A 72,089-nucleotide genomic window follows, 5' to 3' on the forward strand; every position below is an offset into this window, starting at 1 on the left:
AGAGAGCTGCCTGCTGCAAAGGCACACCCCCTGAGAAAGCAGCCGGCCGCCGAGAGGCCCACGAGGCGTGTGTCGAGCCCCGGGCCTAGAGAAAAGGAAAGAGGTGACTGGAGCCCACCCACACCTCTCCAGCCTGCCGTGGCCCGCCCTGCCGTGGCAGTGCCCTAAGAAGACAGAGAAGCCATCGCAGTGCCCACCCGCGGAAGAACAGGCCCGTCGGCGGAAGGTGAGCCCCGGACTGTAAAGCACCAAAAGCGGAGCCCACCCGCTATAGGTTATAGACACTAACTGTGCCCCCTGAAGTGAGAGCAGCACCAGCTATGCCCAATTAATCATGCAAGGCCAGCGGAGCCCACTCGCGGCCTGCTTGCAGCGTCCCCGCCGCACAGCGTGTGGTAAGTGCGGAGGCGGGCGAACAACTTCAAAGGATGGCGACCGCAGCGTGATGAGAACTGCCGATCTCCCAGACAATCAAAATGGAGCCTACCCGCAAAGCGCCAATAAACCCCCACCCCGCGCAGCGTATGATGTACAAGGCTGCAGCGGCGGGGTGGGGAAGCTAGAAAACCAGCGCCCGGCCCGCAGCCGGTAAAAGAAGCTCCAGCCGCCCCCGCCTGCAGCGCCGTGAGCAGATCACTAAAGTGCCTGAACCAACACTTTTCTACCGCCACGCAGCACGAGAAATAGGAGTCTGCTGCGGCGGTGGGGGAACAAGTGAAGAAAACTGCGAGGCCCCAGCACAGATGGAAAGTGGCCGTAGCAAACAGACTCTCCACCCAGAGAAGCGAGGCCCGCAGCGAGCGTAGAGCTGCCAGGGACAGTGTGAACACTGTGGGAGTAATCACAGCCCATCAGGCTTCAATCACAGAAGCCAAAGTGCATGAACGCTGCCGAGTAGGTGAGTGAGACTAGCTGCACCCAACGGAGGTGCACAGAGGAAAAGGAGATAAATATATATAAAAACACTCACTGAACCCAGGAAGGCTGTCCCACGAGCAGCAACCATCGGTGAAAGTGCCCTGTCCGTTATGAGTGTGAGTATGAAGCCTGCAGCGTCGTGAACCGGCCGAGGTTTGAAAGCCGAGAAATAAAGGATACAGAGCCATCTAGTGGCCATTTTGAGTAACTGCGCCCCCAACATGTAGGAATTGAGCAAATGATGGCAGAGTGAGAGGCTCCAACGAATGAAAGGACATGTAACCTATTCAGGCCAGATCTGCTCCAGGTACCAAGGAACAGCTTGCAGCATCCCTGAACACCTTTGTTCGAGTGACGCCCAGAGACGGATAGAGAACCACCTGCTGGCAGGTGGCTACTCCCAAGAAGAGAGGAACGCGCCACAAAGAACAAGGAAGGTTTGCAGCAAAAGACTACGAAGGGCAGCAACCTGCCTGCAGTCACGTCCAAAGTAGTATACAAGCCATCACACCGCCGAGGAAGATAAAAGGTAATGGCGTAGGAGCGCGCCAGAAGCACAAAAGAGTGCAAAGAAAACCCCAAGAACGCACCAGGAAGTGCGAAAGTGCATGACGCAACTGCGCAGCAGTGCAGACCGCACTAGCCCAAAGCAGCAAGACACAAGGAAGATACTGTGAAGGAAAGAAAATGGTTGCGCAGACAACCCGCAGCGGTGAGGATCCAACGCAGAAGCAACATGACCACTCAGCCTGGTCACCAAGCATGAAGACGGCCAGCCAGATGGCCGCACCAAGAAGTCGACCAGCCAGATGGTCGCACGAGAAGCCTACCTGTCAGTGATCGGCAGAGGGGACCAGCACGAGGTCCAAGAAGTTCAGACAAGGCGCGGTCCGAGGACATGGACCCACGAACTTCAACCCCATAATTAATGAAAGCAAGAACTATACTGCCTGCGGCTTGCAAGCAGCCAAAGAGACTCGTTTTGAAAGCACAAGTCCAATGGTACATTTCTTTGTTTTATTTCCCCCACAGGTTTTTGGACTTTTTCTGTTTAGTTTAATTTTTAACCAATTTGGGGCGGAATGTAATGCCCAGCATAAGTCAGCATTCTAGTACTGAGCCTGTAACTACACTGAACACCGACCCACCACTGATGTCACTGGTCAGGTGACACAGCTTGAATAAAAGAGGCTGAGCCTACGTGCTCTGGGCCAGTTGCACCATACCTCCAGAGTGTCCTGTGTCTGCGTGTGACTGATTGCCAGCATGAGGGCCTAGGGCCCATCACAAACTTTACAGCCACGACTATGGAACAGTCTTGTACCAAAATATGGTATATTGCTGAGGAAATGTGTCGAGAAGGCCAAGGAAATTCAAATAAACCGGGCAAGCAGCTGATGAGCACACATTAGAAAATAATTCAGATGTGCTTGATTTAATAATCTTTCTCTGAAAGAGCCCCAGTCTGCCTGTGTAAAGGCCTCTCTGCGTGTGTGTTTGTGTGTGGGGGGCTCGCTGTGTGTGTGTGTGGGTCTGTGTGTGTGTATGGGTGTGTGTTTTTGTGTGGTGTTTGCGAGAGATTAAGCTATTGGCATTGTAAATGACAATGCCATTTATTTAACTGTTTTCAAAACCAACACATAAATAAAAATGTTGTCATTTACAATGCTTGTTCTCCTCTCTCGTAAAGTTCTCTGCATAGCAGTGACGTATCAAAGCTGCTCTTGTTACTAAAACAAGCAATGGATTTGGGCCAACTTGCGTTCAGCTGGGTAGTAGAAGCTCCGGGGTACTATGCATTGGAGCCTCACACCTTTGGGCCCCGGTGTCACTGCACCCACTGTGGTAATAACTTGTGGAGCATGAAGAATTGATGTTTGCAGAGTTGTAATTCTATAAATGAAACGGCGCATTTATCCGGACGTGCTGTAATTGCATAACTGGGACAGGCATCTTACGAGACCTGTTAATCATGCCACAAACTGCTACATAATTACCAACAGGGCGTGGAACTTAAATGCCGTAGGATTCGTCACAAGTTATTTCACTTCTTCAGTTCCTCTGCTCTTAATTTTACAGTTTGCGTTATACCAAAGCATAAAGACATGTCGTAGAAAAGTCCAATAAAAAATACAAATACATGAAGTAAAAGGAGGCAAGTCTTATTTCAAATGACCCTAAATGTCTTGAGGTGTTTCTCGAGTCGGAGAAATTCTCGAATTTCTCGCATAAATATCCCTGAAGATCCTCAGGACGAATACAAAATGTTCTCATGTTCCAAAGGAAGCCACGCCCTTTTCTCTACACTTCCGACCAACAGTGAGCAGAGGCGAGTATGCGAGGCTGTGACGTGCATTTCATCCTGGGGAGCACCTGCCCGAGCATCGCCTCACATCTGGCTGTGAATATATGTTAGCCACCATGGTCACTGTGGCTCTCACAAGTCGTGAAGCAACAGCTGTCGGTCAGATTTTGACATCCGAGTTTGTGAGCAGAGGGGGAGCAGAAATTCTACAAAGGTAAGCAAACGGAAGGCAGAGACAGTTGATATAGGGAGGGATATACCAAACGCTTGTGCATCAAGAATACAAGTAATAATCTTAACTTAATTAAAAACGTAGTAAAATCTATTCGCCAAGATGCCATTTTTACAGTCATTGAAGCTTAACTTACCACCATGTAATGTGTTGTAGTATGTCACAATGTGGTGCAGTGCGTTAGTGAGATGTGCATCGTTTGAAAAAAAATTTAGTCTCACATGTTTTTCGAAGCATCTATGGTAATCATAACTGCTGAAAGGAGTTTTTTCTTTCAATTAATTTCTATTTGTATATGAAATACATTTTAGAGAGAGTGGAGCAGTGACTTAAATGGACTGAAAAAGGTGATACTCTATAAAAGGAATGCGCCAAAGAAGTGAAACAAGGAATCCTTTGCAAGAGGCGTGTCCTATTTAATTACAGGCATGTCCGAAAACATTCGAACCTGAATCCTGTGGTTGAGATATACTGCATCCAACTTGTATCTGAATGGATCTGTATACACTCTCTTACTGCATCCAAAAATATCACAGGGCAACGAGCACATAAAACTAAAACAAGCCGGACCTATGGGCTTTGGTAATGCTTGCTAGAGTTGATTTGCATTCAATATCACATAAATGAATAACAACAATTTTGATTATTGTGATTAATACGTTTTGAGAGTGTTTAAATTCGGAGTAGATGGAATTCTGTAAAAAAACAATTGAAAATCTGAGATTGTGAATTAAACATTACGGTCTGGGGGGTAACCTTCTTAGTGTGTCGATCACTCTTCTTCTCCCCTTCACATCACTTTCCTCTGCAATCTGTCCATTAGCGCTGGTATTTACACTCTTCTTCGACCACATTACTCTGTGTAAAGTCCCTCCATCTTCATGTCTCACAATCTTTCACCGCCTTTTGACTTTTTCCTTCTGCATGTACTTTCATTAGTTTCCTCCCCTCCTCTATCACTCAGACACACACACATACACAGTTACCCACACACCCTTGGCTTTGTAAATACTGCACGATCAATATTTCAACAGCTGAGAACCACTAACACCTTCACACACTTTCCCCTGGTAGGTGATGGATATTTCTAGCACCGAATCCTCAACTTGTGAATACTCCCTGGAGCCAGATTGGATCTAGAGAATCTTTTCCGCAATTCCCTCGTACACTGGTAGGTGGTGTCATGCGGCTCTACATCGACTCTATCCTGCCCCAAAAGTGGCGCCAAATACGCTATAATCATCACCTCTGGTCGCTGACGTCAGTTTCTGTCTTTCCACACCTTCCAACTTAGAAACAGACCATACTCCCTCACTCTTCCGTTTTGACGAAAAAAGATTCTAATAAAAAATGTATACAGTGTGCAAGGGACATGTAATCTCTTAAAACATCAGGGTTTAAACCTTGTAATAATAATAATAATAATAAGACCATTTCTTAAGCGCCTGGTTACACCTATGACGGTGTGTCCCCGCGCTGAAAAACTACTGCTCCCAGATGAAGCTAGAACCAGGTCACACTAAAGTCCTAGAATGTATCAGGGTACTATTTACTTGGGAAAAAGATAAGTTTTTAGGTTTTGTCTGAATCTTGTTTCGGAGGGCTCCATTCGAAGGTTCAAGGGGAGGCTATTCCAGTGTTTGCTAGCCAAGAAACGGAAGGAGCTACCTCCCATTCTGGACCTGTGAACGCGGGGAAGTTTAAATAACATCACTCCAGCGGATCTAAGATTTCGAGTAGGACGATGGATGATAAGGAGTCTTTGCAGGTAGTTTGGGCCTTTTCCCTGGGCAATACGATGAGCCATACATAGGGCCAGATGTAGGTAAAACTTATTTACCGATTCTTAATTACCGAATTTTACCGATTCGGTAATTAAGAATCGGTAAATAAGAATGGGGGGTATGTAGGAACATCCAGATGTTCCATTTACCGAATCGGTAAATATCTGTATTTACCGATTCGGTAAATACCGACCGGTAATGCTCCATTAATTCCTATGGGCTTTGAAGCCCATAGGAATGAATGGGGCATTACCGGTCGGTATTTACCGAATCGGTAAATACCGATTTTGACAAGGGTGCAGGGGGTGTCACTTTGACACCCTCTAGCACCCCCAAAAAAGGTTCGGGGGCCGTGTGGCTGGCATACCTGCCCTAAGGGCAGGTCTGCCTGTCACATGGCACAGGTGTGCATGCACACATGTGCATGCACACCTCAATCGGTATTTTACCATCAAATTGATTTTGATGGTAAAATACCGATTTTGTAGTGCTTGTGGGACTCAGAAGAGTCCCACCTACATCTCAATTTTACCGATTCTGGAAAAATACCGGTCGGTAAATTTACCGACCGGTATATTTACAGAATCGGTAAAATTACCGATTTGCCCTGTTTCCTTGCCCCTACATCTCAAATGCCAAATACCGGTCGGTAACGGCCGAATTCGGCCGTTACCGACCGGTATTTGGCTACCTACATCTGGCCCATAGTGCCTTAAATTTAATACGCTCCACAATGGGGAGCCAATGAAGTTTACGCAATGCCGTTGTACCGGATGCCCTGCGTGGAAGTTTCAGTACCAGGCGGGCAGCGGCATTTTGGACACACTGAAGTTGCTGAATGTTTTTTTTACTCAGGCCAAGGAAAAGGGCGTTGCCATAATCCAGATGTGGCGTGACTAGGGCGTGGATAAGTTTCTTCCTGGCACCAAAGGGGAGCAGGTCGAGGACTTTGCGGTGGGTCTTTAATATTCCAAAGCATTTTCCAGTGACTTTGCTAATTTGTTGCTTGAAGGAAAGCTCCGCATCAATCATGATTCCCAAGTTTCTTACAACCTCTGCTGAGCGGGGGATTGGCCCTAATTCCGTCGGCCACCAGTCCTGCGACCAGGTGGAGAGAGACTTACCGACCACTAGCAGCTCGGTTTTATCGCCATTTAGGCGAAGGCAGTTGTTGTTCATCCACCCAGAAACTGCCCGCATACAATTGGAGAAATTAATGGCTTCCTCAGGCTGGTTATTAGCAAGTTGAATTATTAATTGGGTATCGTCAGCGTATGTGACGATATCCACACCATAGGATTCCACAATATGTGCCAAAGGCTCCATATATATATTAAACAGCGTGGGGCTCAAACTTGAGCCTTGTGGAACCCCATGCCTCAACTTGCGAGGAGATGACTTATAAGGAGGGCAATGTACCTGAAAACTCCTGTTTTTCAAAAAGGATCCTATCCATTCCAGGGCTGGGCCCTCTATTCCCATGTCTGAGAGGCGCGACAGCAGCGTTGAGTGCAGCACGGTGTCAAATGCTGCACTGAGGTCTAATAACACCAACGCTGCTGTCTGCCCTCCATCAACAAGTTGTCTCAGGCGTTCTGTGGAAAAGAGGACCGCGGATTCAGTTGAATATCCTGCTCTGAAACCTGACTGGGTTGAGTGGAGGCAAGAGTTCTCTTCGATGAATTGCATAAGTTGCTTATTCACAACCTTCTCCACAACTTTCCCACAGAAGGGGAGGAGGGATATCGGACGGAGGTTTTGCAGTGGAGAGATGTGAACGTTCGCTTTCTTTTTCAGGGGTATGACCTGTGCGGTTTTCCAGACCTCCAGCACATGGCATTCCTGAAAAGAGAGAGCGATAAGCTGTTCCATCTGCTCGATCATGCCATCAAGGACTCCCATACATCGATTAGGGGAAATTACATCCAGAGGGGATCCAGAATGTATTCCTCTCATAATAGGAAGCAGGTCATATCTCTTAGGGACTGAGAAGCTTGTCAACTGGGGCTTGGTATCGGGAACATTTCTCACTATTGAGTGAGGGTCATGTGGGCTGTCTGTGAAGGTAGCGTGTATTAAGTCTACTTTTTTCACAAAAAAGTCCGCAATCTCCTCACATAGCTCATTAGAGTATGTGTCTTGAGCCTCAAGTCTAGTGGGAACCGTGAGCTCTTTATATATAGAAAAAAGTTCCTTAGTAGGATTTTTTGCAGTTTCAATACGTTCTTTGAAATGGACACCTTTGGCTGCTCTAATAAGTTTGTGATAAATTTTTAATTCCTTTTTATATTTTGACTTGTCCTCTGGATCATAGTTTTTTCTCCATCCTCGTTCAATGGTTTTGCATTTGGCCTTAGCTTCCTTAAGTTCTTTGGAGAACCATGGAGCCGTTTGAGTCTTTCTGACAGGGGGTTTAAATGTCCATGGTGCTACTGTGTCCAGAGCCCTGGACATCCATTTTTCATAGTCTTCCCAAGCCTTAAGCAGGGTGTCGTTAGACGGAGGAAGTTCTCTACCAAGGGCAGATTTAAACTTTTCCTCTGTAAAGTTCTTCCAGTCTCTGCGTTTCACGTGTTTAGAATTGGGCACATTAGAATTAATCACGCTGCATTCTTGTAGAACATTTTGCACCTCAAAGGGGATGACAAAATGATCGGACCATGTGATCTGCAACGGAGTATTCATTTTGAGGTCTTCCCAGTTAGCAAACACAGGGTCCAAAAGATGGCCAAGTTGATGAGATGGAGATAATGATTGCAGTGTAAGTGACAGTGACTTCAAGACCTCTACCACGGCCTGTGCCTCTCTACATTTAACATCTTCAAAATGAAAATTAAGGTCTCCCAAAATAAGAAATTTCTTATGTCGGAGTGCATGTTGCGTTATTAGTTCTATCAGCTGAGTGGCAAATTGTGAAGACTTACCCGGGGGTCTGTATACTAGAAGTCCATGGATGTTACTTTTAGGGCTAGTCTTTATCGCAAAAAAACCACTCTCACTGTTCGGCAGAGTAGCTTTCTCTAGGGTACAGTGTATGTCGCTCTTATGCACTATAGCCAGTCCACCTCCTATCTGTTTTTCTCGATCGATTCTGAGCAGGCTATATCCTACCGGGACCGCCTCCAAGATTTCTGGAGTCGAGGCTGTATCAAGCCACGTCTCGGTTAAAAAGAGTACATCGAGATCCCCATCTAACACAAGATCATGTATCTCTGATCTGTGTTTTTTGAGGGATCTACAATTAAGTAGTGACATTTTTAAGGCCTTCCCTGTTGGCTTGCCATCCTTTCCCTTCTTGATCGTAAAATGGCAGGACGCACAGTGCATCGTGGGAGAGTCTACTGACATAGTGTGGCAGCAACTCTCTTTAGCCTTGGGGCGTATGGCAAGCAAATCATTAGCGGTGTACCTAATGTGTGGCCTATTATTTATGGCAATCGGGGTGGGATGGACAGGGGTTCTGGCCCCGTGCCCCGGACAGCCGCGGACGGGCGCAGACGGGCTTGCCTTTGGCGCGCCTTCGGCGCGCCGCCGGCGCGCCCGCTGCGCGGACGGGAAGGTGTCATCCATATATCCAGTGGGGGAGGAGAGGAGCGTCCTAACAACTGGATCGCTACCCTCTTCCTTCCTACCTCCCCAAGATGGCGACCGTTCTAACCTGCCGGCGTCAGGCCTAAAATCGGCTGCACCGGTCAGGCAAAGTCCTCGGGGGTCCTCGGGCCAATGTAAATCTTGCCGCGAGGAATAGTCTGTGTCAGCAGCTAAAAACGGGCTGATTAAAATATATACACAATTTTAAAATTATTGCTGCAAACAATTCAATTTGAACAGGTAATTGCCAGAAAAGAAAGGGATAGTGAGGAGAGCCCCGGCTTTTCGCCTCAGGGGTGAGTAGTAGTAATCTAAGGTCGCGCAGGAGGGCGTGAATTAAATAACTTTGCACTCGGGTAGCGTGCAACAACTGGACCGCTACCCTCTTCCTTCCTACCTCCCCAAGATGGCGACCGTTCTAACCTGCCGGCGTCAGCCCTAAAATCGGCTGCACCGGTCAGGCAAAGTCCTCGGGGGTCCTCGGGCCAATGTAAATCTTGCCGCGAGGAATAGTCTGTGTCAGCAGCTAAAAACGGGCTGATTAAAATATATAAACAATTTTAAAATTATTGCTGCAAACAAGCATGTCTCAAACAAAGCCATGTAAGCCATGTCTCAAACAAACGTCAGTGACTGACCCTCGCCGGCTATCTTCCCGGTTCCTAGGGACCCTACATGACTCCAAGGCCCAGATGTAGGTAAATCTGATTTACCGACTCTAGAATACTGAATTTTACAGATTCGGTATTCTAGATTCGGTAAATCAGATGTAGGTAAAAATTCGGTAATTTTTACCGAATCTGTAATATTCGGTAATTACCGATTCGGTAATTACCGAATCGGTATTTGCCATTGATTCCTATGGGCCTTGAAGCCCATAGGATTCAATAGCAAATACCGATTCGGTAATTACCGAATCTGTAAAATTACCAAATTTACAAGGGGGACAGGGTGTCACTTTAACACCCTGTTGCACCCCTGTTTCTGACTTGTGTGTAGATTCGGTAATTCAGATGTAGGTAAAAATTCGGTAATTTTTACCGAATCTGTAATATTCGGTAATTACCGATTCGGTAATTACCGAATCGGTATTTGCCATTGATTCCTATGGGCCTTGAAGCCCATAGGATTCAATAGCAAATACCGATTCGGTAATTACCGAATCGGTAAAATTACCGAATTTACAAGGGGGACAGGGTGTCACTTTGACACCCTGTTGCACCCCTGTTTCTGACTTGTGTGCCATGTGACACACAGACATGCCCTTAGGGCATGTCTGTGTGCCACATGGCACAGGTGTACATGCACAGATGTGCATGTACACAGGGATTCGTTATTTACCATGCAATTGTATTACATGGTAAATACCGAATCCTGAAAGGCCTGTAGCACTGGTCAAAGTGCTACCTACATCTGAAAATACAGATTCGGTAATTTTACCGGTTGGTAATGTTACCGAATCAGTAAAATTTACATAATCGGTAAATTTACAGATTCTGTAATTTTACCAATTCTGTAAATTTACCGATTCTGTAAAATTACCGAATCTGCATGTTTTTTGAGCCCCTAAATACCAATGTCCAAATACCGGTCGGAAACGGCCGAAAATCTGTATTTTCGGCCGTTTCCGACCGGTATTGGGCTACCTACATCTGGCCCCAAGTCTTTTGAAGGCTGTTCCAGGATGAAACCAAAAGTGATACAGGAATGTGAAACCAAACTCTAACTCTTGGAACATTGTCAGAAAGCAAAGAAAAAAAAGGTTACCAATGAAATTTGAGGCACAGTCCTGTTGGTGCTCTCGAGTTCATTACTGCAACAGATTGTCTTTGCACTTCAGGTCTTAGGGCAGAGGTCTTCAAACTTTTTGATAACGAGTCCCCCTAGTCCAACTATTTTAGGCATAAGGACCCCCTTCTGACAAAAAATTCTAAAACCTTGTATTCTTCATCATCAACAATATCGCCAACTATAAATGCCCCCAATTCCTACAACAAATAATTTTTACTGTGAAAACATCTCTCCTCATTACACCTCCCCTGGGGAGGCACCTGTTTTTGAAGCTCCCCAGGTTTACGTGATTTTGTGAATATGGGGTAGCATCAAAATCCATGGGTGTTGTGTAAGAACCCCACACAAAGCCCATGGAACACCTCCTTGATGCAGAGTATTTCAAAGCAGGGTCTTGCGCTGCTATGTCTTACTCAATTTCTATGAGGCCATGCAAAGCCATGCAAGGTAACTTTGCACGGCCTCATAAGTATGGTTGAGAGGCTTGCGCCACTGGAGTGTCAACAAAAAAAAAAGGATGCTCTGGCGATGCAAGCCTGTCATAAATAAGCCCCAAAATATTCTGGGCCTTACTTATGAAGGCTTGTCACACTTTTTTGCCACCATAGCGTCACTTTTTGTGACACTGTGGCAACGTAAATAATGCACCACGTTGTGCCATATTTACAAAGTGACACTTCTAAGCAGATGTGTCACTTTGTCAAGGCCTGCGCTACATTATACCTGTGTCAGGTATAATGTTTGCAGAGTGGGTGTTTCCCCGCAATAAAGGGTCATAGAAGTGACAGTGAAATCTATGAGATTTCACTCTGACACCTCTAAGACACTACTGTGTCAATATCCTACACCTGGCTCACGTCAGGTATGAGACTTATGCAGGCCCTTTGACATGGGGCTTGCCCCATGTGAAAGGACACATTGCTAAAGTTGTGTCTGTTTTCATACACACCCCAGCAAAGTGTCACTTTTGCCCCCACAGACACTTTAGAAATACTGAGGTATCTGTAATTCCATACGATATGGTGCACCGTACAATAAATGCGGCACATCCATTGTCGCAAGGAGGGCACAGTGAAAACTGTTGCATCGCTGTTTTGTCACCGAAATGCAACAATTTTCATAAAAGAGGTATGTTTTTGGGGTCATTCATCATCAGGTATCTACATAAAAACACTAAGGGCTGGCCAAATACAGCTGAAATTAAAAGCAAGCACTTCCCTGTCCAGTTGTTAACGCTTTGCACTTCCACTCAGAAACCCAAATCTGTATCACAAAGCTTGGAGTGATTTGATTAATTAAAGACAGAACTGCTCCCAAGTATTCCTTACACTTTTACATTTGCATTTCATTCAGAGAAGCAGCTGATAAGGATCTAAATTAGCATCCGGGAGGGCTGTCTCTTTACAAAAGGAAAGTACACATTTTGAATTGCAGGGACAAGTGAAGCTGGGGAATGTGCGATCCCCTTGCCAGGACTCCAGGGCATCACTGGGGGTCGCGCCCCACAGATTGAAGACCTCTGTCTTAGGGCTAGTCCAAGTAAAAAAACAAGCATTGGCACAGCAAATAGGTCTCGCCTTTGGGACCTTTTGAGTGTTATTACCAATTACATTGCATTAGCCATTAAAGACATCAAAGTTTGTGGTAAATTAATGGTGGGAAATATAAATATTATGCTGTTGAAAAAAGCCATTGATTAAATGAATATGCAAGCACTGAAAGTAATTTTACACGTTGCTGGTCTTATGGAAAATAATAACGATCAGATCAGTTCTCCTATTGCAGCACATAGTGTTTTCAGATTGCTAAGTTTATGCTCCTGACAAGTGCCACGTTTTTCATTGTTATGTGAATTCACATTAACCACACCAGCGGCTTGGTAACTGCAGATCAACAACTAAATAACATCCTGAAGCATGAAATAATGTAGGAAAATTCCAGCAAAGACATTAAGAGACCACCAGAAAAATGTTTATTCTTTACAAGCATTTAAATTGGCTCTTATTTCAAGTTCCGGTTAAAAGAGCTCTGGCATAGAATAGACATCACACAATTGTCATAACACCTCATGCACTATAGCCCACAATTCAGGCAGGACAACCAGCACCTTCCCAAGCAGAATGCTTCAATAATAGTTACATGCAGGGCCAGCACTCTGGCGGTGCGACCGGTGCCACCGCACCGGGCACTGACTTCGGGTGGGGGCGCAATATATTATGGTTTTAAAAGCACCTGCTGCTGTATTCTTGGCCTCCAGCAATTTTCAGGCAACAATAAAAATGTCAAGATAACTCCATTAATTAAAGTTTGTAGGAGAGTGGGGTCTGCAATCCTATGGTCACCCCAGATTTTAGCTTTTTGCTTCACTGGTTTACGACTTTCCCTGGCTGTGGGCCTGCTAATCAGACCCACAGCCCAGCTGTTCTCTCTCTAAAGTGACAACCATGTACTTTAGGTGCATTTACCAATTGTTACTGGGCCACCTTATCAGTCCCTGTACAGTGTACCTTAGGTGCCCAGGGCATAGGTGTACCCAGGGCCTACCAGGGGCTGAAGCATGTATTATGCCACCCCTGGCTGGCCATCTAAAACTGACACAACTGGCTGCACGACAGCTGGGGCAAGGTGGCGTAATCCCCCTTTGCTATAGATATAGTATACCTATATCTAACCCTAAAATGGACACATATCCTCCTATCAGTCACTCCTATGGCAGGCCTTATCAATCCTGAAGGCAGAGTGCTTTGAATTATGTGAGATGGTGCTCTGGCATGAGCTGAGCCCGTCTGCAGCTTGCGGAAGCAAGTCCTAATAGCTGTTCCATGATAACGCTATACCATATACTCTTAAGTGCATTATCAACCTCGCGGTTAAATGCTAACTCTGGTATAATATTATCAAAACATGTCGAGTAAGGTGTCATACGAATTGGAATACTACCCCCTCGCCAATTCTGGCGACGGGGGTAGCATTCCACCCTTCTAGAGGGACACGACATGTATGTAACTGAGAACCCCGGTTAAAGTTAACTCGAGCCTTGGCATCACAAAATGGATGATGCCACCACAAACACAAGTCTGACCTCCTGCTGCTGGGAGTCCTTCCAGCGAGGGAGGCTTGGACAAAGGGTTTCCTGCCTTGGGAGGTGCTAGCACCACCCCAGACAGGATTTTGTGTATTGGGTAGGACAGGCCTGAAAGGAATGAGACATGTCTGGGGCACACAAGGTGTCCTGTGCATACACCGGTTCAAACCAGTGCTGGGGCATCCCTGCCCCAGCTCTGGCACGAAAACCGGACAAAGGATAGGGGGTGTAACCACCCCCCTTCCTGGTCCCACCCAGGGGAGGGACCTAGTCGTAGTGCAGCCCCCTTTAGGAGAATAAAGGTAGGAGCTGGTCCCATTCCAGTTTAGATTAATCCTGAACTGAAACTCTACAAGAAGAAACTCTGGACTTCGACTTTCTACACAGAAGACTGAAGAAATCTCCCTTGTGGGCAAGGAGTGTCCACCCTGCACAAGCAGGCACCATCAAGCGTCCAGCGGCTTCACTTTGTCGTCTTCCCTCGAGGATCCAGACTTTAGAGCCCGACGAGACCTGGATTCCCAGACCTCCCCGACCTCAACTCACATCTGCAGTACAGCTGAGATCCGTGGGTGCGACGAGACACGTGGGACCGGCCATCTTGAAAGAAACTGCACTTCGCTTCCAGCACGACTCCCGAGGTAAACTCGACCAAGTGCTTTGGGGATTGAGAAGCCCCAGTCCCGAGCAGCTCCTGCACTGAAGATCAGCCCTACAGCATCCACGAGATCTGCGTGGGGCCCTTCTGCCTGTTTGCTGCTCGACGCGTTGTCTGGTCACTTGACGGCTGGCTAGTGGCCTCCTAGACGACGAACTTTGAAACCTTCACTGCTGGTCTGGTTGCTCCAGACTGGCCCTTGCTCCCTTCCAAAAGAGGAGCATCCCGGACCCTCCTGGTCAGCGAGAGCCTGCATGGGACAGCTCGTGCCTCCATCCTGGTCATCGAAGACACCTCCTGGTCCACGTGGCTGCAGAGACAAGCGTCCACTCTTCACCTGATCGCAACAACAGCATCTGGTTCCTTCCTGGTTCCACACCGGTCACTGGCTAGTGACTTTGAACACTGTCCCCTCTGCTTTCAGGTCCTCTTCTTCACTGATCCACCCTTGGATCGCACCGGACATCTTCCTCCTGGTCGCCTGCAGCATCTTTTCCTCCAGGCTCCATAGACTTCAATGTTAGAACCCGACACACTTTGACACCTATGCACCCGCAGCCCTTGGGTGAGGTAACGAGAGCATTTCGGTGCTCAAGGGTAGTTTAACTGTCCTAGTGTCCAGTTCCACAGTCGTTTTAGTCCTACCTAGTCAGGATTGTCCGTACTCACCTTTTTCTTGAACAGTACTGTCCATAGACGTTGTTACGCATCTCGCGTGTGAGTTCACACTCTGCACATGCGTCCCGTGGGCCTCCTATTACTTACCTAAGGTGAAGATAGCGTAGTCCTAGCGAACCTCCTGCCTCTGGACAGCTCCATTCTTTCTATCGACTTTCACTTTCCACTTACTTAGTATATGGTTTGTCGTGCCCCTAGGGCACCATTGTAATTTGTGCAACTTATACGTATTTTTCCTAAGAGATTGTCATGTGCTTAACCCTCTGACCTCATAAAGAGTTCAGAGGTGTTTGTTATTAATAAATATATTGTTTATTTTCATAACAACCTGTGTGGTGTCCTTTCATCTGGTATTCAAGGGGTTATATTGTGGTAAAACAGCTGGCTTCACATGCCAAAAGAGTTTAGCCTAAGACTGCTTTGTCCATGCTACCATTAGGATAGCTGGTCTATAAGGTTGACTTACAACCAATCACCATAAGGGTTGTTTGGACTGATACAAGGGGATCACTAGAACTAGTGAGCATCATATATCAGGCCAATTTCTCACATTGGTGTGCAGCGGTTGGCATTTGAGCTTGCTGTTGTTTTTACCCAATATAATCTTGAAATATCATTTGAAAGATCACATAAGGTACTATAGGTACATATAACAAGCTTAGAAATACTCTGAGTTCTACTGAACCAGCTGTTGTAGTAGAAAGGAACTAGCACACCCTGACTACAACTCTTATCAAGGGATCAGTAGGAAAACCCATAGTGTAGGTAGGTGCATCACTAACACCTCACTAGAAAGCATGTCTACCCATGGAGAGTCTTCAGAGACTCCCCTAGTGGTTAGTGACCCTCCACATGTCCTTTCCAGATATGCAGCTCTCAGTTTCCAGGAGATGAGACAATTGTGTACCTCCAGGAAATTGAAACAGGATTCTAACCCTACCACTCCTTTTCTGTTAGGTCTCTTAGAGACATATGATGCTAGAAAGGCCTCTAACCCAGGCCCCTCTAATCCAGATGGGAGCATGCCCCCCTTAGAAGGTACTCGTGGTGATCCAGACCTCCCTGAAACAGAGAATGTAGATGAGGAGGAGGAGGAGGAGGAACCATCTGAGGATGAGGCAGACAATAGGCAACCTTTAGTCAGCAGACTTAAAAGGCCCAACTTAGACCTACATAGGGAAGGAACTGGGGGACCCCCAGTGCTGACCCTTAGCAGGCCTAACTTTGGGGTTAGGAGAGATAGATCTCCTTCTAGGGACTCCAATAGATCTGTGCACTCTCATGCATCTGCTCAGAGGAGGATGACTTCCCCTCAGAGGAGAGAGCATGAAGCAAAGATGAAGGAAGCTAATCTGAGGATCCAAAGGGAAGAACTTGCCCGTGCCAAAGAGAAGCTTGCCTTTGCTAGAGCGCAACAGTTGAGTGGGTTAGCACCCACTGGTGGCAGCAATATCCCTAAGGATAAAGACAGGAGTTTTGATAATAGATACCTGAGTAAAATAGTGCCCTCCTATAAGACAGGAGATGATATCCACAAGTGGATAACTGCTCTGGAGAGGGCCTGCAAAGTACAGCAGGTACCCCAGAGTCAGTTGGCAGCTATTTTGTGGCTCTCCTTTGAAGGTAAAGGTAGATATAAGCTCCTCACTGTTAGAGATGAGGATGCTAATGATTACCAAGTCTTGAAAACTGCACTGATTGATGGGTTTGGCTTAACAACTGAACAGTACAGGTTGATGTTCAGAGACACCCAGAAAACTCAGGCTCAAGATTGGACTGACTTTGTTGATTGTGCCACTAAGGCTTTGGAAGGCTGGTTACTGGGTAGTAAAGTTACTGATTACACAGGATTGTATAATCTAATTATGAGAGAGCAAATCGTAAATAATTGTCAGAACCAGTTGTTGCATCAGCACTTGATTGACTCAGATCTGACCTCTCCCCAAGAATTGGGAAAGAAGGCAGGCAGATGGGTCAGGACAAGGGTCAAGCAGCAGAACCAGAACCAGGGTGGTGGCCAGAAGAAAGCAGACCAGAAGGGTAATGAGAATAAGCAAAATGACCAGAAGTCTTCAACAGGGCCCCAACAACCTAAGGAGGGTGGGTCCCAAAACTCCCAAAAGAAGAAGAATGATGGTCCTAAGAAACCATGGTGCCAATACTGTAAAAGTAAAACTCACTGGTTTAGTGAGTGCACCAAGAAAGGCCAAACTCCTACCACTACTGCCCCTAAGACACTTGCACCCCCTAGTACAGTTAGTAGTGATAGTGTACCTCCCAAGGCTATAGTTGGGTTAACCCTGGGAACTGAGGTGGGTTCTGACTTAGTCAGAATACCTACTCAGGCAGTTCTTGTTTGTACTGGGGACATGGATATGACCCCTACTGTAAGTCCTAGTGCTCTGGGCAAATACAGGCAAACGCCTTTGATTAATGGAAAGATGGCTCAGGCCTACAGGGACACATGTGCCAGTGTCACTATGGTGACACCAACATTTGTGAACCCTGACCAGATCATGCTAGGTTCAGATTACCTAGTGACCAATGCTAGCAATGTCACTACCAATCACAGTATGGCAGTTGTTAATTTCTCCTGGGGAGGGGTAACTGGCCTCAAAAGGGTTGTAGTTAGTTCAGACCTCCCAGTAGATTGTCTTTTGGGCAATGATTTGGAATCCTCACTGTGGTCAGATGTGGAGTACAGGACTCATGTAGAAATGCTAGGTCTCTCCTCACATCCTTGCTGTGACTAGGTCACAGGCAAAGAAATGCCCAGCTGAACAAGTGCTGGATCCTGGAAGAATGGACCAGACACTAACCAAGAGAAAGAGCAGTAGGGGTAAGGCTGAGCCTTCCCCCCTGCCTCAGGTTGAGGATCAGCCCTCTCAGGAGGCTGACCCAAAGACCCCAGAAGGAACTGTCCTAGAAGAGCTTGAACCTGAAGAGGTTGAGTTTCCTGGGACAGGGGGACCTTCCAGGGCAGACTTGAGGCAGGCCCAGTTAGACTGTTCCTCCCTTGAACCCCTCAGACAGCAGGCTGCTGCTGAGGCTGCAGGGAATGCTACAGGTGCCCATAAGGTATATTGGGATGATGGACTCCTATACTCTGAGGCAAGAGACCCCAAGCCTGGTGCGGACCAATGGACCCCCCAACAGCATCTGGGCACAGATTTATACTGGTGGTAGTGGATCATGCCACCAGGTATCCAGAAGCTATTCCCCTTAGGACCACTACAGCTCCTGTTGTGGCCAGGGCCCTGCTTGGAGTTTTCTCCAGAGTGGGGTTTCCTAAGGAGGTTGTCTTTGACAGAGGTGCAAACTTCATGTCAGGATACTTGACTGCAATGTGGAAGGAATGTGGTGTAAATTATAAATTTACCATACCCTATCACCCACAGTGCAATGGGCTTGTTGAGAGATTCAACAAGACCCTCAAAGGGATGATAAAAGGGTTACCTGAAAAGCTTAGGCGAAGATGGGACATCCTTTTACCCCGCCTCCTGTTTGCTTACAGAGAGGTCCCACAGAAGGGGGTTGGCTACAGCCCTTTTGAGCTTCTGTTTGGGCATCCTGTAAGAGGACCACTATGTCTTGTGAAGGAAGGATGGGAGTTACCTCTCAAAAAGCCTAAACTTGACCAAGTGGACTATGTACTTGGTCTCAGCTCCAGGATGGCAGAGTACATGGAGAAGGCATCCAAAAACCTTGAGGCCAGCCAAGAACTTAAAAAAGCTTGGCATGACCAAAAGGCTGTCCTAACTGTGTATCATGCAGGACAGAAGGTGTGGTTGTTGGAGCCGGTGGCCCCAGCAGCTCTCCAAGACAAATGGTCTTGACCCCATACCATCATTGAGCAAAAGGGAGAGGTCACCTACTTGGTGGACATGGGAACTCCCAGGAGCCCCCACAGGGTACTTCATGTAAACAGGCTCAAGGCATTTGTCCATAGGGAGGACATGGGCTTGCTCATGGCCACAGATGAGGGGCAGGAGGAAGAGAGTGACCCTCTCCCAGACCTGCTCACTCAGAACTCTGATGATGGGTCAGTAGATGGTGTAGTCTTTTCTGACAGCCTCTCTGAGCATCAACAAAAGGATTGTAAACAGGTTCTTCAATCCTTTAGACAAATGTTCTCACTGACCCCCAGTCAGACAAACTGGTGCACCCATGAGATGGACACTGGTGACAGTCTGCCTGTCAAGAGTAAAATCTACAGGCAACCTGACCACGTCAGGGACTGCATTAAGAAAGAAGTTCAAAAGATGTTGGAGTTGGGAATCATTGAACCCTCAGAGAGCCCTTGGGCTAGTCCTGTAGTTCTAGTGCCAAAACCTCACACCCAGGATGGTAAGAGTAGATGAGGTTTTGTGTAGACTACAGGGGTCTCAATGCTGTCACTAAGACAGATGCCCACCCAATACCTAGGACAGATGAACTTATAGACAAGTTGGCTTCTGCAACTTTCTTGAGTACATTTGACCTAACAGCTGGTTATTGGCAGATCAGGTTAGCTGGGGATGCCAAGGCCAAAACAGCATTTTCTACCCCAGGAGGTCATTACCAATTTGTGGCGATGCCCTTTGGTTTGAAAAATGCACCTGCCACTTTTCAAAGGTTGGTGAACCAAGTTTTCACTGGGTTGGATGATTTTGTGCAGCATATCTAGATGATATTTCTGTCTTTAGCTCCACCTGGGAAGATCACCTGATCCACCTGAGGAAAGTTTTGGAGGCCCTGCAAAAGGCAGGCCTCACTATCAAGGCCACTAAGTGCCAGATAGGGCAGAGTCAGGTTGTGTACCTGGGCCACCTTGTGGGTGGAGGCCAGGTTCAACCCTTGGAGAGCAAGATACAGGCCATAAAGGACTGGGCTCCTCCAACCACCCAGACACAGGTCAGAGCTTTCTTGGGCCTATCTGGTTACTATAGGAAGTTTGTCAAAAATTATGGGTCCATTACTTAATGACTTGACAAGCAAGAACATGCCAAAGAAAGTTCAGTGGACAGTTAGCTGTCAGAAGGCATTTGATGACCTAAAGCAGGCCATGTGTACTGCACCTATTCTCAAGAGTCCTGACTACTCCAAAACCTTCATTGTCCAAACAGATGAATCTGAGTTGGGTGTGGGAGCTGTTCTATCTCAACGGAATATTGATGGTCATGACCAGCCCATTGCTTTTATAAGCAGAAGGCTGACCCCTAGAGAGAAACGTTGGTCAGCTATTGAGAGGGAGGCCTGTGCTGTGGTTTGGGCACTGAAGAAGTTGAGGCCCTACTTGTTTGGAACTCACTTCAAGATTCAGACCAACCATAAGCCCCTCTTATGGCTAAATCAGATGAAGGGTGAAACCCCCAAACTTCTTGAATTTGAATTTAAAAAGCCTATATAGCGCATCATACACCGTTACGGTTTCTTGGCGCTTTTGACGGCATGCAGAGCAGACAGGGAAAGATCATTAGTGTGGAAAGGCCTGAGCAAACAAAAAGGTTTTCAGGCCCTTGCGAAAGAGGGAATATTGTTTTATCGCTCGGAGGTGGTCAGGCAGGGAGTTCCAGAATACAGGAGCCAAGATGGAGAAGTTGGAACCTCCCCATTTTTTCCTAGTGAAACGAGGGACCTGCAAAAGGGACCGATCGGACGAACGAAGATGTCTGACGGGAACATAATTAGTTAAAAGGGAAGAAATGAAAGCAGGGGCCGTTCCCTGTCGTGCCTGAAAGACCATGCACCCAATCTTGAAAATAGATCGTTGCCGGATAGGCAACCAGTGCAGTTCCTTCAACAATGGTGTAGAATGGTGGAACCGGGGAAGGCCATACACCAGCCGGGCTGCTTGGTTCTGCACAAGCTGGAGTTTGCGTAGACTATATGCCGGGATGCCGTTGTACAGGGCATTGGCATAGTCTAGCCGGGAGATGACCAAGGCAGACATAATAAGTTTAAGTGCCAAAGGGGAAAAGAACCGGGAGACAGTGCGGATAGTTCGGAGCATCAGAAAACAAGAGGAAACAACAGAACCAACCTGTGAATGAAGAGTGAGCTGGTTGTTAATTTTTATACCTAGTGTCTTAACCGTAGAAGAAGGAAGGGGAGGGGAACCAAGAGTGGGGGGCCAAAAAGAAGAGTTCCAGGGACTGGAGGAGCCACCAGTAAGCACCAATTCGGTTTTATCCGGATTAAGCTTCAAATGGTTGTGGCTCATCCAGTCCCTGATAAAAATCATAATAGATTGAAAATTGGAGATAGCGTGAGGGGAAGAAGAGAGGTCAAAGACCAGCTGGAGGTCATCCGCATAGTTATACACAGCGACCTCCAGCTGCTGAAGTGCAAAGATAAGAGGATAGATGTAGAGGTTGAACAATAAAGGAGATAGAGAGGAACCTTGGGGAACACCACAAGTGATCGTCAAAGGATCAGCCATGAACTCTCCCAGCCGAACCGCCTGTGTGCGATCCCGCAGGAAGGACGAGAGCCACACTAGTGCTGACCCCCCGATTCCCGCCGCTCCGATACGTGAAAGCAAGATGGAATGATCCACCGTATCGAAGGCGGCAGAAAGATCGAGGAGCACCAGGGCTTGATGTTTATTTTGGTCCAGGCCCTCCCTGAGGGTGTTTAGGACCGACACCACCACAGACTCAGTGGAGTGTTTGGGGCGGAAGCCAGCCTGGCAGGATGCCAGGCCTCCCGTAGCCTCAACATGGGTGCTAAGCACCGCGGCAACATGGCGCTCAAGCACCTTACCCAAGTATGGCAATAAAGAGATAGGCCGATAGTTAGTTGAAATAGCTGGGTCGGCCCCTGGTTTTTTCAAAATGGGCACAATGGTAGCTACTTTAAGGGCCGGGGTCACAATTCCTTGTGAGAGGGAACTATTAAGAAAGGCGATCGGGGGCTGTGTGCCAACTGAATAAATTTGCTGTAAAATACGTGCCGGGCAAATGTCAGCAGGTGAGCCTGACTTAACTTTGAGTAAGATTTCCCGGAACCCTGTTTCCGTGATAGGAGGAATTGATGTTAAACTAGGCGGCAGGGTTGGTGGGCAGGGCTCAACATAAGAAGCAGAGGGCGGGGGAATGTTGTTCTTGATGTTGAGGACTTTATCAATAAAATAGGAATTTAACGAGTCACAGAGGATTTGAGTGGGAGGGGGTTTAGATACACTCCTATCTGAAAAAGCTAACTCGTTAACTATCGAGAAAATTTCTCGCGGTTGATTCTCTGCTGTTAAGATTTTTGATGAGAAATAGGTGGTTTTAGTTTCTACGATAGCTTTTTTATATTCCTGCCATAATGTTAAATAGCAGGTTTTCAGATGGGGGCAGTATTCCCTTCTCCAAAGTCTTTCGGCGCGCCGAAGGGACAATTTCTTATCCTTTAAATTAGTATCAAACCATCGGTCTTTTAATTGAAATCCGGCGTAGGGGGGCCGCTGAATCGCAGCCTTCCGCAAGCCAGGTATCAATCCCAATGGCTTGTGCTGACGATGATAAGCCAGCTAAGTCAGGCGTAGCGGCTAGGAGGGAAGATGACAGCGAGATCAGGTCGACCCGGTTCCAATTCCGGGCCCAGATGTTTTTTTCCCGCGGAATCCTGGCTGGTAGAGTAAGATGAAGGGTGAAGAAAATGAAGGCGTGGTCGGACCAAGGACAAGGAGACACTGCTACAGAAGAAATAGGGTAGTTAAGGGACCAAACTTGGTCGAGCACATGTCCACCAATGTGTGTGGGAGCATGAATACGAGAGACAAAGTTTAGCGACTGGAGCAGATCGGTAAATTGTTTCGAAGCCTGGCATTCAGACGGATCGTTGGGCCAGTAGTTAAAGTCCCCCAATATAAGGATGGAGGCATGATTAACCGTCAGCGTGGCCACTAGGTCCTGGAAGGCTGTAGTAAAGTGAGGAGTGTTCTGGGGGGGGCGATATGTAAGTAAACAAATCAAAGAAGGGGAAAAAGGTGTCAGAGCGAGCTACAAGATACTCGACAGAATCAATAAAGGCAGATGGAAGTAGCTGGAAGTTGTACTCGGCTTTGGCGATAAGCGCCACACCGCCTCCTTTTTTCCCTGCAGGGCGGTCGACCCGAAGGGCCGCATAGGTAAGAGGAAGAGCCGCCAAGAGAGCGGGCAATGACGAATCGCCAAACCACGTCTCCGTTAGGCACAATATATCTGGCTTCTGGGAGTCGAGCAAAATAAATAGGTCCTGGTGATGTTTCACCGCTGACCTAGTGTTTAATAAAATAAAGGACAGGGAGGAAGGGGGGGAGGGAAGGGGAGGGCAAGGCACCGGAGTAGAAGGGGCAAGGCCGAGGGCAGAGATATTACTACTAATGGCCGGTGGAAGCGGCCACTTACCTTGTAGAAGTTTCAAAGTAGCCGAGGGATAGGTAATGAAAGGGGCAGAATGACATGCCCCTGGCCCCAGTCGGCCGCGGACGGGCGCAGACGGGCTTAACTCAGGCGCAACTCCGGCGCGCCTCCGTCGCGCCCGCTGCGCTCGTCCGCTGCGCTGACACATGAGGTACGTATAAATAGACCCGTGACCAGGGTGGGCGGGGTCAACAGGGCGGGTAGGGCGGGATTATTAAAAAAGAATGAAGCGTTTCGCCGCTATTGATCAGCGGAGACAAGTGTCTATAAGCTTGTAGTCAGCCAAGCCAAGAGTGAGTCTTTAAAATAATGCGCGTGCCGCCAGCGAGCCCGTCCTCTGCCACAGGACAGCTCGAGTTTGGCAGGCGGGATAAGGCGGAGTCTAAATAGACCCGTGACCAGGGTGGGCGGGGTCAACAGGGCGGGTAGGGCGGGATTATTAAAAAAGAATGAAGCGTTTCGCCGCTATTGATCAGCGGAGACAAGTGTCTATAAGCTTGTAGTCAGCCAAGCCAAGAGTGAGTCTTTAAAATAATGCGCGTGCCGCCAGCGAGCCCGTCCTCTGCCACAGGACAGCTCGAGTTTGGCAGGCGGGATAAGGCGGAGTCTAAATAGACCCGTGACCAGGGTGGGCGGGGTCAACAGGGCGGGTAGGGCGGGATTATTAAAAAAGAATGAAGCGTTTCGCCGCTATTGATCAGCGGAGACAAGTGTCTATAAGCTTGTAGTCAGCCAAGCCAAGAGTGAGTCTTTAAAATAATGCGCGTGCCGCCAGCGAGCCCGTCCTCTGCCACAGGACAGCTCGAGTTTGGCAGGCGGGATAAGGCGGAGTCTAAATAGACCCGTGACCAGGGTGGGCGGGGTCAACAGGGCGGGTAGGGCGGGATTATTAAAAAAGAATGAAGCGTTTCGCCGCTATTGATCAGCGGAGACAAGGGTCTATAAGCTTGTAGTCAGCCAAGCCAAGAGTGAGTCTTTAAAATAATGCGCGTGCCGCCAGCGAGCCCGTCCTCTGCCACAGGACAGCTCGAGTTTGGCAGGCGGGATAAGGCGGAGTCTAAATAGACCCGTGACCAGGGTGGGCGGGGTCAACAGGGCGGGTAGGGCGGGATTATTAAAAAAGAATGAAGCGTTTCGCCGCTATTGATCAGCGGAGACAAGTGTCTATAAGCTTGTAGTCAGCCAAGCCAAGAGTGAGTCTTTAAAATAATAACTTCTTAGGTGGTCCATTTCCCTACAGGGGATGGACTTTACAGTGGAGCACAGACCAGGGACTGACCATGGCAATGCAGATGATCTCTCCAGGTATTTCCACTTAGAACAGGAAGACTCACCTGGTAAAGGTTAGTTTAATGTCCCTAGGTTTGGGGGGGGGGTTATGTAGGAAAGTGGGGTCTGCAATCCTATGGTCACCCCAGATTTTTGCTTTTTGCTTCACTGGTTTACGACTTTCCCTGGCTGTGGGCCTGCTAATCAGACCCACAGCCTAGCTGTTCTCTCTCTAAAGTGACAACCATGTACTTTAGGTGCATTTACCAATTGGTACTGGGCCACCTTATCAGTCCCTGTACAGTGTACCTTAGGTGCCCAGGGCATAGGTGTACCCAGGGCCTACCAGGGGCTGAAGCATGTATTATGCCACCCCTGGCTGGCCATCTAAAACGGACACAACTGGCTGCACGACAGCTGGGGCAAGGTGGTGTAATCACCCTTTGCTATAGATATAGTATACCTATATCTAATTCTAAAATGGACACATATCCTCCTATCAGTCACTCCTATGGCAGGCCTTATCAATCCTGAAGGCAGAGTGCTTGGAATTATGTGAGATGGTGCTCTGGCATGAGCTGAGCCCGTCTTCAGCTTGCGGAACCAAGTCCTAATAGCTGTTCCATGATACTCTTAAGTGCATTATCAACCTCGCGGTTAAATGCTAACTCTGGTATAACATTATCAAAACATGTCGAGTAAGGTGTCATACGAATTGGAATACTACCCCCTCGCCAATTCTGGCAACGGGGGTAGCATTCCACCCTTCTAGAGGGACACGACATGTATGTAACTGAGAACCCCGGTTAAAGTTAACTCGTGCCTTGGCATCACAAAATGGATGCTGCCACCACAGACACAAGTCTGACCTCCTGCTGCTGGGAGTTCTTCCAGCGAGGGAGGCTTGGACAAAGGGTTTCCTGCCTTGGGAGGTGCTAGCACCACCCCAGACAGGATTTTGTGTATTGGGTAGGACAGGCCTGAACGGAATGAGACACGCCTGGGGCACACAAGGTGTCCTGTGCATACACCGGTTCAAACGAGTGCTGGGGCATCCCTGCCCCAGCTCTGGCGCGAAAACCGGACAAAGGATGGGGGTGTAACCACCCCCCTTCCTGGTCCCACCCAGGGGAGGGACCTAGTCGTAGTGCAGGCCCCTTTAGGAGAATAAAGGTAGGAGCTGGTCCCATTCCAGTTTAGATTAATCCTGAACTGAAACTCTACAAGAAGAAACTCTGGACTTCGACTTTCTACACAGAAGACTGAAGAAATCTCCCTTGTGGGCAAGGAGTGTCCACCCTGCACAAACAGGCACCATCAAGTGTCCAGCGGCTTCACTTTATCGTCTTCCCTCGAGGATCCAGACTTCAGAGCCCAACGAGACCTGGATTCCCAGACCTCTCCGACCTCAACTCACATCTGCAGCACAGCTGAGATCCGTGGGTGCGACGAGACACGTGGGACCGGCCATCTTGAAAGAAACCGCACTTCGCTTCCAGCATGACTCCCGAGGTAAACTCGACCAAGTGCTTTGGGGATTGAGAAGCCCCAGTCCCGAGCAGCTCCTGCACCAAAGATCAGCCCTCCAGCATCCACGAGATCTGCGTGGGGCCCTTCTGCCTGTATGCTGCTCGACGCGTTGTCTGGTCACTTGCCAGCTGGCTAGTGGCCTCCTAGACGACGAACTTTGAAACCTTCACTGCTGGTCTGGTTGCTCCAGACTGGCCCTTGCTCCCTTCCAAAAGAGGAGCCCCCCGGACCCTCCTGGTCCACTCCAGACGCCGTTTCCACTCACCGCGTGGGTTGCCTTTGCCAAGGCCTGTTGACGCCGATTCCGGATCCAACACCGCCGACAGCGAGAGCCTGCGTGGGACAGCTCGTGCCTCCATCCTGGTCATCAAAGACACCTCCTGGTCCACATGGCTGCAGAGACAAGCTTCCACTCTTCACCTGATCGCTACAACAGCATCTGGTTCCTTCCTGGTTCCACACCGGTCACTGGCTAGTGACTTTGAACACTGTCCCCTCTGCTTTCAGGTCCTCTTCTTCACCGATCCACCCTTGGATCGCACCGGACATCTTCCTCCTGGTCGCCTGCAGCATCTTTTCCTCCAGGCTCCATAGACTTCAACGCGAGAACCCGACACACTTTGACACCTATGCACCCGCAGCCCGTGTGTGAGGTAACGAGAGCATTTCAGTGCTCAAGGGTAGTTTAACTGTCCTAGTGTCCAGTTCCACAGTCGTTTTAGTCCTACCTAGTCAGGATTGTCCGTACTCACCTTTTTCTTGAACAGTACTGTCCATAGACGTTGTTACGCATCTCGCGTGTGAGTTCACACTCTTCACACGCGTCCCGTGGGCCTCCTATTACTTACCTAAGGTGAAGATAGCGTAGTCCTAGCAAACCTCCAGTCTCTGGACAGCTCCATTCTTTCTATCGACTTTCACATTCCACTTACTTAGTATATGGTTTGTCGTGCCCCTAGGGCACCATTGTAATTTGTGCAACTTAAATGTATTTTTCCTAAGAGATTGTCATGTGCTTAGCCCTCTGACCTCATAAAGAGTTCAGAGGTGTTTGTTATTAATAAATATATTGTTTATTTTCATAACAACCTGTGTGGTGTCCTTTCATCTGGTATTGAAGGGGTTATATTGTGGTAAAACAGCTGGCTTCACATGCCAAAAGACTTTAGCCTAAGACTGCTTTGTCCATGCTACCATTAGGATAGCTGGTCTATAAGGTTAACTTACAACCAATCACCATAACGGTTGTTTGGACTGATACAAGGTGATCACTAGAACTAGTGAGCATCATATATCAGCCCAACTTCTCACAATGTTCTTCCTGGAGAGAGGGAGAAGGATTGTAGTTTTGTCAAGCGGAAGAGTTTTGACTCATCTTAAAATAGCACAGAGGTCAAGAAGCTGTACTAATTCTCAGACTAAGGTCTTCTCAAGATGTGGAACAACATAGGAGCATTGTTTGTATACTCAGTCTGTCCAGTACATGTACTGAAAAGGAATTTCTTCTATGTGTGCAACTTTCACTTTACCATACTAACTTGTTTCTAATAAATAATAAAAACGGTCTGAAGGAAATGTGGCATATATGAATGCTTGAAATGTTTCTTTTTTTTACTATTAGTAGCTACCATCCTAATTCTGCTTATGTGCAGCCTCTGGGACATTCTAAGATTACATTAGAAGCTTTTTGTTTTTGGATATCGGCCTTCATGGTTTTACATGCCAAGCTGCTGATAAAGGTAACGCCTTTCATTTATTTATCATAATCCAGATGACCTTCCTCTCGATGGTTAAAGCAGCTTTTTTCACAGAAAATAAATATTTAACTGCAGTTGCTAATTATTTTTTCAATTAAAAAGGGGAGTCGCTTGGCCCTCGTTGAAAAGATTGAATGCATTACATTAGCAATGCATTCACTGCATGAGTTTATTGTAGCTGATATTCACTCTAGAGCGATACTTAGCGGTGCAGTTATCGCATGGGGCCTTTATGTGAACAAAAGACTGAAGCACGGGGAGTGCACATCGCAAACTCTGGAGCAAGTAAACTTGCACCCACATTTTGTGTCGGGCCAGATGCCTCACTTCCGCCTTCCACACCACCCATATGGCCTGGTACTACCTATACCCCCTCCTCCCTTGTCAAGACCCTTATAATATCGAGGACAAGAGTTTCTTTGGAAAAGGGGGTCGTAGATAACCCCCCCGGCCATATTTATTAACACACTATTAAACAATGAATAATAACAATATATACAAAAAATTCCGCAGAAAAATATACAGTTGTCATTGATTACACTGATAGATACAGATGTCAGATGGCTAACCTTAACATAACTCTAATACAAGTTATTCCTATCCAAATATAAACATATCATCATCAATAATCATAATGGCAATTACTTTTCTGCGTATCCATTTTGGGCCTACGGCAAGGTCAATAACTGGTGTCAGATCTAATCAATTCAACCCGCCCTCCCGCCGGAGTGCGCATATGCAGAGGGCCCATTCACCGCGAGGGTACTCCACTTCCCCCCCCCGGTTACCCCTGTATGCTCTGTATACTATCTCCCTAAGGTGCCCTTGCAGTTCTGCGCCCTTTACTGTCGCCATTGTGCATGTGCGGGGTGGCCAACCAGCCTAGGAAAAGCGTAACTCCCCACTCCCCCGCACCCATCCAGCCAAAAAGGCTGTATCTGCCCCAGGAGTTGTAGGAGGGACACTCGTCCCTCCCCCTTGGGCGACCCCATTCAAGAATGGCGCCGCCCTCTAAGGACCTTACATTTTTTGCTCACCAATCATGACCTTACCGCCTGACCAATGAATCGCACTAAAATACGACAATATTACCTTAAAATTGGAAGAAAATATGTTACTGGAACAAACAACCTAAATTGGGAACAAAATCATATACTCTACAACCTCTGCTTTAGGGGATGGTGGATGAGTGACCTGTTGATTCGGGGGGGGGAACGCCCTCTACGCCGGTACCACCGCCAAGCTCCAGAAGAGACTCCAGCGGATCCAGAACGCCTCAGCCAGACTCATCCTCGACATCCCACGAACCAGCCACATCTCCGGACATCTGAGAGACCTTCACTGGCTCCCCGTCAACAAAAGAATCACCTTCCGCCTCCTCACCCACGCACACAAATCCCTACACGACCAAGGCCCGAGCTACCTCAACAGTCGCGTCAACTTCTACGCTCCGAAACGCCACCTCCGATCAGCCAACCATGCCCTCGCCGCCGTCCCCCGCATCCGAAGAGCGACGACAGGAGGAAGGTCCTTCTCCTACCTGGCCGCCAAGACCTGGAACTCCCTCCCGACCGACCTGCGCCTGACCCAAGACCACCTTTCCTTCAGGAAGAAGCTGAAGACCTGGCTGTTCGAGCAGTAGCGGCACCCCCTCCCCCCCCCCCCAGCGCCTTGAGACCCTACGGGTATGTAGCGCGCTCTATAAGTGCCACTGATTGATTGTGGGCAGTAGCACATTATATAAAGCACCGCGCCTGAAGTATGCCCTGCATGAAAGAGAGAAAACACTGCACTTTAACCCACGGATTCCCCAAAATATTGGCGAATAGAAATGTTTATGTGCGTGGGGGGAGCGAAGAAAAAGGATGATGAAAAGATACCCTACCTCCACCAGCAAGTTCAAATAAAAAAAAAGAAAGGTTACAGAAACCAGACAATATGTTTTGCAAATAAATGCAAATGTAGCTTCCCGAACGCTTAGCAGCCATTATAGATAAATAAATGGTAGATTTCGACAGAGGAGCCCTGGCTCTGAAACAGAGGCCGGAGAGAAGGGGCTGGTGTTTGAGGCAGGTCTACTGATACTGCATGGAGGAGGGCTGGCACATTTCCGATAAGATGGTGGGCTGTATTTTATGTTCATAAATGTATAACAATGTGTTCAACTGCCAAGAGCTTCTTTTAAATAAATAAACTAACAGCTAGCAGTAATGATTTTTATGGTGCTTTTAAATGAAAACGGTTCGTAAAAATGCATGCAATGTAGACAGAAGCATGTCTCTTGAAGCACTGCACGCAAAGTATGCCCTGGTCGCAACAAAGAAAACTCTTCACTTTAACCCACGCATTCACTAAAAGTTTGGAGAATGGAAAAGTTTACTGCTGGGAGGGAAAAGGGATGGGATGAGGAAAAGAGCTGCCTCCACCACCCGCCTCATCAAAGCCTCCAGTGCCTCCGTATCCATGTCTCAGCAGGGGAACAGCACTGTGGTAAAACAATTGTGTTTACTTTGTGCACGGAAGCATTGCTGCTTTTAAACTTTACCGTGAGAAAGAGCCAGCCGGAAGCCTGTGGTGCAGCACCCACTATGGTGGACTAATATAGGAGCTTGATGGGGGAGCGGGGTGGCGGGTGTCAAACACATATCAATCCTCTGAAAGCAAGTAGAAATAAAATAGGGACAAAGGAGGTGGTAAACAAGAACAACGGGAGGGGCAGGAGTGAAGGCAACAAGACAAGGGTAGCGCCTACACTTGGAGCACGTCATAAATGTTCATAAAAAGAAGGACTTTTTCCCCCAAAAAGAAATGTATTACACGAAGTTAAGCAAATAAGCAGATAGGCGCTTGAGACCAAGCTCACTGGTTACATAATTAAATAAAGGTACTGTGGCCACAGACGAGACAGCAGAGGTAAATGTTTTTTCCGCGGGAACTAAGTCCAATGGTTGAAATGGAAAACTGAAGTGCTGTATCCTAAAGCAGAGTGCCTACTTCCGTTTCCGAAGTGGGAATACGCAGTACGTGCTGGAAAACAGCGGAGCACATACAAGTCAGATAAACATAGGCCCAGTTACTGATTGATAATGTACAAAAACTCCTTTATTGTTTTGCACTTACCACAAACAGGCAGAGATAAGAATGTACGCAGACTGAGAAAAACAAGCATGCGCCCCTCGCGCTAGGAGCAGGGGGAGGGGAGAGAGGAGGGGGCCTGCGCCTGTTTCCCTGGTGGGAGCGAGAAGGAATCATCCTTTAATTACAAACAATGGTTTCAAAGCTCGCTCCTGCAAGGGAATCGCCAAACGTGCACGAGTTGCCATTGAAAGCAATGCAACGCGTGCAAGTTTTTGGCAGAAAAGGCTAATCGATTGCTAAACGTCTCCTCCTATGCAGCGTACGCGCGATGCGTAGGCGAGACCTAATAAGCAGAAAAAAAGTGAAAGTGGGACTCTCCCACATGCTGCCACTCTCATTCTGAGAAGTTGTGCTGATGCCAAGGTTCCATTTGGTCTCTGTCATGAACTTCCAGAGGAATAACTGATTCCCCAACTTGTCCTAGTGCAACCCGCATGTCCAGAGACATCGGCAATGCCATAACAGGTGGAAGCCCTCCAGGAGGACATGGTGTGTATCTTCAGTAGCATACTGGTTCTTTATGCTCCACATTTGGGTTGCCACAAATCTGAGGAGACTTCCAGTTCAGGTACGGACAGTGAATCTGTCCCCAGTGCTATCTATGCCACTCGACCCAACAGCAGAGTCCGGTCAGACGGTATGTCCGACGCCCATCCCGAATCCAGTATTGGAGCACAATTCACACTAACCCCTCCCACATCGATGCTGGCCCCGATACCTGACGAAGAACTCATTATCGGTTTCAGAACCGATCCTGCCATAACCTCATTTGAACTTGCGTCCTCCAATTTTGCCTCAACTGATAAAACCTCCTTCAGACTCAGAAAGAACTCTTCCTTTGCCTCAGAACAGACATTTACTTATCAACCTCTTTTGTTTGGTTCTATAGTCAACATGGTCTTGATAATGATCAAGATCATGACCAAATCTATGATGATGATAATATTTGGATCAATAGGAGACCAGTGGGCTTGATACATCTCCAAAATTGCCCACGCCCATCAATTGAAGAATCAGTCTCCTTTGTAGTGGTTATCTACCATGCAATGGTATTTCTTGATCTCTAATTATAATCTGTGGAAGTTAAAACAAATGTGCTCATGGAAGTCCTGCAGGCCGGGCAGACTTTTTTTTAAGCACTCTATGTTAAACAGGTAAGTGGCCATAAGACATAGACCTGCGCCAGAAGCCCTGGCCTTTCTGTGGCAACATCCTATGATGGAAAGTTAGGTGGTCCAGGCATCCACCAGACGTCTTAAATCAGACTCATTCCCACTACACCTTGAGACAGAGAGTACAAAGATATGGAGTCTTTTAGGAAATGGATGTTCTCCACTGCTACTCTGGCATTAAGAGCAGATAATGCCGGCTGGTTCATGGGACATTACTACAAGCACATTGTGGGACATGGTGGGCAGAGCTTGCTGATGGCCCCAGAAGAATACAGAGCAAACCTTGCACAAATTATCCAGTGACATTCATTACCTGGACTGGACACTATCAACTGCTTGAGCAGGACAGTCGGTACCTGTGTGGTGTTTAGGTATCACGCCTGAATGAGATTTATGTGTTTTCCAGGTGATGTCCAGGAGTCCCAGACAGACAAATAATTTGACAGGTCTCATCTTTTTGGCAACAAAACAGACTCGGGCTTGAATGCTTTGATCTTTTAACACCTGTGCAGCTACATCCTCAAACGTTCCATCCCTTTTAATGATTTGGCAGCAGTTTTCAACAATGGCACTGTCAAGGGCGAACACAACAACAGATGTCCACAGCCTTTTTGAGGCCAAGGTCTGAAATAAAAATCACAGCGTTCAGGTCCTCAGGGATAGATCACTGCCTAATCATCTGCCCCTCCTGCCATAGCGAAATAATGAAAGAAGGTGGTATGCACACCGTGCTTATCGTAATGTACTCATTTATATTTTTAAACAAACTATGCAAGTTGCGTGCGAAACTGGGCAATGCTTCGCTCTTCGTGCACCATATTAAAACAATGCATGTGGGGAGCGTGAAAAAATCACGCTCCACTCCCAGACGCACTGCATTTATGGCTATCAAATCCAGCCAGTATTTCTCCGTTTGACCATGTTCACAAATTGTCCAGTTTAATCCATATTATTTTCCACATTTTCTTCGTGTTCTTCCATTTAATTCACATATGTGTCGTAGTGTATAAGGAAAGCTTCTCATATTCGCGTGCGCCCATCCAGACTTCTTCGCAAATACGATCCAAGTACACAAGATGATTCAAAGCAGTGTGTCTTTATTAAAAACTCAATGCATTTCGGGCTACTTTCCAGGCATTCGTCAGGGGTTACTGCAAGTTAACAATTACAGCATTACTAAAGTCTTACATTTTCGACTATAATCACTAAAATCATTGTTACATCTTACATATGTGCCTAGGCCATCATTTCTAAGTAAAAAATCACCATTTCAAAGTAACCAAAACAAATAAATGCTCAACCCCCGTGACCCTCGAAACGTTATTCTTTCATCCCTCTGACCAACTTAAATAAAAACCAACGTTACTGCAACATACATTGCATTTGTTATCAGAGCTTTCCCTCACGTCGCGTTCTCTCTAATTACCTCTCCCACCCATCTGCCAAATTTCAATTTTTACTTGCCTTCTCCTTAGACTACACCTACTTAGTCATAGTAAAAGATAGGTTCTAATTCTCTCTTTCATCACATCAAGTTAACTTCTTTCCCGGCGGGACAGATTTGTTATATGCTCCAACACTCTGCTAGGCTTTTCTGCATTACGCGCACTCCTTAATTGTTACAAGCCTAATTCTATGCGTACCTGCTCATAATGTAATCTTCTAACTGCTCGGAATGCGCCACAGGCTATACTTGATCACGTGTAACCGCCCGTCCGTTGCAACCCACTTTTAAACCCACGTGTTCCCCCCTTAAGTGACTACTACTTGATGACCTCGTATGCAAGCTTCTGTTTTAAGAACTTTAATGCCCATAATGCACTTAGTGGCGCAAATGGTAATCTGTGTTAAACTCAATGTGTGCGCGCCAAATTGATTTCAGCATATTTTACGAGCATAACATTTCTGTTTCTCTTTTCAACATCTTCAAATGTCCACTTTTTTTACTACTAAAAACTCGCTGTCTCGCCATGTGTGAATTATATAAGATTGTTCATTCAGATTTAACTTTTCATCTTGGGTGCAAAACTAACAAGGGCTTTTATGTAAAATAATGAAAGAAGGTGGTATGCACACCGTGTTTATCGTAACGTACACATTTATATTTTTAAACAAACTATGCAAGTTGCGTGCGAAACTGGGCAGTTCTTCGCCCTTCGTGCACCATATTAAAACAATGCATGTGGGGAGCGCGAAAAATCACGCTCCACTCCCAGACGCACTGCATTTATGGATATCAAATCCAGCCAGTATTTCTCCGTTTGACCATGTTCACAAATTGTCCAGTTTAATCCATATTATTTTCCACATTTTCTTCGTGTTCTTCCATTTAATTCACATATGTGTCGTAGTGTATGAGGAAAGCTTCCCATATTCGCGTGCGCCCATCCAGACTTCTTCGCAAATATGATCCAAGTACACAAGATGATTCAAAGCAGCGTGTCTTTATTAAAAACCCAATGCATTTCGGGCTACTTTCAATCCCTTCGTCAGGGGTTACTGCAAGTTATCAATTACAGCATTACTAAAGTGTTCCATTTTCGACTATAATCACTAAAATCATTGTTACATCTTACATATGTGCCTAGGCCATCATTTCTAAGTAAAAAATCATCATTTCAAAGTAACCAAAACAAATAAATGCTCAACCCCCGTGACCCTCGAAACGTTATTCTGTCATCCCTCTGACCAACTTAAATAAAAACCAACGTTACTGCAACATACATTGCATTTGTTATCAAAGCTTTCCCTCACGCCGCGTTCTCTCTAATTACCTCTCCCACCCATATGCCAAATTTCATTTTTGACTTGCCTTCTCCTTAGACTACACCTACTCAGTCATAGTAACAGATAGGTTCTAATTCTCTCTTTCATCACATCAAGTTAACTTCTTTCCCGGCGGGACAGATTTGTTATATGCTCCGACACTCTGCTAGGCTTTTCTGCATTACGCGCACTCCTTAATTTTTACAAGCCTAATTCTAAGCGTACCTGCTCATAATGTAATCTTCTAACCGCTCGGCATGCGCCTCAGGCTATTCTTGATCACGTGTAACCGCCCTTCCGTTACAAACCACTTTTAAACCCACGTGTTCCCCACTTAAGTGACTACTACTTGATGACCTCGTATGCAAGCTTCTGTTTTAAGAACTATAATGCCCATAATGCACTTAGTGGCGCAAATGGGAATCTGTGTTAAACTCAATGTGTATGCGCCAAATTAATTTCTGCATGTTTTACGAGCATAACAATTCTGTTTCTCTTTTCAACATCTTCAAATGTCCACTTTTTTTACTACTAGAAACTCGCTGTCTCGCCATGTGTGAATTATATAAGATTGTTCATTCAGATTTAACTTTTCATCTTGGGTGCAAAACCAACAAGGGCTTTTATGTAAAATAATGAAAGAAGGTGGTATGCACACCGCGTTTATCGTAATGTAGTCATTTATATTTTTAAACAAACTATGCAAGTTGCGTGCGAAACTGGGCAGTGCTTCGCCCTTCGTGAACCATATTAAAACAATGCATGTGGGGAGCGTGAAAAATCACGCTCCACACACAGACGCACTGCATTTATGGATATCAAATCCAGCAAATATTTCTCCGTTTGACCATGTTCACAAATTGTCCAGTTTAATCCATAATATTTTCCACATTTTCTTTGTGTTCTTCCATTTAATTCACATATGTGTCGTAGTGCATAAGGAAAGCTTCCCATATTCGCGTGCGCCCATCCAGACTTCTTCGCAAATACGATCCAAGTACACAAGATGATTCAAAGCAGCGTGTCTTTATTAAAAACCCAATGCATTTCGGGCTACTTTCCAGCCCTTCGTCAGGGGTAACTGCAAGTTAACAATTACAGCATTACTAAAGTGTTCCATTTTCGACTAAATGACTAAAATCATTGTTACATCTTACATATGTGCCTAGGCCATCATTTCTAAGTAAAAAATCATCATTTCAAAGTAACCAAAACAAATAAATGCTCAACCCCCGTGACCCTCGAAACGTTATTCTTTCATCCCTCTGACCAACTTAAATAAAAAACGAAGAATCTGTGTTTAGAATTATCCATCCGAACAGTTACTCACCTTTGATACCGCTTTTTCTTGTGGATATTCTAGCTAACTGCAGATTCCTCCCACAACCGCCTATCTCCCCATTCCATGCAATGGACTTTTTCCTCCATCCTAAAAAGGTCGCAATTTAGAAATCTGCACACTGTCTAATTTGACCAGTTAATGGTTCTGCGTCCGGCGGCTTGACTAAGGTTCTGAAAGAAACTAAAGTCAGCATGCAGGGGTGGCAATTATGTAAGGCTTTAGCATCACTTTTGGGGTGGAGCAATGTTGATGCAGAGTCTCACAATGCCACCTACTGGCGTTCAAGGGACTTGCAGAAGAAAAAAATCTGGATCCAGTCTGGCAGCTGGAGAATTCAAAAGATGAGGAATCTGCTGTTAGATAGAGAATCCACTAAAAAGAACATTTCCGAAGGTAAGTAACTTGTTTGGCAAATGGCAGAAACGTGACCATCACTCTGAGATTTCTGCAGAGAGGCCAAGGTTTAGATGAGCATGTAGTGTGAACACAATTATGACCCAGTGACAAGGTCTGTTAGAAACTCACACTGCCATTAGCCTCAACTCCAAACACTAAATGTGCCCTTTATGTACACCACCCACTCCTTTAATCAACTCAGTTTGTACTATTCACTATACAAGACTGATATATTGCATGAAAAACAAAACTAATGAAACACATCTGGGAAGAGGAAATAAAGGAATAGGGGCACAATAGCATGCAAAAGAAGTAAAATGTGTGAAATATAAACAAGAACCACATCACTTTCTTGGATTACCTTAAGGGTTCTAACATTCATAGTCCAAACATATTTCAGTTATTTTGCTTGTACATTTAAGGACATGAAAACAGGGCCCTCTAGGGGAGCATCTCATAACATGCACCAGATGAATAGACCACGTTACAATGCATGCAATACATTGCATGCCATTACAATGTGGTCATTACAACGACCCTGTTGTTACATCGCATACCATTGCAACACAAGTCATTACAATGACTTGCAGTAGGGGGTGCGCTGGATTTTGGAATAGTATAATTTACTATTCCAACTCCAGTCTGTGCAACAGTAGGGAAGGTGTTGGATTTTAAAACCAACACCATTTGTCTCCTACAGCAAGTTGTTTTAACAACTTGTGTTGCAATGTTTTGCGATGTAACAATACGATCATTGTAACGACCGTGGTGTAATGGCATGGGATGTATCACATGCGTTGCAAACAATGTTTCCCGTACCAGATACATGTAGCCATCATAAAGCACTAAGGAATATTTTATTATTTTCATATGTGCCCTAAAGGGTTCACTCAACCAGGCATGAAGAGCAGCCTCATGCATGCACGATATACAGGGATCAATTGTAAATTATCTAAAGAGTCAACACAGTAGTGATGAATAGCAACCTGCCAGTCTTTGGAGTCCTTCCATATATGTTATTTGGGCAATCTGCAGGAAAGAGCTGATAATAGGCAGCCCAAGTCCCAGAGTCACAAACATGCATACAGATGCACCTAGATGCTAGACAAACGACACATACAAATGTTGCCAGGCACAGTTTAGAAGGCTATTGCCCCGAGTGTACAAATAATAGTTACGTTTCGGGTACTGGAACATTTGCAGATTCAAATAGATTATACTATATGCTTGCTAAGGCCTACACAAGAACTCAGGAAGGGCTGGAGAAAGGCAGCTGTGGAAAACTATTCATATATTTAACTCAGTAGGACCTACAGGCAAAAAACGAATAGACGTGCTGGAGAGAGACCGCCACGTTAAATGCAGTATTGGGTCCATCAAGGAGCAGAACAAGGTGTGTACTGGTTAAAGGCATCCAGGGTGGGTTTTCTAGGGTGAAACTGTTGAGTAATCTAGTGGCAGCAGGAATGAAGGTGTTTGAGACTTCTAGTGCTGATAGATTTGGAGATGTTAGATGCTATGGAAGAAATAGCGGGGCATATTACCAAGGAATAGCGATATTTATCGCAAAATGCGCTTAGCGCATTTTTTTTTATCACTGCCTATCGCTGGATATGTTAATGGAGAAAACATGCTATTTGCAAAGTTTTTCTCCATTATGCTAAAATATCCAGCGATAGCGGCGAAATGTGTGAATATCGCTGAGAATACAGCGATATTCACGCATTAGCGACGAAATGCTCTTAGCCATGTTATCCACCTCCCATTGGATAACATGGCTAAGAACTGGTCTGGGCAGGTGTTAGCATTTGGAGATATTGGTGCTTAGCGTGAATATTTCTATCGCTACGCCTGCCTTGCTTTCAGTCGCTAACTGGTTGGGTACGCCCACTTTGCATGTCATTAGCGAATAACATCGCTGACAAGCAAAGCGGGCCCCAAACCGCTCGCTATCGCCTAAAAGCTGTCGCTAACTTCAGTTAGCGACAGCTTGCTAATAGGGCGATAGAATTATCGCCGCTTAGCGGACGAAAACGGCAGCTAAAGCGGCGATAATTGCCTATCGCCCCCCTTCATAATGTGCCCCATAATTTGTGGGTTTGAAACATCTCGTGGAAATATGGGGTTTAGAGGAAGGTAGGCAATGGATGCGCATCAAGAGAAAGGGGTTCTAGTCTAGGGCCCTTTTCAGACCATTCAAAGAAGTCACCTATAAGCTCCCCACCTGGTTGTAAGTCACAATACTGAGTGGCAGAATATCGCCCAGTACCATCATCTAGTGCAGAATATTGGCTACCAGTACATCATCGAGGTAAGTATAACTTGGTAAGTGTAGATTTACTATTAAATCTGAGACCACCCCTGAAGAATGGAGCTTTCACAAAAGCCTTAATTGACACAGAAGAACATGCCTTGGATGTACTCAATGCACTACCAGCACATGACACAATCGCAGGAAACTGCCCACAAACTGGAATGACTATCACATCATCTCTTTCAGGCTAAACCTTCCAATCAAGATAGCATCAACAGAAAGGGCCCAGAGCGGTAATAATTATAGTTAATGGATTAATCTTATTCTCTTAGAAAGTGGCACATGTCTCATCCAAACTTCACTTAAAATTTGAGTCACAGGAGTTGTACATTTGTCTAGCTGAATCACAGATGACTTTGACCAGTAAATGTCAGCTATGACACGCACTGTCCCTAAACACCGAAGGACTCCTTGGATCAATAAATGATGGAGAAACTGAAAGCCAATCGAGATATGTTACAACTCAATAGGGGGTAGTCAAATAGCCAGCCAGACGAAATCCTCCAACTACAACACCACAGAGCAAACAAATCAGGAATTTAAAATAGCACAAATAATGCATCACTTCAAATTGATCACCGATGTTTAATTCTGCTTAAAAGAACTATATAGGATTTTGTCATAGTTTGGCTACTCAGAGGGCACCACCACTGAATACCACATTTACTGAGCTGTGCAATTTCTAGTGAGCTTGTCATCAATACAAAGATTCACCGAAAAAATACAGGTTTCCAGGTACACAGACTCCTAGATATACATATACCCATGTAATACCTGTAGATAACCGAAAAGCATACCGGTATTTGTGCAGACTAGCCACGAGAAATGTAGACAGGCTAACACTCCTAACCCTGTGCTACAGAGGGCGTATGTTGATAAACAGTGGGGGAACCTATTGTTATGTGTTGCATGGGCAGCAAGGTGAGGAGACCACAGTGCAATCTGCAAGTGAAGATGGCAAGGTCTTGTACTGCAAGGAAACGCAGTGTGATGTGATGCACACAGGGAATAGTATTGTTAAGTTGAGAGGCCTCAGTCCTCTTGTTAGCTATGAATGAAATTCCACAGTGCCAGTACAACCTGACCCACAATGATGAACTTACTTCTTTGAGTAATTCCTGGCTCATCATCGGTTAGTAGGTACAAGCAGCAATGGCTTCCTCTGGAGAAATGTGTGTGCTACAAATGAAAAAAAAGTAGCTAAACTATCAATGCAGTTAAGACATAAGAATCTTTAAGGTCCAAATATTTAGGCGAAAAAACTTTTTAAGAATCGAAAAGGTTGAAATAGTTATGGAAAGACAAAGGCCACATAGATGATGAAAATAGGATAGTAAGCTCAAACATCACGCTCTGAGAAAGCATTAGAAAAGAGTGTTCATGGGGAGATGCTAATGAAAATGTGAAAAATATTTAAAGGGCCGTCCAAGCGGATGACTGACGCAGACTTAGGCACCCTCTTGTGAGTGAACACAGCTTGGTTCATCTGATGGTTGGTGGTTTACTTGGTTGAGTGGTCTCGCTGAAGTCTTGAACTTACTGCCAAACAACTCTGAGTAGAAAAACTTCCGTTAGGTCAACAAGATGAGGTCTCACCTTTTTTGGAGGAGATGAGATGATTGCAGCTGTGGGGCTTTTGGGACGGTTTAATGTGAGTAGTAGCTTCCATTCGAGCTTAAGTTACATCCTACTGCTTCTAAAGATATTTAAAATAAAACCCACCAATGCAACTGTCAATGATAATGGTGTTACTTCGTTTGTCTTTTTTTCCTTTCTAGATGCAAGGGCGTTGATCTGTTCCTTCTTCGATACTTTGACAACAGTCTTGGAATCATTCCGCCTGCAGACATCGAGCACACGCCAGAGTATGCTACACTGGGTCAACAAATGCTGCAAGCACTGGCTGAAGCATGCAAACACACGGATGAACCGGCCAGACTTACCCAAGAACTGGACATCTTTCGGAAGGTTTTGAAGGATGCTGATAATTTCAAGGTATCCATGAACATCCTTTAATCATAAAGGGCTAACTTGGTAATGAGTTTGATCGTTGAGTTAAACCTTCATAGTTGTGTCAAGCCGACGGGGCCCTGGCTTTTGCCTACATGGAATTGATTCCCAGAGTTCCCTGCGCACAAGAGGGCAGCGAGGTGCTGGGGTCTCTGCTGTCTTGTACCCATCCACTGACCCGGAATCCTATCTTCATCAAGGCATGTGAATCATTGGAGGACTTTTTGCCCACATGTCCTTTTAGTTAAAAGAATGGTCAGCCAAGCATATTTTATAGATAATTGCTCATTTTCACATACCTTTTTGAAATTCTACATCATTCTGAAATGTGAAACAGTAAGATGTTCCTAATGATAGCAAAACACAAATTAGGAGCGTCCCGACGCATAAAGTGAAAATAGAAACATTAACATCTGGGCAAAGGAAATTGTTGAGGCAGTGGTGATATTGCATTGGCTCTCCTTTCCGGAACCTTGCTTTCTGATTGGTGCGTTTGTGCTCTGTACACTCATGAAAGGGCGTGCCTTTCTTTCTTCTGCTCCCTCCCCTTCTTTCATTTTTTTCAGGCCGTTTTATTTTTTTTATATAAATAGCTATATATATATATATATAAATATGTTATATATGTACTTTTATTTAGTCTTTTGTTCATGGAAATGAGTTTTTCGTTGTTAGCGCACACATTTTCTGTTTTTTACAACATGAACATTTGATATCGAACTTTACACTTTATATTTATGTAATCATTTTTTATCCAATTTTCAGCTTATTTTATTCATTGTTTTATACTGCAAATCGATTTTAGACCTGCCAGAGGCACGCTGAGAAACAGTCTTACATCTTATTACACATGCAGAGTTAATGAGGTTGTGGTCATTTAAAACACAAACTGACTTTGATAATGTATTTAGTTATCTAGCTGTCTGAGCTTGAATTTTCAGGGGCAAGCACTTGACATTGTAACGCTATAAAAATGTCTTAGATAACAAGATAGTTTATGTTGTTTGTCTTTCTCTGGCAGCAGCACAGATGGCAGGTTGGCAGTCATTAACCTACATGGATTTATAGGTCTGGTTTGACATTACAACTGCCACCTGACCTTTTACTTTTACCAATATTAATCTACAGTTCCTTGCTTCCTTAGAAAGACATAGGTATCCACTTGGAATGCTTCAGATTACCATATAACATTCCTTTAAAGCCAGACCTATTGGCATTGCCAATGCTTGTTATACATATGTCGATGTCACTCAGATAATCTTCTGGCAGGACAGTGAAGTCTGCAGTGCACATGATTCTCAATTTTAGGACTTTTTAGTGGCAACCTGTAATTTTAAGTGTGCAGACATTTTTAAACTGATCACAATCAAGAATGGTGGTATGGAAGTCCCAAGCATTAAAGAAAAACGTCTAGAAAAATAAAAAGGTCTGAACCTCTTCTTTCCCTCAAGGCACCGATCACTGTGGCATTTCTAAAGTTTTCATGCACCTGGGTGTGAGATTTATAGTCATTAAGTTCATGTTCACTATCTGTCATGTTGGTTTTGAGACATATAATCTATGCATAGGTGTACCTGAAGCCACCAAAGGCAGAATTAAATGAATTCAAAGCATAGACAATGGATATGATGATTAAGTGAGTTGGTAGGCACCGTGAATGGTGGCAGTGGTTGGCCGTGAATCCTTTAAAAATTGATAATCAACTGACAGGGGGCATGAGACATCTGTTGGATGTAAAAGATAGAGGATAAACAGAGGGATCAACTCTGTTGTTTTGCCAGGTATATATTAAAGATATGCCAAAAGTAGTCCTCTATATTGGAATGCCAATTTCGGGGATAAAACTCTTAAAAAAGAAGATCAGAGCTCACAGAACTGACAGGTAACTATGACATGTATGAGATAAATGGCAACATGATCTGGGTCTGCAATAGTGTAATATAGACCATGAGGTACATTGATTATGGAAAGATAAGAAACTCAATGGCAAATGTGGTATCTGCACATGTAATTGATTTGTGCTAAACAGAGAAAAATTACATTGAACTTCATTATAGAAGTTACACTTATGCTTAACCTTTGTCTTTCTCTTTTCAAGATTTATACAGAAGCCTTGATGAGTTCAATTTCTGAAAAGATGCCTAATTTCACTCCACAAAACAAACAAAACATGGAGAAGTTTTTGAAAATAGCAGGTGACTGTTTGGGAAAGAATTCACAATAAATCATCAAGAAAGCTCCACTGACAAACATCCACCAGCGACAGAAGGGAAATACTCCTATTCTTACATGCATATATTAAGTAACTCATTTACACGTCTTCTTTACCAACATCATATTTCTAAAAGTGAATTTGCTTTATTTCCTGGAGTTTTATAAGATTTTTAATTAAGGTGTTACAAGTGGCCAAGAATGGTGGCAAAAGCTCTGGATGAAGTTCTGAATGTCAGGCATTCTGAGGAGCAATTGGATGAAGGCCTCTGGTTTTATTTTGTTTAAGTCCTTTCATTGTGAAAGTAGTTCAAAGTGTTCAGAAATCTCAGGGATACTGTATATCATATTATCAATGAGGAATTTGATTAACTGTTGGAGACTTATGAGCTGGCGCTCAGTGGTCAGAGAGACCGAGAGACTGGCAATACAAGGCCAGGCCCATCGCCACACTCGGGCTGGGTAATATACCAATTGGGTAAAGCCAAGGGTATACATTTCTTCAATAATGTTCTGGCTCTAGGCATTGGATGAATCATATGCCCAAAAGCTTGGATCACATGCAACAAAAGCATGGTCAGAAATGGTTAAAATGGAAGAAAGGCATTTGTGGGGTGTATAAATACCACAAATTATGCACATTTCTGGGCCTGTATCTGCTGTGTAAAGAGGGTTTACAAATAAGTAACATGATGGTATGTGCAACTCACTTTACGGGGAGGTCCTAATCCATTTTGTCTTGAGAAAAAAAAGGATAAAGGATCAAGTAATGTTAGAGTTAAGTACAGTAATAAGATCTCAACTTATGTTAAAAAATATCATAAATTCACTTAAAAAAAGGTTAAAGTGACGTTATAGGTTGGTGGTAAAATAAGAAAAAAATCACGTTTAAAAACACCAAAAAGTTAAATTCACCAGTTTTAGTTTACTGAGCAAATTATAACTTGTGCTCGCACCATGTATTGCTTATAGCCTCATCACTTATGTCATGGCAAATGACATTATTGATGACATCACTAATGACATCTCAAATGACATCATTGATAATATCACTGATGATATCATGCAATCAATCAAAGTGACCCCAAAGTTGGTGTGGAGATAGGCATAGCGGAGATCTCTGCATGTGACTTTGTGAATAGTACTTTGTAGCGCTTGAATAGTATTATTGTAGTACTACTAAATGTACCACAAAATGAAGTTTGTGACTTGGTCCCACTGTGTGTTGCACAGAATCACAGGATGTTGGCCAGGTTTCAAACCTGGATCCCCAAGTTCGAAGATCAGCAGTTCTACTCACTATGTGAGATCCCTTTTCCTCCATTGCTTAGCTAACAGCATCCTTTTTAATCGGACTTTTATCCTGGAAAAGAACAGGAATTTTGCACTGGTTCTCCAACTTGCTGTAAGGGGCTCAGATACAGAGGACCCTGTGAAATTCACGTAAAAAGGCAGGCGGTAAACTGTGTATGTACTTTCCTTGAAATATTCTCCGTTAAACCATACTACAAACATTAAGACCACTTTCTCTGCAAGGCTCTTACTGGAGATTCAGTGGTCAGAGGAATGCCTGTGACAGAGTCCTTCTGCACTTCATCCATTTCAGTTTCTATTGATTTACCTTTATTGATCAAAGTGTAACCCAGCATTGCACATGTTATCACTTCGTCCTCCAAGTCAAGTCTTCTGATGCTTTGAGGCTATGGGCATCAAATGAGCAGGAGAGGAAGCAGTTGTAGCTTGCTTCAGTGGTGCTGTGAGGATGGGGTAATAGGAGCGTGTCCTCGTTTATGTGGGCCTCTAAGTGCTAACCAAGCAAATAAGATGAAGAGGTGTGATGATTGAGCAATATATTGAGTATGCAGGGTTGACTAGGATGCAGGGGTTTGAGGGAGGAGGAAGGAAAGAATAGTGAGACAGAGTGGCCTGGCAGCAGTGAGCATCTACTGAGCCCATTAAAGACAAAATTAATAATGAAAAGTGCAACAAATTAATGGAAATGTGCCAGGACTACTTTTTAAGCAGTCTGCATCCATAATCAATCAATCAATCAATCTCAGCATTTATATAGCGCACTACTCACCCGGAGGGTCTCAAGGCGCTAGGGGAGGGGGGATCCGCTACTGCTCGAACAGCCAGGTCTTGAGCTGCTTCCTGAAGGCGAGGTGGTCCTGGGTCAGGCGGAGGTGGGTCGGGAGGGAGTTCTAAGTCTTGGCGGCCAGGTAGGAGAAGGACCTTCCTCCTGCGGTGGCTCTACGGATCCGGGGGACGGCGGCGAGGGCGTGGCTGGTCGATCGAAGCTGGTGTGTGGGAGCGTAGAAGTTGAGGCGGCTGTTGAGGTATGCTGGTCCTTGGTTGTGCAGGGCTTTGTGTGCGTGGATGAGTAGACGGAAGGTGATTCTCTTGTTGACCGGGAGCCAGTGCAGATCTCTTAGGTGTCCGGAGCTGTGGCTGCGACGGGGGATGTCCAGGATGAGTCGTGCTGAGGCGTTCTGGATCCGCTGGAGTCTCTTCTGGAGTTTGGCGGTGGTTCCGGCGTAGAGGGAGTTGCCGTAGTCCAGACGGCTGGTGACGAGGGCCTGGGTGACCGTCTTCCTGGTCTCGGTGGGGATCCACCGGAAGATCTTACGTAGCATGCGCAGGATGTTGAAGCACGACGAGGAGACGGCGTTGACTTGTCTGGTCATGGAGAGGGAGAAGTCCAGGATGAAGCCTAGGTTGCGTGCGTGGTCCGTCGGTTTGGGTGCGCTGCCCAGGGCGGGGGGCCACCAGGAGTTGTCCCAGGCGGAGGGTGAAGATCTCAGGATGAGGACTTCCGTCTTGTCCGAGTTCAGTTTCAGGTGGCTGCTCATCATCCACTTGGCTACGTCTGTCATCCCTTCGTGTAGGTTGGCTCTGGCGATGGCGGGGTCATTGGTGAGGGAGAGGATCAGCTGGGTGTCGTCGGCGTAGGAGATGATGTTGAGGTTGTGTTGGCGTGCGATGGCTGCGAGGGGGCTCAAGTAGACGTTGAAGAGGGTTGGGCTGAGCGAGGAGCCTTGAGGAACGCCGCAGATGACTTCGGTGGCTTCTGATCTGAACGGGGGAGGCGGACTCTCTGCATCCTTCCGGCGAGGAACGAGGTGATCCATTCCAGTGCCTTCTCCTGGATTCCGACGTTGCTGAGGCGCTGTACTAGGGTACGGTGGCAGACAGTGTCGAAGGCCGCGGAGAGGTCTAGGAGGATGAGGGCCGCTGTTTCTCCGTTGTCGAGCAGTGCTCGGATGTCATCGGTAGCTGCGATCAGGGCGGTCTCGGTGCTGTGGTTGGCCCGAAAGCCAGACTGCGAGAGGTCGAGGGATCCGTTCGTCTCGAGGAAGGCAGCCAGCTGCTTGTTGACAGTCTTCTCGATGACTTTGGCAGGAAATGGAAGCAGCGAGATGGGGCGGTAGTTCTTGAGGTCGGTGGGGTCGGCTGATGGTTTCTTTAGTAGGGCGCTGAGTTCGGCGTGCTTCCAGCTCTCCGGGAAGGTAGCGGTGTCGAAGGAGGTGTTGATGATGTCCCGCAGGTGGGGTGCGATGACAGCGTCAGCCTTGTTGAAGACGTGGTGAGGGCAGGGGTCGGTTGGAAATCCGGAGTGGATGGAGTTCATCGTGCGGATGGTGTCTTCGGTGCTGATCGGGGTCCAGGCACGGAGGGTGGTGGTGGGGGGTAGTGGCTCCGTCGTGGCGTGCGTCGGTTGAGAGCTGAAGCTGTTGTGTATGTCCGCGATCTTGTTGTGGAAGTAGAGGGCGAGGGAGTTGCAGAGGCCTTGCGAAGGGGTGATGTCGTTGTTTCCGGCGTTGGGGTTGGAGAGCTCCTTAACGATGTTGAAGAGTTCCTTGCTGTTGTGTGCGTTGTTGTCCAGTCGTTCCTTGAATGCAGTTTTCTTGGTGGCGTGGATCAGTTGGTGGTGTTTTCGAGTGGCGAGTTTGAGGGCAGTCATGTTGTTCGGTGTTGGGTCTCTGCGCCAGGCTTTCTCGAGGGCTCGGCAGTTCTTCTTGGAGCTCTTGAGTTCGTCGGTGAACCATGGGGCTTTCTTGCTGCCGGGTCTGCTAGGCGGGGTCTTAAGAGGGGCGAGGTCGTCTGCGCAGTTGCTGATCCACTTCGCGAGGTTGGTGGCCGCCTGACTAGGGTTCGTTGCGCTGGAGGGAGGGTTCATGCTCAGGGAGGTTGCGAGCTGGTCGGCTGTGATCTTGTTCCAGCTTCTGCGTGCAACCTGTTGCTGGTGGTGGTGGATCGTTGTCCTTCTGAAGCTGAAGTGGACGCAGCTGTGGTCCGTCCAGTGGAGTCCGGTGGCATGGCTGAAGGCGATGTCCTTGCTGGATGAGAAGACGGGGTCGAGAGTGTGTCTGGCGTAGTGGGTGGGGGTGGTCACCAGCTGCTTGAGACCGAGGTTGGCGAGGTTGTCCAGCAGGGTGGTGGTGTTGCGGTCATTGTTGTTCTCCAGGTGGAAGTTGAGGTCGCCGAGGAGGATGTAGTCGGCGGAGGGGAGGGCGTGTGGGCTGATGAAGTCGGCGATGTCTTCGCTGAATTGTGTGCGTGGTCCCGGGGGTCTGTAGATGAGGGTACCACGGAGGGTGGTCTTTGGGTTGATGGGGACTTGGAAGTGCCGGTGTTCGGCGGTGCGAGGGTGTGATGTATTCCTATAGGTTCTGTATCGATCCCCCTATTCCTGACCCTATTCTGGTTAACAAGTTAACTAGCAGCCATCCCATGAGGCAGAAAACCCCCATGATGCAGGAACCGTTATCTGATAAAGCCACACTACGGCACAGGAACGTGTTATCTAATTAGGTCATAACGCTTGCCATCTAATTAGACAAGCGATATTCCTCCAGCCCCTGATAAGGCATACGGAGTTCTCAAAACAAATCAAACCTATGACAGACCTGGGAAAAACCCTGCGGCCATTGTTTTGATTTCACCGAGAACTTCAGCAAAAGAATGTGCTAACGACCAGGTCGTATGACATCCTTATTGACGTATCTATGTCCATCCTTACGTCAATCTCGGCACCTTAAAGGTATAAATATTACCAATATTGCCCTATGCAAACACACGCGGTGGTGACGAGATCGGAGCAGCCAGACTTGCCGAAGCCCAAAGCAGAGCAGACCCCGCTGGCGCAGCCCCGCCTTCCTGACGCGCTGAGAACGAGACGCTGCTTTCTCCTGCCGAGAAATCCAGCTCCGGCGCTTCCGGGTAGCCCTCGCAGGCAGCCTGGAATATCGAGACCAGAGACGAGAGATACCATCCCTCATTCATCCTAGATTCCAGGTACAGAACTGAATAACCCCTTGCAGAGAATTCTTTAGTCAGTCACTTGGCAAAACAAACTCAACTTAAACTGTAACTTTCTATTCCCGCCCACGTATTAGGCTTAGGTCAGGTACACGGGGTAGGCGTAGTTAGAAACACCAGTTGAGTACGATTAGTCAAATGTAAATGTGTATGTATTCATTTTATTCATTTTAAACCTTCATATGGCTTAGAAACCATATCAATGTTTTTACAGTATTATTTTATACTTCTGCTTTTATTGTATGCACTTTACTTAACCATAAGTATTGCAATAATATCGATCCATTTCTCTTGTATGAGAAAAGAGACTGATCAATAAATAACATCTTTTATTGAACACGCCCGTCTCTTCCTTTTCTCTACAATCTGGTGAGACTAAGAATGCACGTACTGACTGAGCAAAATAAGTCGTCTTTTGTTTTCACACGACTCTAGAGATACACTCTTGATTAGGGGAGAGCAAAGTTGTCATGTTCTATGGTTGTCAGGAACTAAATCCCTTCTTGTCTATCCAGGGAGGTTCAACTCCTCCTTGCCTATTCGAGAAAGTTTCTAGTGAACTCTGAGCTAGCTGGCAAACCCAAAACTTTAAGTCTAATATCGACAATAGTAGACCTAGTTAACGTCTGGTCTAGGCCTATACTATTGAAGGTATTATTCCAATGCGCAGAGCCTATTGGGATAATAGGAACTACACTACATGGCGCCCAACGTGTTTGGAAGGGCGATAAAACTAACGTAAGACATTTAGAGTAACTCAGTCGTTCTTTTTCACTCAGACCCCTTTTTTCCCATAATACTCCAAAGACGTCTGGAGTGGGTAAAAGGTAATATCCGCCAGACCTCGCAGGAGGAAACTCCTATGTATGGTCCTTGGTTTAGTCAACGTTGAAGGATACACTGTTCCAAAATATTGTGCATCTAATCTTTGTTTCCATAAGAAACCTGATCTGCAAACAAACTAAATAACCTTCCTGTCGGTAAAATGGTAGACAGTGATGAAGAAAGAGAGACAGTTAGGTTAGCAACTGAACTCGCAGCAGCTGATAATGCACTGCAAGACACAGACCCGGATATAATACTCATCCCGGTCATCAAGAGGAAATCTATAACTTTAAAACTTATAGAAAATGGACTGACACCTAGAGGTGGCACAGTCATATTCGTAATTGAGGCACACGAATATCGGCAGACAGAGGTATATTATTCATGGATACATTTTCCAGCAGCAAATGCTGTAACAAAGTACTTCCACTATTACAAAACAGAGGACCCTCCTAATGAGTACACTCCTTTCGAGGAGGTGGAAGTACCACTTAAATTTCAAGAGCATCTGCTCTTATTTAATGGCGCCCTAAAACATAATAATCACATCACCAGGCTCGGTCCATTAGGTAGACCAGGAGCAACGTGGCCGGTTATAGCCGGATACACACCACATCCAGACATCGATGGGATGTCTGCAGCAAACCTTTTAATACAACTAAAACAATTAATAAAAATACATAGACAATTAGTCCAATATGTGATGCGGACTTCAACAATTCAACCAGCAATTAAAATTCCACAGCTGACCCCTCACCAGGGGAACACAAATAAAATTACACCACAGAACATACAATCCTGCCTAGGTAAAGTACCAGCTAAACGGGAACAAATACCATTCTGGTTAGCACAAAAAATCACCCAAATAGAGGCGGTGTTTCCAGACACCACCCAGTTAGAAAAACACAGGATTCTGACTATCTGTCTTCCAATGGGAATCGCACCACACGTGGAGGACTGTGACACTTGGGGTACAGTCTTTGCTTCCATCTACACAAAAACGCACGGTGTTCCATCCATTTCGGTAATACCAGATGTGCTAAAACAAATTCAAGACGAATACGGTCCAGAACCCGCTTTAACTCTTGGTATGAAATTACTAAAAGACTTCAAGCAGGTCTCGGCTATATTACTAGCCAACATAAAGGGAGAAGCAGCAAACGTGGCGATCCGCCAGAGGTTAAAGGAGACAGATATAGCAGACCAACCAGCTGAAATTGCCAGAATTATAGAAAAATCCTATGAGGAACTAGGTAGAGATAGTTTAGGTGGAATACCAGTAAAACCACAACTGATTGAAAGTCCTGAAAAAATATTTTTTAATAATAATTCAACATCACAAAAAAAGAGCTGGGATGGAAACAAACAATCCAATCCTAAAGAAAAGAAATTCCAGTCCAGAGGAAGGTCTCCTCGGCGGAGAGAAAAATCTCCGAACCAAAGACACAGGTCACCCCAAAGTGACCCCTCTGGGAAAAGATATAACCTTAGAAATAGGGATAATATAAAGAAGCCTGATAGATATCAAGACATTGATACACGTCCCTCTCAATCTTTTCAGACTTCCTCGCAGAAATCGGAAAGAAGAGGACGATCAGAACAAAGAGAAGAGCACGCCAAGTCCAAAGACAAGGAACCTGCTCATCTAAAAAAGAAATTACAATTTCCAAAAAAGAAGGTAGCCAGTATCAAGGTAGTTAACAATGCCGAGAATACTGAGGACACAACTGAAAAACGGAGAATGGGCTCAGACAATGCTAGACAGCGCAGCAGAAGTGAGCATAGCTCGCAAAGTCCTTATGAATCTTCTGGAGACAGTGGACACGAATGAATATCTTCAAGTGGAAACTGCAGACACCAGAGTTAGCAAACCTCACAAAATATATGAAATAACTTTACGTATAGAAGGGGATAAGACTAGAAAAATAAGGGGACTATTTTGGGATAATCTCTCCAAGGGCTATGACATCCTTCTAGCTGAAAAAGACTGGCCACCAGAGTTTGTCAGGGAGTGCCCTCATGGCGAAGAAATAATTATGCCTGCCTTCTCAAATCATATCCCAATTCATAAAAAATACACACTTGCCAGAAAGTGGGCAGTAGCTCAAGCTCCTGCTTTATACAAAAATCATGTAGGATGGGATGAGGACTCTCCTCCTCACAAAATCCAGTTAAAATCACAACCTACTGCACAAAGACAGTACCCAATTAAGCAAGAAGCTAAAAAACAGGTAAAAGAAATCCTAGATCAATTAGAACACCAGGGGGTGATTGAAACTTGCACCTCACAAATGAACAACCCTTTGTTTCCGGTCTCCAAACCAGACAATTCATATCGTCTAGTTTTGGATTACCGACACCTTAACTCATGTTGCAAAACTTTTGCAGTGCAAAACTCGCATAGTGCTGCACTAATGAATAACATAGTGCGCAAAAAATACAAAACAACATTAGACATCTCTAATGGATTCTTTTGTCAAAACATAGCACCAGAGAGCAGATATTTGTCTGCATTCTCAATAAATGGCACTCAAAAACAATTCGGTCGGTTAGCCCAGGGGTACAAGAATAGCCCAGGAGTATTCTCAGCGAGAGTAACAGAATTACTACAAACATATGATGACGAAGCATTATCTTATGTCGACGACATATACTTAACAGATGATGACTTGGATACGCACTTGAAGAGAGTGAACACCATAATACTTGGGTTCGCAGCAGAGGGTTACAAATTCAACTTTAAAAAATCCAGAATTGCCCATCTAACAGTCCTGTTCTTAGGATACGAATTATCAAGTGAAGGCAAAAGCCTGGTTGACAATTTCCTAGAGAAATGTGCCGTACTCCAAGCACCTAGAACACTAAAAAACCTACAGTCAATTCTAGGCTTCCTAAATTTCGGAAGAACATACATTGCAAATTACGCAGAAAGGGTCAAACCCCTTTATGATCTAATAAAACCAGATTTTAAAAGAACCAATTGGACTCAAATACACACAGAAATTTTGAGATCCTTACAAACAGACATGTTAATTAAAACAAAATTAGAAACACGTGATAACACACGCAATCTTGTGATTCGAGTCATCCCAGGAAGATGCGGATTCACATACCTGACCTCTAATGAGGGAGAAAAGGTACCAATTGCATTCAAATCACACTTGTACACAGAAGCTGAAAAGAAATTCAGCATTAAAGAAAACATTGTTCATGCAGTTCAAACCGCAATAGCTAGAGAAAAAGATCAAGCGGACGGTAGACACATCACAGTCAGAACAGCGGAATCAGCCTTTGAGGCATTAACAACACCTTGTAATTTACCAACAACAACATTGAATCCGGAATGGATACAATGGGTGAACATTCCCTCTGCCTATCGACATTCTGCCCTTACGACAATACGCTTGTGTAATCTATACAGACGGACATGCTCAACCCTCCGTTTGGGGAGAACAAGCATACAACCCAACATGTGGGATTACAAAAGAAGTGTGGCGCGGAGGTAAACTAAGACCTCTATTAACAAAAACACACTCAGTAGAAACTAATTCAGAACAACAGACTGAAATAATAGCATTGAAAATGGCGCTAGATAATGCGGATCGCGAATTCCCGACACTTATAGTGTCCGATTCATATTACTGCGTCAAATCATATAACAACGATTTGCAGACATGGATTCAAAACGGTTACAAAGATGACACAGGTGCAACAATAAAGCAAAAACTGCTTTAGGAACAAATAGCTCTTTTACAAAAAGAACTACCAAAGACTCACGTGACACACTCACTGAGTCATCAGCGTGATGGCGTTCACGTTGCAGGGAATTCATTGGCTGAGACAGCCACAGCGGTAGCAACTAAATCGGCTTCCGTAGCTCGGAAAAAGCGTACAGTGAAGTATATTGACGGTGAAACAGTGCTGGCGGTGAAAACGTCATCAAAAGGCGACTGCTCAGCGCTACCGATCAACTATCCACTCAATTATACATACATAATCGATGCAAACTCCGTCCCTTTTGCTCGAATCCCTGGAGTGGGGGATAGAGTGATTCCAAACATGGACAGGAGAGACTTGTTAATATCAGACGCACATATGGGCGAGGGTCTCAGACACCTCAAACTAAAAGATTCTCTGGAAGAATTACAATCAAGGTACTGGTGGCCAGGCATGAGCCTGCATCATACCATTTTTGTAAAGAACTGCCCAAACTGTAACAGAAATCGCAATGGTGAGAGAAACAGTGTAATACCGTGTCGTTTCACTCCAGAAAAGATCAACAGTAAAAAGCAAAGCGTCCGATTAACATATACAGGCTAGTTTCCACTTATAATGTAGATCACCAGCACTCGGCTGACGTCTGGACTGTTATACAAAGATTTGCGAGTCTAAATGGCATATACGCTAGAAGAATGCTACGTTTGACCATTGTTTTCACTCTAGCCCTACAGCCTGAGGGGAAACATGGCCAAATGAGCATAGCACAGCGGGACTCTTCTCACTTCCTTCCTGAGGGATACGGGATGGTGTAAAGAAAAAACCAAGGCATAAAGCTATCTATACCAGAAAGGATATTAGGTTCGGGAGCTGGGTGGGTCAAACATCTAATAAGTGTCCAACGTAGTCTAAATAACTTGCCAAGAAATTCTCTGAAGGGATTCAGTCCGTACGAATTATTATTTGGAACTAGGATGTTAGTCTTAGATCTCGACAGTCAGACTTCAGTGGTGAAGGAAAAATGCTTTTATATAAAAGATCGTTTGGCTATTTTGCAGGACTTATACGAAACAAGAAAAGACCTGAGCAACATAAAGTTGAAACAGCAGCCAACAACCACTGAAGAACCACCACCTGTCCCAGCAAGACCTGTCTGGATTCCAAAAGTCGGGGATCTAGTCAGAGAAAAGATCGCGGTAAAGAAGGAATTTGGGCCTTCTTACAGAAAAGCAGTTCCTGTCTTGTCTGTCAACGGGACAAGATCAGTTGTACTACCGCCGCTTGCTGGTAAAAAGGAGAACCGAGTTGTATCCATCGACCTGCTAAAACCACAACATGTGGCCGATAACAACTAGTAGGCCAAGTGGACTCCCGAGAAGTAGTAGAACACCAAGATTTGCTACTAACACAGAGGTTCAATCTAAGAGGCTAATCACATTCGAAACGCCTACAGAACTACAACAAGGACTATGCAACAATGCAATGGAACTTAGACCTCTGAAAACCCAAATAAAAACATTTAGCAGAGACACACCAATCTATAATGAAGTAACAAACGACTATGCAAGAAACAGTAATCCTGAAGCAATTGGAACAATTGACAGAACTGCATCCGGCTACTTCATAAACTTCGATGATTCCTCTGAAGGCTTCACTGAATCAAAAACACAGCCATCAACAAAAACCTTTAAAGATAAAGTTAAAGTACTTTTGAAACAACTGAAAGAAACATATCTAATTTCTCCATGGATTGAATTTTGGGTGGGTTTTGGTGCATTTATCCTCATACTTTGGCTCATCATGGTACTAACTTTGGGACGCTTCATTGAGGGAAAATATGCTAAAATGGACACAGCAAGTCAGAAAATCAACTTGATCCTCAAACCACACACATCTTCACACGTCAAGAAAAGAGAACTTTCTTCAGTCAACTTCACAGCCAATCCTATACCGGGTGGGGTAGCATGGGACAAAACTGACTACGAAATTTATGGTCCGGTTGAAATCCTGAAATATCCACACCAAATTAAGATCTCGTTGAGTGACTTTGTAAAACCAAGCTCATTTGCTGATGATTGGGACTTTGAAAGTATAAATAATATGATGTCTGACTTAGTGATGTCTGCTAAATTTACCAAACATGATTATTTGCAGGGTTCGACAAATTATGATAGTATGTACTGTTATAACCACTATGGTAACCATTTTCTACATAGATCTGCACAACCTAGAAATGTTTTAAATTATAATCAATGGGAACATTGTGCAACCCCTCCAAAAGGAAGCTCAAGAACCGTTTATGACAAATATTCATACTTTTCAGGTTTTAACACAAGTAATGCTGAAACATTTTATTTCAAATTGTCAAATAAGACAGGGACAAAAACCATGATAACAAACACGAAATTGATATATTTTGACTCATTCTTTGAACAAATGAATACTTTTGGTTTTGATTATTGGGACAAAAATGTTGTAGTAAAAAGTGTTTGGGGTACAAAAGAATGGCAAGTACAGGGTATAGAATCTTTGTTTAGAGCCTGCATGATCCCAGAACAAATTATATTTTTAAATGACACTGTTCAACAAACTACCTGTCTTGGCTTAGCCAAAATCAAAGACTTAAATAAACCGTCTATTCCAAAACCAACAATGAACAGCAATAGCTCCACAGATGAAGAGATAGACGTAAATTATGTATTAAACCAAAACAGAACACATCCTGATTGGAAACAGTAGTTGATCTGGCCCACAGATACTAATAACTGTCAAAACAGATTCCTGAACAAAACACAGGGGTTCAAAATGACCAGGCCAGACCCTAGATATTCCCAAAGACAACACCCAGGAATAATAACCACCTACAGTGTGGGCAAATTATGCCTTCCGTGGCTACAGACTTCCACACTGGCAGAAATTAAGCAACATCTAACTTTACTTACTGATGGTGCTGACTTGCGTGATTTCATTATGGGACCGCGCAAACAGCGTCAGAAACGTTTCATAGCAGCCTCTGTATATGCAGCATACAACGAGGCCTGGAAGGTGACTCAAATTGAGACAGCAGAAAGAATACGGGAAATTGACCGTATTAATTTGGAAAAATCACTTTCTGTGGTGGACAATGGGTTAATGACTCTGTCCTCCAGAATTTTTTCTCTGGACAGCATTGTGTCTTCAGCAATCGACATAATATCGCAAGACTTACTGTTGTTACAACACGGTCAGTCCCAATTGCGTTCTATTGTACAGCTTGGCTGGACGTTACAAAATCTGCGTTCAGGCTATGTGCCTTGGCGTTTAATCAACACAACGTCACTATTCAATATCTTTAACCTTACTGATAAACAAATCAGTATGGCCCAGAAGGGTGCTGATTATACAATCCTGAGCATTGAGAAACTCGAGAGATTACCAGTGACAATGTCAGAACGACCTGTCAGTGAATGGATAATACATGGGATAATTAATATTCCAATATCAACCTTCAGGTTTCAATACTGCCAAAAATATATACAGGCTGGCATGTACGAAAAATTGGGAAAGGGGTACATTAAAACAACATGGAACTTGCCCTATTCACATGCATGTGTCAGTAATAAAGGACAGAAAGTGTTTCTTAGTGGCAATAATTGTGCAATGTCACTGAGCGGTACACTTCTGTGTAATGGAATTAGTTTGCATGGAGCCTGTGAAGGGAACTCAAATAACCTTTCATGTCACCAGCTAGGCGCACCTGCAACAGAGATAGAACCATTCTTTCAAAGACTCTATAATGGGAGTTACATTCTAATTGTAGATCGCAGATGCTGTAGTCTTATGCCCGGGACTCCTTATCTCGTAACTACGACTGCGAAGGTCAAGTGCTGTGGACGCTTATTGTTCCCCAGCTCCCTTCCAGACAGGGAGGCAAGGGCATGGCCCAACTTGAAAATTACTTCTATTCGAATAGATACTTTAAGCAGAATGAAAACAGTGCTTCTTCAGACGCCGACCAGACTCACGTCATCAAAAGAAACGTATGATCTCCTAGTCGCAAGGACGACTGCAGAGATTCACTCCTTATTATCAACTAATTCCCCCATACATTTCGCAGAAATCCTGAATGAAATCTTAAATATTTCTGATACCAGTGGAGTCTCAAAGTATTTAAGACAGTATTTTCGATGGCATTAACACCATTCAAAGCCATACTGGGTATTTTTCCAGATTTCGTCCATTCGATTTTTGGCGGACTTCCCCTCATTTTAGGACTAATTGCAGGAATCCTATTCCTGGTCCTTATATTTCGTTATGGCAAACCATGTCACAGACAAAACACCTGCGACAAGGGAAGAAACAATCCTAGCCATTGGATACCGGGACCGGATATCAAAAATCCTGGGACTATCCCGGCTTAGAGACCTGAACATGACTTGGTTTCTTTCATTTCGACCAATGTGGCAACGATGTGTTTTACCTGTATTAAGGTGCTTGCTATGCGGAGAAGAATGCGTGTTGGACACCTGTCTGACTCTACAATCAGATGCGCCAATGGATGCAGAAACATTGTTGAGTCCTATAAAGGCTCATGCTTTGTGCTGCCCTCAACGGCTACCAATCCTGATGACGGCATTCGTGGAAGCTTCACCACTACGATTAAGGGGTAGTGAAGTTCAAGATGAAAGCAGCATTGATCAGGTACGACCTTCTGTCAGCAATACTAATCAAAACGTCAATGGAGACAATCATGCGCACGAATGCATGGTTACATCTTTTTCCGAGTTAGTGGAACTCTCCCAGGAAGCTGTTGACAACTTTTTCGAGAGTCTAAATGATATGATGTTCTCACCAGAGCAGAAATAGAGACTTTTGAGCAAGCTCGCACACGGCGTTCCCTGAATTTGGCCTTCAACTAGAATAGCAAAATACCATGAACAATTTTCCCTCCAGTTCACGGACAGCAATTTTTTCAGCAGCCCCAAAGTATTTTTACGAATTTTTCGGGACACCTATTTTCTGCTTAAAGTAAGAACTATTCTTAGAGAACTAAAATTTCTATTTTTAGATACTTTATAGACATTAGCTGCCCGCTGGTATGTTCATAATTATTTTATTCTGTGATGGAATGGTCTCGAAACTTTTTTCTGTATTAAGAGCCGTTTCATGTGTAAATTCTCATATACAAATTAGTGATAATGTATAGATATGCGTGATTTCTTTAGCATTATTCTACAGCTTGAGTGCATATATTACATGTGACTATTTTTTCCGTATATTTGATAATTTCAAAATGCATTTATGTATTTTGGGGTGGTAAGGTATACACGATACTCTACAGTATGTTTTACTATGCATAGATTCGTAAATATGTCCATAGTTAGCGTGGAGTGGGTGTGATGTATTCCTATAGGTTCTGTATCGATCCCCCTATTCCTGACCCTATTCTGGTTAACAAGTTAACTAGCAGCCATCCCATGAGGCAGAAAAACCCCCATAATGCAGGAACCGTTATCTGATAAAGCCACACTACAGCACAGGAACGTGTTATCTGATTAGGTCATAACGCTTGCCATCTAATTAGACAAGCGATATTCCTCCAGCCCCTGATAAGGCATACGGAGTTCTCAAAACAAATCAAACCTATGACAGACCTGGGAAAAACCCTGCGGCCATTGTTTTGATTTCACCGAGAACTTCAGCAAAAGATTGTGCTAACGACCAGGTCGTATGACATCCTTATTGACGTATCTATGTCCATCCTTACGTCAATCTCGGCACCTTAAAGGTATAAATATTACCGATATTGCCCTATGCAAACACACGCGGTGGTGACGAGATCGGAGCAGCCAGACTTGCCGAAGCCCAAAGCAGAGCAGACCCCGCTGGCGCTGCCCCGCCTTCCTGACGCGCTGAGAACGAGACGCTGCTTTCTCCTGCCGAGAAATCCAGCTCCGGCGCTTCCGGGTAGCCCTCGCAGGCAGCCTGGAATATCGAGACCAGAGACGAGAGATACCATCCCTCATTCATCCTAGATTCCAGGTACAGAACTGAATAACCCCTTGCAGAGAATTCTTTAGTCAGTCACTTGGCAAAACAAACTCAACTTAAACTGTAACTTTCTATTCCCGCCCACGTATTAGGCTTAGGTCAGGTACACGGGGTAGGCGTATTTAGAAACACCAGTTGAGTACGTTTAGTCAACTGTATATGTGTATATAATATATTTTATTCATTTTAAAACATCTTATGGCTTAGAAACCATATCAATGTTTTTACAGTATTATTTTATACTTCTGCTTTTATTGTATGCACTTTACTTAACCATAAGTATTGCAATAATATCGATCCATTTCTCTTGTATGAGAAAAGAGACTGATCAATAAATAACATCTTTTATTGAACACGCCCGTCTCTTCCTTTTCTCTACAATCTGGTGAGACTAAGAATGCACGTACTGACTGAGCAAAATAAGTCGTCTTTTGTTTTCACACAACTCTAGAGATACACTCTTGATTAGGGGAGAGCAAAGTTGTCATGTTCTATGGTTGTCAGAAACTAAATCCCTTCTTGTCTATCCAGGGAGGTTCAACTCCTCCTTGCCTATTCGAGAAAGTTTCTAGTGAACTCTGAGCTAGCTGGCAAACCCAAAACTTTAAGTCTAATATCGACAATAGTAGACCTAGTTAACGTCTGGTCTAGGCCTATACTATTGAAGGTATTATTCCAATGCGCAGAGCCTATTGGGATAATAGGAACTACACTACAAGGGTGTCGTCGGAGTTGGTTGTGACGCGGATGGTGTTCCTGTGGACGATGGCGATGCCTCCTCCTGTCTGGTTGATGCGGTCCCTCCGGATGATCTTGTAGCCGTCCGGGATGGCGATGGCGATGTCGGGCGCTGAGGAGGCGTTCATCCAGGTTTCCGTGAGGAAGGCGACGTCTGGGGCTGTGGTGTCGAGCAGGTTCCAGAGCTCGACGGTGTGTCTGTGGACGGAGCGGGTGTTGATCAGGATGCACTTGAGGTGGTAGCTGCTGGAGTTCGGCTTGGTCGGTGCTGATGTGGTGCAGGTCCGAATGCAGGTGAACTTGCAGGTGTGGCAGCAGAAGGGTCCGTGGGTGCGTCTCGGGGTGGCTCGATAGCAGCCCGGGATTCTACCGGTGTTGAGTGCGTAGAGTTCGGTGGTGTCGTAGGTCCGGCGGGTGGGCTGGTGTCTGCGGGAGACAGGGGTCCTGGCACTGGGCGCGGTCCAGGCACGGACGGGCGCAGACGGGCTTACCTTTGGCGCACCTTCGGCGCTCAGTTGGTGCTCCCGCTGCGCGCGTCCGCTGCGCGGTCGCTTTGGGGGCGTCATAAGTAGGGGGATGGGAGGGCGGGTCAGCTGGGTAGGCGGGAGCGGGGCGTCCAATGGGCGGCTGTGGGCGGGGCCGCAGGGGGTCAGCTGCGGGAACAACTGGCGGCCGGGCGGCTCAGCTGTGGCTGGGTCGCTCGGGTGCAGGAAGGGCAGCGGCGGCAGGAGCAGGTGGGCGGGAGTCCTTGGCAGTCCTCTGCGGATCTTCTGGAAGCGGCAGGAGCAAGCGGGTGACCCGGCCTACTGAAAGGCGCAGTGGTCACTCCCGAGTGCGTCCGGCGATCCCCTTAAGTAGGGGAACGGGAGGGCGGGTCAGCTGGGTAGGCGGGAGCGGGGCGTCCAATGGGCGGCGGTGGGCGGGGCCGCAGGGGGTCAGCGGCGGGAACAACTGGCGGCCGGGCGGCTCAGCTGTGGCTGGGTCGCTCGGGTGCAGGAAGGGCAGCGGCGGCAGGAGCAGGTGGGCGGGAGTCCTTGGCAGTCCTCTGCGGATTTTCTGGAAGCGGCAGGAGCAAGGGGGTGACCCGGCCTACTGAAAGGCGCAGTGGTCACTCCCGAGTGCGTCCGGCGATCCCCTTAAGTAGGGGGACGGGAGGGCAGGTCAGCTGGGTAGGCGGGAGCGGGGCGTCCAATGGCCGGCAGTGGGCGGGGCCGCAGGGGGTCAGCGGCGGGAACAACTGGCGGCCGGGCGGCTCAGCTGTGGCTGGGTCGCTCGGGTGCAGGAAGGGCAGCGGCGGCAGGAGCAGGTGGGCGGGAGTCCTTGGCAGTCCTCTGCGGATCTTCCGGAAGCGGCAGGAGCAAGGGGGTGACCCGGCCTACTGAAAGGCGCAGTGGTCACTCCCGAGTGCGTCCGGCGATCCCCTTAAGTAGGGGGACGGGAGGGCGGGTCAGCTGGGTAGGCGGGAGCGGGGCATCCAATGGGCGGCGGTGGGCGGGGCCGCAGGGGGTCAGCGGCGGGAACAACTGGCGGCCAGGCGGCTCAGCTGTGGCTGGGTCGCTCGGGTGCAGGAAGGGCAGCGACGGCAGGAGCAGGTGGGCGGGAGTCCTTGGCAGTCCTCTGCGGATCTTCTGGAAGCGGCGGGAGCAAGGGGGTGACCCGGCCTACTGAAAGGCGCAGTGGTCATCCGTACAATGTCAGGGCCTGGAATTGCAAATTAGGCACACACCCATAAACCAGTATCTAAGGCCATTAAAACCCAAAGTCATCCAAATTCACTTTTCTAATTCACTCTCTATAAATATGACATCACCTTGGCTTCAGCCTCTACATAGTTGATCTAGGTAACGTGGTGTCGGCCCTGTGTTCCCTCCCAACACTATGAGGAAGTTCTTTTGAACTTCCTTCAATATGATGATGACAGTGTGCTTTTAGGTAGAACTAATATACATCTCCATTACTAACTACTTTTGCTTCATACGTATTTCAAAGAAAACAGGCGACAATTAGCAACATTGGTTTTGGAAGAAGGATTAGAAAACTAGGAGGCTGGTGAGCCAGCGGAACTGGTGTACATTTTTATAAATATTCATGTCATTTCTAATATAGCAAAAATAGGGTTTTCCTCTATAACCAAGAGTCAGGGCTCATGTTAATTCAAAAACTATTTAGATATATCATGTCTTCCAAAAGATCTTTGGTAGAGCTAATAGGGACTCGATAATAAGAGACAAATGCTATTTCCCTCATGAGGACCTATAATGAAGGAAAAGCCTGTTCAACCACAATAGTCACAATATGTATAATGCCGAATAACTCATTAATAAAGACAAACTGTAATTACTTATCAAGTTTCTTTTATCTATAATTTGAAAGTAAGAATGGTCAATACACATGTACATAAAAATCATAAATTCAGTGTTATTTCATTCAATGTTACAGGTAAATTCACAATAAGGAAAATACAGCTCATGACAAATACATAAAAAAAATCAATAACAGTTGTGAGAGAAGAGAGATGAGATGTCAAAAGAACAAATCATTGCAATAGCAATATGTCGTTCCGAATTTCAAACAAACATAGATCAATGAACCTAATGCACAGCATGCAATAGTCAGAAATAGCTAATCCTTCAGCCAAAAAGGTATGGCTTAAGTTACATCACCAGCCGATGAAGTGCAAGATAATCAGGATAGTCTCGCTCAGGAATTGCAAGGCTAATAAACAGCTAGAGTAGCATAGAGAGTGCAGCAGCAAAGAATCTCTTCTCGTAGAAATAGCTACTGCCAAGTTCGTTTCTCACGGTAATAATTATACCCCGAATGTTAAAAAGTTCAATCCACCTAAAGTTGCAATTTCACAGTTCCAAATGATTTTATTCGCCAAACTTATGAGATGATTATTGTCTCAGTCAGTCAGTTCATCCGGATTTCTCTGTTAAAGTTCATCATTGCTCTTTGGAAGCAGGAAATTAATTATGATTTATTTGTCTCCTCACACTCGCTTCCACATCAAGGTGCAACATAGTTGACGCAATTATTTCATTGAAAGAAATACTCGAACCGTAGGAAAGCAATCCTAGTGATATGCTTTGTGCACAACTAAACAAATTAATCAGCACTTTTAGAGATATGAAGGACAAAGTAAATTCTTCCTTTTCCTACGTTAGAAAGAGATAAATTAACTCTAGCAGGGTTTAAGGCCTTCAAAGAGAAACCAGGAAACACGTTGGTTTTTCTGAAGAATAAAACACACTTCAGTTAATGGAAACAAAAGAAACTACACAAAAAACTCAATTATTCAAGGTTCATTTGTTCTAATTAAACGCATAAGTATAATCTAAATGTTCAATAATCAAGCTATTAATAATAATTGTTTTTCTCTTGTCATGAAGAAAGGATAAGCATTTCATCAAATATTTTCTGAAATATTTTCTGTAAGCGTTTCTATGATTACTATTTCATATTTCTATGTGCAAGTTTTTAAATGCATATTTATTCCAGTCTTTCTCTCATAACATTTTAGTTCATGTAAGAACAATTCATATATTTCCATGCTTTCTGCATGTTAAACGTTGCACCTTCTGTTTACTAAACGTGTCGTGCCTTTCTTGCACATTTTTACATTGTACTTTTGAATATCCACATGTACATAATGTTAATAATGTTCACACTGTTAGTCATTGTTTTGTTAATAACACATTTATGAGCAGATTTGATCAAGCAAGATTATTTTGCAAATATCATGCTTCATCAATCCCCCATCTGATGGTGACTCAAGCCATCACACAATCGACGTAATCTTATTACGATCTGATTTGTTTCACAATGCACTCATTCTCATCTGTTTCAGTCTAACGCCCTCTATATCTCTCAGTACTTCATAGAACGCACCCTTTTTGTCTTCTAACTCCATTTCTTCTCTTTTCCTTTTCCTTGCTCTTCATTTTATCTCTTTTTGTTTGCTTTGCTGAGAGGTAATCACCGTGGGTTGCTGCTGCACATTTCTACATCCAAGCCCTGCCTTCAATGAGGACAACGTCGAAGCCTGAACACTGGGCAAACTGAGGGAGATTGCCACGTTCTTCCCTGCCTGCCGGAATATCGCGAGGACTATGTGTCCCAGCAGCCCTGCACCTGGGACACCTGAGGCGCTTTTGGCCACTCCCCCGGGGTACTTTAAGTTTGTCCTTCAATTCCGCCTCGCGGAATGCGCACGCCGGGCAAAGCCCAGGCCAATGGTGGGCCCGTTTGAGCCTGTTCGAGAACGGTTGAGGATGGGATGGGGCCTCCCTCTAACATCTATAGTTTAAGGTCAGTGCACACTCAAATTCTTTGTTAGTTGATATAGACCCATACTTACTAGCATCTTTAAGGAATTGTTTCTTCTTATTATTACACAATGACCACTCGCAAAACCAGGAAAGGGAGAAAATCCAATATCGGTGGGTCATTAGTAGGCACTTTGGACCAGTTTCTAACAAGAGGGTCTTCTATTTTAGCCCACGAAATTGAGCAGACAGAAAAGAGACTGTCGTTGGACATTGCTTTTGAAAAACGATCATCTATGGGAAGTCTGGCCCAGGCACGGTCGCGAACCCACAACAAGCCATAGAGTCCATTGTGCCAGGTAGCAATGGTGAAGGTCAGGAGAATCAATTATTGCATTCCGCTGGAAGCTTGCCTTGTCTCCCCGTAAGCGAGGATGCCTCACTGGGCACCAGCAATGTACCTAACCTTCCTCTTAACATGCATTCTGAATCACTGGCATTAAGCGTTAATACTCAATCTGCCTATAGCTCTAAACCGGGATTGTCCCAATCGACGGCAGGCCTAACCCCAACCTCAAAAAGGGTCCATGCGAAAGGAAGGAAAGACAAAATTCTGAAAGGTAACATAGCTGATGAGAGCGCGACAACAATAGTTTCCCATAGTCCTGTCATAAGTCAACCCCCTAGTGAAGCGATTACTTTGTCCTCAACTTCTGGAGATGAGTTATTTGCTGAGCTGGGATCGGACTTCCGGACTAAATTGGAATCCATCTTTAAAAAGACATGTCTCCCTATTTTTGATAGACTCGACATTATTGAAAATAGACTTGCATGTCCCCGAACTGTCGTTCGCTTTGGCTCAGGCAAGGGCTGGAAGCCGGGCCAAAGGAATAATTGATAAACAAATAAACTTGACAGGGCATATCAACAAAGCTGTCCACCCTACCGCCCGCTGACTGCGACCAAAACAGTTAAAATTACTGTTCCTGCTGTGCCATCGTATATTTCCCCTCCACTTCCCTCGAGTAATCAAGTTGCTTCTGACCAAACTGTGTTGACTGGAAGGGCAGCGATAGGGGAAGATAGCAGGGCAGTAATACATTATTCCCAAGCGAATCTTGATACCCCTCGTGCCCCACCAGCAAAAAGATTACCGTGCACAGATCTTCCTCCCGAATCTATCCTTTACGTGGTGGTCCTCGCGGGGGTCCCTCCTTTGAGCCAGTATAAAAGGGAGGAGTACAAGGAGCTCAAGAATAAATGTATCCATTGGCTTAATTTCAACCGCCCACTTCCTGCGATGGTATCGGCTGAAATTTTGTTCGCAAGACGCGTAGATTGGGTGGGACCTCGAAAAAAGTCTATTGAGGGAGACTGTGTAATTGTTAACTTTTGGGACAGAAGGGCCGCCGAACACATCTGTGAATGGGCCCCGGCAAGTTCAACTACCTTAATACACCCCTTACCCCTAACCTATTTCTATCCAGCAATACATATTGCCCCCAGAAATATGTCATCAGTTGGGGGGCTACAGACCTGGTGTAATGTAGGGGGGATAAGGCTGTCCAATAGATTTGACAGGTTGTCTTGTTTGGAGGATTGCGATTGACGGTCACCCGTGTCCAGACAGAGGGTACATTTAGTAGTGCCTATTGATGGAAAATCAGTAAGGAGAACTAACTCAATTGTGGGCAAGGTTATCCTGTGATGTATTCCTATAGGTTCTGAATCGATCCCCCTATTCCTGACCCTATTCTGGTTAAACAAACCAACAAGTTAACTAGCAGTCAGCCCATGAGGCAGAAAACCCCCATGATGCAGATACCGTTATCTGACGCGGTCACACTACGGCACAGGAACGTGTTATCTGATTAGGTCATAACGCTTGCGATCTAATTAGACAAGCGATATTCCTCCAGCCCCTGATAAGGCATACGGAGTTCTCATAACAAATCAAACCTATGACAACCTGGGCAAAACCCTGCGGCCATTGTTTTGATTTCACCGAGAACTTCAGCAAAAGAATGTGCTAACGAGCAAGTCGTATGACATCCTTATTGACGTATCTATGTCCATCCTTACGTCAATCTCGGCACCTTAAAGGTATAAATATTACCGATATTGCCCTATGCAAACACACGCGGTGGTGACGAGACGGAGCAGCCATACTTGCCGAAGCCCAGAGCAGAGCAGACCCCGCTGGCGCAGCCCCGCCTTCCTGACGCGCTGAGAACGAGACGCGCTGCTTTCTCCTGCCGAGAAATCCAGCACCGGCGCTTCCGGGTAGCCCTCGCAGGCAGCCTGGAATATTGAGACCAGAGAGAGAGATACCATCCCTCATTCATCCTTAATTCCAGGTACAGAACTGAATAACCCCTCGCAGAGAATTCTTTAGTTATTCAATTGGCAAAAACAAACTTAACTTAAACTGTAACTTTCTATTCCCGCCCACTTATTAGGCTTAGGTCAGGTACACGGGGTAGGCGTATTTAGAAACACCAGTTGAGTACGTTTAGTCAACTGTATATGTGTATATAATATATTTTATTCATTTTAAAACATCTTATGGCTTAGAAACCATATCAATGTTTTTACAGTATTATTTTATACTTCTGCTTTTAATGTATGCACTTTACTTAACTATAAGTATTGCAATAATATCGATCCATTTCTCTTGTATGAGAAAAGAGACTGATCAATAAATAACACCTTTTTATTGAACACGCCCGTCTCTTCCTTTTCTCTACATTCTGATGAGACTAAGAATGCACGTACTGACTGAGTAAAATAAATTGCCTTTTGTTCACACGACTCTCGAGATACACTCTTGATTAGGGGAGAGCAAAGTTGTCATGTTCTATGGTTGTCAGAAACTAAATCCCTTCTTGTCTAATCAGGGAAGTTAATTCCTTCCTGAACATTCGAGAAAGTTTCTAGTGAACTCTGAGCTAGCTGGCAAACCCAAAACTTTAAGTCTAATATCGTCAGTAGTAGACCTAGTTAACGTCTGGTCTAGGCCTTTACTATTGAAGGTATTATTCCAATGCGCAGAGCCTATTGGGATAATAGGAACTACACTACATGGCGCCCAACGCGTTTGGAAAGGGCGATAAAACTAACGTAAGACATTTAAAGTAACTCAGTCGTGCTTTCTCACTCAGACCCCTTTCTCCCATAATACTCCAAAGACGTCTGGAGTGGGTAAAAGGTTATATCCGCCAGACCTCGCAGGAGGGAACTCCTATGTATGGTTCTTGGTATAGTCAACATTGAAGGATACACTGTTCCAAAATATTGTGCATCTAATCTTTGTTTCCATAAGAAACCTGATCTGCAAACAAACAAAATAACCATCCTGTCGGTAAAATGGTAGACAGTGATGAAGAAAGAGAGGCAGTTAGATTAGCAACTGAACTCGCAGCAGCTGATGCTACCATGCAGGAAGCAGACCAGGATATAATACTCATCCCGGTCATTAAAAGGAAATCTATAACCATAAAACGTATAGAAAATGGACTGACACCTAGAGGTGGTACAGTCATATTCGTAATTGAGGCACACGAATATCGGCAGACAGAGGTATACTATTCATGGATAAATTTTCCAGCAGCAAATCCTGTAACAAAGTACTTCCACTATTACAAAATAGAGGAACCTCCTGAAACGTACACTCCTTTCGAGGAGGTGGAAGTACCACTCAAATTTCAAGAGCATTTGCTCTTATTTGATGGCGCCCTAAAACATAATAATCACATCACCAGGCTCGGTCCTTTAGGTAGACCAGGAGCAACGTGGCCGGTCCTAGCCGGATACACACCACATCCAGACATCGACGGGATGTCTGCAGCTAACCTGTTAACACAGCTAAAACAATTAATAAAAATATATAGACAATTAGTCCAGTATGTGATGCGGACTTCAACAATTCAGCCAGCGATTAAACTCCCACAGCTGACCCCTCACCAGGGGAACACAAATAAAATTACACCACAGAACATCCAGTCCTGCCTAGGTAAAGTACCGGCTAAACGGGAACAAATACCATTCTGGCTAGCGCAGAAAATCACCCAAATAGAGGCGGTGTTTCCAGACACCACCCCGCTAGAAAAGCACAGGATTCTGACTATCTGTCTTCCAATGGGAATCGCACCACACATTGAGGACTGTGACACTTGGGGTACAGTCTTTGCTTCCATCTACACAAAAACGCACGGTGTTCCATCCATTTCGGTAATACCAGATGTGCTAAAACAAATTCAAGATGAATACGGTCCAGAACCCGCTTTAACTCTTGGTATGAAATTACTAAAAGACTTCAAGCAGGTCTCGGCTATATTATTAGCCAACATAAAGGGAGAAGCAGCAAACGTGGCGATCCGCCAGAGGTTAAAGGAAACAGATATAGCAGACCAACCAGCTGAAATTGCCAGAATCATAGAAAAATCCTATGAGGAACTATGTAGAGATAGTTTAGGTGGAATACCAGTAAAACCACAACTAATTGAAAGTCCTGAAAAAATATTTTTTAATAATAATTCAACATCACACAAAAAGAGCTGGGATGGAAACAAACAATCCAATCCCAAAGAAAAGAAATTCCAGTCCAGAGGAAGGTCTCCTAGGCGAAGAGAGAAATCTCCGAACCAAAGACACAGGTCACCCCAGAGTGACCCCTCTGGGAAAAGATATAACCTTAGAAATAGGGATAATATAAAAAAGCCTGATAGATATCAAGATATTGATACACGTCCCTCTCAATCTTTTCAGACTTCCTCGCAGAAATCGGAAAGAAGAGGACGATCAGAACAAAGAGAAGAGCACGCCAAGTCCAAAGACAAGGAACCTGCTCAGCTAAAAAAGAAATTACAATTTCCAAAGAAGAAGGTAGCCAGCATTAAAATAGTTAACAATGCCGAGAATTCTGAGGACACAACTGAAAAACGGGGAATGGGCTCAGACAATGCTAGACAGCGCAGCAGAAGTGAGCATAGCTCGCAAAGTCCTTATGAATCATCTGGAGACAGTGGACACGAATGAATATCTTCAAGTGGAAACTGCAGACACCAGAGTTAGCAAACCTCACAAAATATACGAAATAACATTACGTATAGAGGGGGATAAGACTAGAAAAATAAGGGGACTATCTTGGGATAATCTCTCCAAGGGCTATGATATCCTTCTAGCTGAAAAAGACTGGCCACCAGAGTTTGTCAGGGATTGCCCTCATGGCGAAGAAGTAATTATGCCTGCCTTCTCAAATCATATCCCAATTCATAAAAAATACACACTTGCTAGAAAGTGGGCAGTGGCTCTAGCTCCTGCATTATATAAAAATCACGTGGGATGGGATGAGGACTCTCCTCCTCACAAAATCCAGTTAAAATCACAACCTACTGCACAAAGGCAGTACCCACTTAAGCAAGAAGCTAAAAAACAGGTAAAAGAAATACTAGATCAGCTAGAATACCAGGGGGTGATTGAAACTTGCACTTCACAAATGAACAACCCTTTGTTTCCGGTCTCCAAACCAGACAATTCATATCGTCTAGTTTTGGATTACCGACACCTTAACACATGTTGCAAAACTTTTGCAGTGCAAAATTCGCATAGTGCTGCACTAATGAATAACATAGTGCGCAAAAAATACAAAACAACATTAGACATCTCTAATGGATTCTTTTGTCAAAACATAGCACCAGAGAGCAGATATTTGTCTGCGTTCTCAATAAATGGCACTCAAAAACAATTCTGTCGGTTAGCCCAGGGGTACAAGAACAGCCCGGGAGTATTCTCAGCGAGAGTAACAGAATTACTACAAATATATGATGATGAAGCATTATCTTATGTCGACGACATTTACTTAACAGATGATGACTTGGAGACTCACTTGAAGAGAGTGAACACCATAATACTTGGGTTCGCAGCAGAGGGTTACAAATTCAACTTTAAAAAATCCAGAATTGCCCATCTGACAGTCCTGTTCTTAGGATATGAATTATCAAGTGAAGGCAAAAGCCTGGCTGACAATTTCCTAGAGAAATGTGCCGTAATCCAAGCACCTAGAACACTAAAAAACCTACAGTCGATTCTAGGCTTCCTAAATTTCGGAAGAACATACATTGCAAATTACGGAGAAAGGGTCAAACCCCTTTATGATCTGTTAAACCAGATTTTAAAAGATCCAATTGGACTCAAATACACACAGAAATTTTGAGATCCTTACAAACAGACATGCTAATTAAAACAAAATTAGAAACACGTGATAACACACGCAATCTTGTGATTCGAGTCATCCCAGGGAGATGCGGATTCACATACCTGACCTCTAATGAGGGAGAAAAGGTACCAATTGCATTCAAATCACACTTGTACACTAAGCTGAAATGAAATTTAGCCCTACGGAAAAAATTCTAACTGCAACACAGACAGCTATAGCAAAAGAACGAGCCCTGGCACAAGGTAAACGAATAATAATCGTGACACCGATACCAGCCCTAGAGGCGGTAACAAAGGCAAGCATTCCAAATGCTAAAGCGCTCCATCCGAGATGGATACAATGGGCTAATTCTCTTGCTGCAACGGTCGTGGCATACGAATTTGATCCTAACTTAAAAACACAAGAATTTCTCCAATATGAATTTGAATGTCCTCCGCCGAGCGAAATTCTGCCTCTAGATCATTACGGCTGTATAATATATACAGACGGATCAGCACAACCCGCAGTCGGGGGTAAACAAGCTTATAGTGCTGCGTGCGCGATTGTTAAAGGTCGATGGCACGAAGGGAAATTTAAACCAACCCTCACTAAAACGCAATCTCTAGGAGATTGCACAGCTCAGCGAGCTGAACTACTGGCATTCAAGATGGCGCTTGAAAATACCGATCGAGAATTCCCCACGCTCATAGTGTGCGATTCGTATTATTGCGTTCAGTCTTATAATGAATACTTGCAGATCTGGCTTCAAAATGGTTTTAAGGATGCAAAAGGAGGCACAATCAAGCATAAAATGCTCTGGGAACAAATAGTTCTTTTACAAAAAGAACTACCAAAGACTCACGTGATACACACACTGAGTCATCAACGTGATGGCGTTCACGTTGCAGGGAATTCATTGGCTGATGAGGCCGCGAAGGCAGCTGTGCAAACGGCTTCCGTAGCTGCCATCACCCGGTCAAAAACAAAAATAGACAGCGAAATATTACAAGCTGTCAGCGCTTCAGAAAAGGATTCGATAGAAACACTCCCGAAAGGCTTTCCAGTAAAATACTCATACATAACTGATGCAAACAATGTTCCTTTTGCTCGAATCCCTGGAGTGGGGGATAGGGCAATTCCAAACATGGAACATAGGTTAGGACTAATAATAGCGGCACACGAAGGGCTTGCTTCTATCCATGCTGGCGTCTCAGCCACAGTATCATTATTAAAACAGAGATACTGGTGGTCACAAATGAGAAGACAAACAAGGAACTATGTTCTAGAATGTGAAATATGTCAAAAAATGAAAGTATCAACGGTGAGACGTCCAGCTCAGACGCCCCTTCTAATCTCGGATAAACCATTAGCCTGTGTTTATCTAGATCACTGCGGTCCCTTACAAAGGGACGGTAACTATAAATATATCTTGGTCGCAGTGGATTCATGCACGAGATTCATATGGATGTGGCCCCAGCGAACGGCTGACGCCAGAACTGTTATAAAAGATTTGCGAGTCTTTATCGGCACATACGCAATTGGCATGCTGCATTCGGACCACGGTCCTGCTTTTAGCTCTAGAGCTTATAAGGAGGCCATGGTCAGCATGGGCGTGACATTGCGGTACTCTTGTCCATTTCACCCTGAGGGGAACGGAATTGTTGAAAGAAAAAA

The 72,089-nt window shown here is 45.3% G+C and overlaps 1 protein-coding gene across 1 annotated transcript; it reads left to right on the top strand.

Moving 5' to 3' along the window:
- The first annotated feature begins 3,291 nt into the window (after positions 1-3,291).
- LOC144785385 (uncharacterized) lies at positions 3,292-44,328 on the top strand. Its single transcript, XM_078664332.1, has 3 exons — positions 3,292-3,437; positions 40,877-41,093; positions 43,207-44,328. The coding sequence occupies exons 1-3, from the start codon at positions 3,328-3,330 to the stop codon at positions 43,330-43,332; spliced, it is 453 nt and encodes a 150-aa protein (XP_078520458.1). The 5' UTR covers positions 3,292-3,327; the 3' UTR covers positions 43,333-44,328.
- The last annotated feature ends 27,761 nt before the right edge of the window (positions 44,329-72,089 follow it).

This window comes from Lissotriton helveticus, chromosome 10 (genome assembly GCF_964261635.1).
Source record: "Lissotriton helveticus chromosome 10, aLisHel1.1, whole genome shotgun sequence".
NCBI lineage: Eukaryota > Metazoa > Chordata > Amphibia > Caudata > Salamandridae > Lissotriton > Lissotriton helveticus.

What these genes read in the sequence shown, in the direction of transcription:
- LOC144785385 (XM_078664332.1), top strand. Translation starts at nt 3,328, where the DNA reads ATGTTAGCCACCATGGTCACTGTGGCTCTCACAAGTCGTGAAGCAACA. An exon ending in GGAGCAGAAATTCTACAAAG is followed by an intron (nt 3,438 to 40,876) that starts GTAAGCAAACGG and finishes TTTCCTTTCTAG; the next exon opens with ATGCAAGGGCGTTGATCTGT. An exon ending in AGGATGCTGATAATTTCAAG is followed by an intron (nt 41,094 to 43,206) that starts GTATCCATGAAC and finishes TCTCTTTTCAAG; the next exon opens with ATTTATACAGAAGCCTTGAT.